General features: G+C 40.8%; 2 protein-coding genes across 8 annotated transcripts; one reads left to right on the forward strand and one right to left on the reverse strand.

Moving 5' to 3' along the window:
• Positions 1 to 22,283: 22,283 nt before the first annotated feature.
• Positions 22,284 to 31,851, reverse strand: THAP5 (THAP domain containing 5). Of its 5 annotated transcripts, none has more exons than XM_075081048.1 (4): positions 31,605 to 31,828; positions 31,103 to 31,167; positions 26,896 to 27,085; positions 22,284 to 23,491 (listed from the first exon to the last, which is right to left on the reverse strand). In XM_075081048.1, the coding sequence occupies exons 3-4, from the start codon at positions 27,037 to 27,039 to the stop codon at positions 22,523 to 22,525; spliced, it is 1,113 nt and encodes a 370-aa protein (XP_074937149.1). In that variant the 5' UTR covers positions 27,040 to 27,085; positions 31,103 to 31,167; positions 31,605 to 31,828; the 3' UTR covers positions 22,284 to 22,522. The 5 variants fall into 5 exon arrangements, with proteins under 5 accessions (XP_074937149.1, XP_074937150.1, XP_074937146.1 ...); XM_075081049.1 differs by having other exon boundaries at positions 30,784 to 31,167; XM_075081045.1 differs by lacking the exon at positions 31,103 to 31,167 and having other exon boundaries at positions 31,605 to 31,851.
• A 63-nt stretch (positions 31,852 to 31,914) lies between these two features.
• DNAJB9 (DnaJ heat shock protein family (Hsp40) member B9) lies at positions 31,915 to 41,426 on the forward strand. Of its 3 annotated transcripts, none has more exons than XM_075081052.1 (3): positions 31,915 to 32,055; positions 35,709 to 35,936; positions 37,668 to 41,426. In XM_075081052.1, exons 2-3 carry the CDS (start codon positions 35,720 to 35,722, stop codon positions 38,096 to 38,098), a joined length of 648 nt encoding a protein of 215 aa, XP_074937153.1. In that variant the 5' UTR covers positions 31,915 to 32,055; positions 35,709 to 35,719; the 3' UTR covers positions 38,099 to 41,426. The 3 variants fall into 3 exon arrangements, with proteins under 3 accessions (XP_074937153.1, XP_074937154.1, XP_074937152.1); XM_075081053.1 differs by having other exon boundaries at positions 31,925 to 32,043; XM_075081051.1 differs by lacking the exon at positions 31,915 to 32,055 and adding an exon at positions 32,459 to 32,587.
• Positions 41,427 to 71,735: the final 30,309 nt, after the last annotated feature.

The following is a 71,735-nucleotide window of genomic DNA, read 5'->3' on the forward strand; positions in this document are numbered from 1 at the left end:
AGGGTCCTGTACAAAACTAGTAGAAGATGACAAAGAAAGGTGTAAGAACTTGAAGGGTTGAAAGAAAGTAAAGCTTTTAAAATTCAGATTGCTCTAATTAAATGCTAAAAGGTCTTAATTACAATCAGAGATATTGTGCAACAATATGAGTGTGTGAGTGAATATTTTTTCTGTATTTAATAGCTTACTATTAACTTTACAGTTACTGTTTTACAGTTTTTATCTGAGATTATAAGTATGGATTATATCTAAATGAATTATACCTGAATAATTGCAATGGGCAAATATTTCCAAATAGAGAAGGCATGCATTTTAGATTAAATTATGCATATTAATGCATATTAATTCAAGAGGGAAGCAAAGAGAGAAATAGAGTCCCAGTGCTTTAAAGATACTTATTCTTGCCATCCTTCATGAGTTCATTTTAATGTGAACTGAAGTGGATTTCTTGTCATGGAAGTTTGTTTTTATCAAAAATTTCTACAAATTAGCATTTTTAAATATAAAGAAAAAATCTTCCTAGGGAGCTTACAGCTGAAAGCATCTAAGCACAAGAGGAAAAAAAAAAAAGGCTGGAAACATGCAGAAGCACTATGTTTCTCCTCCTTGAGTATTTTGAAATTCTAATAGTGTCAAATGCACATCCACCAGCCCCAGACAAGAGAATTCTGGTTTCAAGCTGTTGTCTGCCTGCTACATGGCTCCCTCCACCTTCCTTGAAAAAACCTGATTGTGGCAGGTCTTAGAGACAAGCTGTTGATCTGAGTGGCCTGATCTGCTCTCCACAAATAAGGCAGCGATTGTATTTCAGACTTAGCCATGGGGTGAGTATCTTCATCCTTGCTTTCCCTAGGCAGGAGGCATGGGAGATGTGCCATGCTTCACCCCTGATGCCATTCATTTGTACCCCAGAGCCGCTCTGTGGGGTGACTCAGAGAAGCCTCATCTCTGCCTCTCTTTCCAGACCCACATGTCCAGGCAGTGCCTTCTCCTCTGGCGGTGGCTGGTGTTCTGAAAGCTGTACCGATCCAACAGGATTACACTGAGGACTTGTCTTTCATAAGGCATTTGTCTAGGGCTGAAGGCATTATAGGCTTTGTGCACATTAGTACGTTAGCAGGACTGGGGCTGAGCTCTGGTATGCGCTCACCATCTGCCAAAACATTTGCACAGACTTTGGCCCAGTTCTGGCCTTGATCAGCTAGTGTTTCCCAAATAGTCTCTGGGCTTGTGGTGGTTAGCACTAGCCAGAGACCATTCCCAAACAGCCACATTAATGTATTAAAAATTATGCATAATATTAATATTATGTTATTTTACAATATAGAATATATTTAATAAATAAAAATCTTTACATAATGCATAAATAATATATTAGCTTAAGAGATATTAATACACTCTATTAATAGCATTTATAATTACTTTATAATGTATTATATGTTCAATATAGATATATTATCATTATGTTATATAAAATATAATAACATATTGATTATTTAATAATAATTCTAGGTGGTAATATGATAATATATTAATATTACTCACTGGCTAATGCTAATATAACTGATTTGTTTAGGGGGATGAGAGAGTTTAGCTGTATACCTGCACCACGGCGTACTGGTTGTCTCAGAACCAAGGAGCAGCTCCTGTTCCATTTTACTTACCCATATAGATGTGACCACAAAGTCCAGTAAGCGATATGTAAGCAGAGCACTGGTCTCTGAACTGCTGTGGGTTATATTAACTTCTGAAGGTATCTGCCACAAACCAGATCCTGAAGACAGAGATGACTGTGGTCAGTTTATGACAAAAACATGAACTCTGCTGTTACGTGCCTGTAGCTAGCAGCAGGTTTTGGGGTCAGCGGGGCATCTTCCTGCAGTTATGGGGGCCTGCTCTCACCCTGTTAGTTCTTTTCTTTTGGGATGCTTTTTCAACTGGTTTATGCTTTGTTTGTATTATCATTATAATTCTTAGGAGTGCAAATAATAGACAGCATTTCCACCTACAGAAAAGAAATATGCAGCCTCATCAGCAACTCTGCAATGGTCAGATTTTGCAACACTGCTAAGAATCACACTGGGATCCTTCTCAGATTCATAATCCACAGGAAAAGCAGGGCCAGAGACTGGTAAAACATTACTTGTTCTGTCAGCTTTCCTCAAACTTGCTTTAATCATTTCTCTTTATCAGGCCTATGCAGACCTTGTTTGCTAGGAAAAATTAGCTGCAACTAATTTACAAGCAATGAGTAATAGGCAATTTATCTAGAAGCTTACAACTGTTGCCTGGATACAAATCTGTTCAAATGCTTTTATATATAAAATGCTTTCAGGGTATTCGCAGCAATTTGTTTTGATGACAAATTGTCAAACAGAAAGCCAGGGCACATGACATTACTACCTTAACCTCCTATGTGACTCGAAGTACTGCCTCTATGCTAGCACTGAAGAGGTTTAATAAGGAACAGTATCTTTTTGAGCCGTTTGGTGAAAGAATCTGTGCGGCCTCTGAATATGGTTCTTGATTTGCCTCTACAGGATTAGACATCTGAGAGTGTAAAGAGCAGAATTTAATTTAATCAGCTGACTACATTTATTAGCAGCTGCTGTTATTTTGCAAGGTAAACTATTGGAGAAAACTATGCTAAAAACCAAAAAGAAAAAACCCCACTGTTTGGGTTGCCAGAATCAGCCTGTGTAGAGATACATGCAAATTAAATACTGGAATTCCCAAAGTGAATGCTAAGCTGCATCCACATGTCCAGCCGCTGAACTTTGTCCCAGAAACACAAGACTCTGGTGGGAAACAAGGAAATCTCCTCTGCAGAGATTTGTTGCTCACACTGATTCGACCCACACTCTGCTTTTGGTAGAATGAGTAGTTTGCTATAACTGTAACATATCAGGTTATGAGCTAGAAGATCTACTTTTTCCTCTTGATTTATCCTCTATATTTTTGAATTTCATCAAAGAAAGGACACCAGTGTGTTCTTTAGGAGTCTAGGATCTCTGGGTGAGGAACTTACTTTTGGTAATTTGTAATATTCCTCAGGTGCCCTTTCCCTGGCAGCTTCCCATGCAGACTGTAGGCACACTTGGTAGAACAAGCTGGTTCCCATGCCTAAAATCTTCTGCACATTACTATAGCTAAAGATAACTTATGGCAGTTTATCAAGACTTTTTTTTTTTATTTTAGAAGTTTATAACAATCAAGATTTTCTCTATTAAAAACCTTACTTAACAGTTTTACAAACTTCAAGCAAGTGAGCAATCAAATGCATACCGTAAAGTTATTTTTACCCGCTGTATTAGGTTGTTTCCCACTCTTACCTTTGGCCCTTATCTGCTTGGTATACATTTCCTTTAGGTCTAAAAGATCCAGGTGGTCACACTGTTAAGAGAATCACTACCAAATCACTTAGGCCATAGCTATGTAAAAATAGGAGAAATTAAAATGTAGGCCAGGCATATGTTGTGCTCCCAGTTCTTTGAATTCTCATTTGAGTTTTGATCAGAGGGGTTGGGGAAGATGATCTCCAGAGGCCCCTTCCAACCCCTACCATTCTGTGATTCTGTGATTTCTCATTTTCCGCTGGTGTTTGCAGGTATATTATGTAGAATATTATCATCAGCACATCAAGTTAGTATGGCACTTCTGTATTGTTTTAAACATACTCTTATTCTGTTGGGTGTTTTGAGGAGGAAAATGACTATGCTGTAAAAATCAATAGAGGCATGTAAAAACTGCCTCTCTGCTTCCTCGCAGAGGAAACAGACCTTCTTGGTGATGTTTAGAAACACAGTCCCAGCGGTTTCCCTTCTTGCAAAATGTAGTCAGCTCTGCACGACTGATGAAAGAGCTGCCACTTGGCACAAAATATTCAGGGCCTTGCTAGCAAGGTTTTCCTTGGAAGATAAATTCTTGAAAGATTCAAGTGGTTCTTCAGCACAACCCTCTTTATCTACCGCAATGAAGCCAGCAGTGCATTTCCCGCAACGCAGATGGGAGGAGCAGCAGGAGGTAGTTTCCTGTGTGTTTTTTTTTTCTGCAATTGATCCCATAGAAATATCTTTATCTGCTTGTCTTGCCTTCTATTTTGCCAAATAAAACGAGTTTGTCAATCACTTGGGTGGTAGCTTCTACCATTTAATTACTAAACAAAGAGTAACTTTCTTATTTTAACTTGAATAAGAAGTGGCTGCTGTGCCACCCTTTCAAGGATGGTAGATCAAAGGCAGCACCTGTCATCACTTCAGAGCATCAAAGAAAGTGTCCATGGAAACAACAACCTTTGGCTCTATCTCTTTAAGGTACAATATGGTTTCCACAGCTTGAAATGAAGACTCACCTCAAAGCTGAAAAATGTTTATCCAGACTTCTGAACTTGAGAACATAAAATATTACACGTTATGGCCAAAGTAAATTCTTGGAAAAGTATCTCCAAGATCATTTTATATTTCATAAACCAATGGCTAAAAATTTAAAGATGAGCTATTAAGACGCAAAGCAAAAGCCCAACCTTTCCCTGCAAATGGCAAAAACTGCTAGTGAGTGATTGGACAGGAAGAAATTGAAGAGAATAATAAATCAAGAAAAAGCATTGCCACTTTCTTTTGCTTGGTTCCAATTTTGTAAAGCCCTTATAAAAGCTGTATCAAAGTAAAGAATGAAGAAAAGGAGTTTAACCAAGTATGGAAGAGACACAAACTGCAGCTGAGAAACCCTGAGAGTGTGAATGCAGGCGTCACAGAGGGTCTGCTTTCTTTGCACCGTGTTTACCCAGCGCTACGCTGCCTCACCATACCATGTCCTGCAGCTGATGGGCACATGAAGAGACCCACAGGCACGAGGGAGCAGGGCCATTTGATGCTGAAAGGTGGTGAAGATTGTACTGAGATGATGAAGCCATTCAGGAACAGAGCAGGGTCGGGAGGGAGTCCAGTACACTGCCAGTTGCCTTCATGCCCAGTGTAGCTGGCTATGGTGGGGGGTGGGTGTTCGAGTGATGCTTGGTGGTGATGTGGCAAACTTTTCTGGTTGTTTTTTCTGGGTGGGGGTTGGAAGGTAAAAGAAGGTGATGGTGTCATTCTTATGAGAATCAATTAACTTTCTTTATGTCTGTAATTGATAGCTTCAAGATTACTGTCAGTATAAAATGAACATTAGAAAAAGGAATCAGCTAAAGCAGATTTTAGGGGCTACCTTCTTCCCTGAGAATAATTCATGGTCTTTATTAGCACTGTTTCAGGTCTGGGAAGAAAAGGTAAGCTTTTGTCCTGGGGAAATTGAATTTTATCGTAGAAATAGTTTTGATTAGCTAATAGTCTTTAATATCTTCCAGTCTCATGATAGACTGTATCAGGAAAGGGTAGTAAAAATGCAACTTGGAATTTACAAGTCACTATGAGAAACTTAAAATGATACTTCAGTTCACTGAGTTTGTTCCCTGAAAGCAAAATGTAAATGGAAAATTGACAAGTGTGTACCCTGTGAGAGAGAGAAAAATCTTAATCCTAGTGGATGCACATTACATAGGAAGTGCTACATAGATACGAGCTTATTAATGTTCAATTTCATGGCATCAATTTTTTTTTCTCTGCCTGTAGTTTGATTCACATTTCAAGAAATATTTGTTTTGACGGTTTGAAGAGACTTTATGACAATACATTGGGTTTAGTTCTGCGCATGCAAAGCTCTTTTCCCATATTCTAAAGCACGTGAGATCAAGACTGAATTTTTATTTCTGCAGAAAAGAAAGCTATGTTTTATGGCTCCTTAATGAAGCAACTTCAGAATTATTGCTATCACAGAACAGTTACAAAGCAAGGTTATTTTTTCTGTTAAAAAGCCTGGAAGACATGGCAAATGCCCAAAAGCTTTTTCCTGCAAATATTCATTCAATGTTTGCATGTATTGTCATGAATGGTCCCACTGAAGTCATTCTGAAATGTAATTAACAATGCATTATTAATAATGATTAGTATCAATGTATGCAAATCCTTTCAGATGCCTTACATTTGAATAAAATTTTAAAAGTTACCTTAATTATCATAAATTAATGTCAGAACATTGAATGATTGTAGCAGCTCAGGTCAAAGGTCCACTTAGTCTGGCATTCTGTCTCCAACAGCGGTCATAAGTGCAAGAGCATGGCTATTGTATATGACACTTCCCGCCTACCCTCCTGGATGTATTTTGCTTACTTAGCCTGAGCCGTAGAAAGGTGCCCAGCAGGTGTCCTTCTAGTTCATCATCTGTCTCCTCTTGAGCCAAGTAGACAAGGTGCACCAACAGTGTCCTCTGGCCAAGTTTCATGAAACTGCCTATTCCAAAAAGGTTCTACCCATTGCAGGAAACACTGCCTCTTCGTGCTTAGTTCAGACATCTGTGAGATATGGAAGAGAATGCCTGCTCTACAGAAAATTTAATGAAAAAATGTCAGTAATCTCCTCTTTTCCTCTTTAGTATGTGTCTATGTATTTGGTGGTTGTAATCTGTCTTGATGGCATGACACCTGTAAGATTGAAACCTACCAGATTTGGCAGCCAATCCAATATGGATCTCCACGGCCAATATCTGAGCAGCTCCTACTTTTTAGAAGGAGAAACAAATGGGCCAGTTTAAACCTAAATGCAAAGCTTGACCCCTGTGGAAGTAACCCATATGGCTTACTACACCACCGGGAGCAGGTTTCCATTAGCGTTCTTCTCCCTTTCATGTGCAGATGACAAGGGCTGGATCCCTCTCTTGCTTCTGCGTTGCAGGTGCTGCTTCCAGCGAGTGCTGTGGCTCTTCAGGGGTGGAGAAAACTTGGGTGCTGGAATTCATAGAAAAACTTATAAAATGCTACAAAACATTCTCTTTCCCGGTGGATAGCACTGCAGGTCTACAAACTCCCATTTCAGAAAATTGTTATTCTTTGTCCGCAAGATTCAGATGCAAGAGGAAGGACTCGGCAGCCTGTGGAGCTGTACTGGGAAATTACAAAGCAAGCAGCAGACATCCTGGCACACACATGTTCTTCTGAAGGTGGCAGCTGCTCTAGTCTGATTAGGAGCCATGAAACTGTTTGGTTGTAAGCCAGACTGATAAAGAGAGTAACTCTTTCAATACCACATCTGCTGTTAGAGGTTAGAATGAAAATGTATTAAATAAACTGTTCTTTATTTTCTAGTCCTACAGCATGTGTTACCCTAAAACAAGAGTAAGACCCCATAATGCTGAAAAGTACTATCTGAATGTAGTGGATATTTTTTAGGCACTCTGAGATAAATAAGTATATTAGCTCAGGCTGAGATCAGAATGACCTCAGTTCAGTTAGTTGAGAGGGATTCTCATTTCCCCTTCGTTCTGAAGAATATTGCTGGCTGTCAACAGTGTCCAAAATTGTTTTCATTTTTGCCTTTCCAGCTAAGCTGGGCTGCTGAACAGCATGTTTGATCCCCCGAGCAGAATTAACATGATCCTAGATACAGTGGTTAGCTAGGACTATCTAGGTTGCCTATAGGAGCTGCAAAAGCTGAGCATGCTAAAGAGTGGCTCCCCTAAGCTTTGGCACACAAAGGATTTTATGAAGGAATGGCTGACTTCAAAGATAAGCAAGTTGCTATGAAAATTAAATCCCATTGAGTATGACGACAGCTGGGAAACCAAATAAGAAGATTAGTTGACAATGTAGTAGTCATAAGATTTAGGAAGTCGGCAACTCCTATTTGATCCTGGAAAGCATTTTTGAGATGGTGGAGAAAACAGCATCGCAAGGGTATTCGCTAGGTACCCTCCATCAAGGTATGAACTTGCTTTACACTTAAATATCAATGGCAAAGACTAGAGGAAAACACTAGAAAATAAGTGAAAGCTTACGGAAGGGGAAAAAGTACTTGCAAGGCAATTTGTTCTCAATGAAAACACAAACGAAAAGAGATCGTCTAATTAGTGCCCGCTGAAACACCATTTCCTGGGGGTTTGCAAATTGTCAAAAGCTAAACCATAGCCACATCACCCCGGCACAGATCCCTTAGTCTGCTAGAGGTAGTAAGCTCCTGTCTGCTTCTTAGGCTTGAGTATTACCATGTCTTGTTGATGAGCTTGGCAGCTGCTCACTTAGAAATTCTGTTGTGCTGCTGGTGGTGATGTACGAGGAGAGCTGCTCAAGCAGAAAGGCTCTTCGTGTGGAAAATAGTGTCTATTTGCAGCCTACCAGGCTTCATAAGGGTAGCTCAAGCTGTCAAAAAGGACAGCTTGCATATTACAACATCCATGCTGCTAAAATCAGATATTTCCTTTAAACCAAGTGTTCAAAGTTATTCATAATTGTGGGTGTGTGACCCAATGAAATAATTGGAAAGGCATATGGGAAATAAGAGGATATATCAATGACAAGATCTTTCTCTCTCTTTCCATCATTTAAGTTCTCTGTTACATTTCAGTAATTTCTGGGCAAACACTGTGCTAATTAGTTTCCATTTCCCTGGGGAAAGGATCTGAACCTTTTTTTTTCTTCCCCTGAGAATGTTTTCACACTTTTAATCAGAATATGCTGACACTGCCTCAAATCACTGAAGTATGTCAAAATACATAAGGCCTGGAAAGTGGTAGTGACAGGTTGGCTTTTTGGTTTTATATTTCTTGATATTTTTACCTTTAAGGAAACCAACTTCAACCTGTACATAAATATATATCCAGATAGACTTACAAATCATCAGGGAGATTTTGGTGATTGACTTCTGAGGTTGAATTAGGGAATGGGCAAATAAAAGCAGGGTTTAGATGCAGCCCTGGGGGATGCTGTCAGAAGTAGGTATGACACTATTTACTCCAAAGAATATAAACTGATATTTAGGCCCCTTTTTACTCTCCCATTGGTATTTCTCTTTCAGGATCAGCAGCACAATCTGAAAACAAAGCAGGGCTTAGTGTGGGAGGATTATGCTGTTCCACTGCCTCTGAATCAAATGGATGTTCCTAGTTTTCCCTTAATCATACTGGGATGTCTCTAATGCCATCGTAACTCCAAAGCTTGCAAAAGACTCTGCTGCCCCCTTGTTCCCGAGCCTTTCACCTACTTTTCATTCTCTTTCTTGCTATATATGGCAATGGGAAGATTTACAAAGGAATTGTAAAAAAATTATAACGCAGTAAGTATCTACGTGTTAGCAAAAATAAATGGCTAGAGGCAGAGTATTTGTACTAATTCTGAGAAGCTGCATCAAAGAAAAGAGTACGTTTCCTCTTTGCATTTTCCCCTTGTTGACAAATTCTCACCAGCAGCAAAACCAAAGAATACTATAAAAAAGTCATAGAACAGTCTTCCACCAAAAGATAATGATTGCCTGGTCTATACACTCTTGTGAATAAGAGTTGTGTGAACACAGGCATGCCTTTGTGTCAATATTATATTCAGAAATTATAAACAGGAATACATGCCTTTTTTTCATGCAGTCTTGGTCTGTGGAACAAAGAGTGTTTCGTCGTGGCGTTGTGGGCCACGCCAGTACCTGGAGGCCCTGTCCTCTCTCTGCTTCCTGGTGGGGAGCTGCCCAGCTCGGGGAGTCCCATTGCATCAGGTAGGAGGGATAGAGCTGCTTTGAGAGGGAAACCACAATAAGTGACCTCCAGAGGCCTGGTAGAACCAACATTTCTGGGATTTTTGTGGTTTCCTGATTTGCGGCTGAGATAACCAACTGGCATTTGGAAGCTCTGGAACATTTTCCCGTCTTTCCTAAGGGGATCCACCTCCCGTCTATGGCTCTGGACCTATAGAACAGGGATGGTAAAAACATCTTTCCTTTGCTTGCTAGTTGATTCATTACTGGGTATGTTTGCAGGGCCCATGACGCCTGAGACATATGCTCCCTTCCTTACAGTAATGAAAGTGAAGCCAGAGGGCAGCTGTGCTGCGGTTGTGATGGGTTGTGATGGGAGCTGGAATTTGGATCAAAGTTTGATATTTTGTGTTTCAACCTCACTCTCTCTTAAACCACTTTCAAAGTATTTTTACAGCATGTTTTCTAATCCCTTCAGGATCACGAGTTAGTTCCTCTTACATTTTTCATATTAGATTTATCTTTTGGCTCAAGTCTTAAATAAATGTTTTCCGTTATAATGATTTTCATTAGTTTTAAGAGTATTGTTTCCCTTTGCATCAAACATTTAGAACAGAAATGTGTTCTGTATGAAATTAAATCATCTGAATATTTATTATTCATGATTACATGTAGAAGGAAAACACTACCCATTTAGGGATTTTAAAAAAAGACAAAGGAAAAGAGAAATGCCAACAGGCATGTTGTGCATGGGATTTTTGTGGAGCTGCCCTAAAAGTAAGCAGTTGGCAATAAGGGAACAATATAACTTGTAAATGGTGCAAAACTTGTAAGTTATCTTTGCCAGGATTCCTGTTCTTATAGAGCTGCATTTTGCATATGGTATTTATGGTAGGTTGCTGTTCGCACTTTTCAAATGTATAAAATGTTTTCACTCTGGAAGGGAAGGTTTGCATTTCTTTCTTTAGGAGCTGCCTTACAGTGACTTCTCCTCAGCAGCAGATGTGACACCAAACTTGGCAGAGCGCAAGTTCTTGTCCTTCACTGGGGTCTCTCCAACGCCCTTTGCAACAAGCACGGATCACGGCTGGCCGGGAGGCAGCTTCTGGTGCAGAACAACTTCACTGGGAATTTTATTTTGTGGGGGAATGCACGCTCTGATATATTTGCAGGGAGAACAGGCAGAAGTGTTTTTCAGAGGAAGCACTGAATATATTGAGGCCAGTTATCTCGTTGTTTCAGATCTATGTGAGGCTTTCATGAGTACAATGCTCGAGTGCTTTGATATTACATCATGTCAGGTGACAAAGGTACTAGCTCTCTCTTTTAGCGTTTGTAGTGTCTTGCCAGACCCGAGGCTGTATAAATTGTGTTACCATCTCTTAACAGCTATTGCTCTCCCTTGGCAGGGGGCGGTTGCAGGGTTGGTGTGGGGGGAGGCATGCCTGGGGTGGCTGCTGTGGCTCCAGGCATTAGCACAGACCACCAGCCCTGGTGCACCACTCCCTGCTCCTGGCCAAACATCTCAGATCTGCTGAGACTAAAAAAGATTAGTGGCCAGATTTGTAAAGGCAATATGATGTGTAACACCTAAATACCTTTAAAAATACAACCTTCGGTCTTTAGCTTCTTAAGAAATAGAAATACTTCAGGAAAGGGCAACAGTATGAAAAACTATATGTTTGACATTACCTGCATGTTACTCTGTGCAAGGGGGCTGGAGGAAAGGGCAACGGAAATTTGTAGTCCTTCTTTTGCAAAAGGAGATGTTGTAGGGCCATGCATTAGGAACAGCAGTGATAAATTCCATGTGTCCAGCTGGATCTCCAGGGCATCTTCACGTTGTTTGTGGGACCTAACACCAGGGCTGCCTGCCTGAGCCTGGCTCAGGGAATTCCTTTCATAACAGAAATGAACTTTTTCTATAAAGGACAGGAAATGGTTTGTGTGGTGAACAAAAGAATATCAAGGTTGATTTAAACTTTAAAAATTCATGACTCTACTTTTGTTTATAGTCTTTACTCAGATCCCTTGAAAATCACAGATCTGCTGGGAAGAAAAGCAAAATGAACAGGCACTTAAGGCTTTTAATGTCCCTGCAGTTCTTAAATATTATTGGCTTCTGCTTTTTCTCTAGAGAGCTGCAGAAATATGGGCTGTTGCACAGGTGTCAATATTCATTTCAAATTGGCCATTCACAGCTACAGCTTGTCTGAAAGATAACTTGTTTCTGTTTCAGAAGCCATCAGTTTGCTCATTAGAATGCAGTAGGGGGAATTTCCCAGAAGGCTATTGATCCTATCAAATTTTGAGGTAACATAAAATAGTGATTTCAAACATTGCAGTGTTAGAGACAGTCCTGCAAGAAAAGGCAGGACATATTATTCTGTCATATAACATTTCATTACTGCTTCATGTTCCACTGTTAAAAATTGTTGTAGAAAAAAGAAAATGCATTTTTACCATAAATGTTGGGAAGCAAGAATATGTTAGGCTTTTCTGCTCAGAAGGAGAAGGTACTATATCTGGGACTTGTTCTAGCAACATTATTTCAAAATTTTCTTATTTTTAAGGCAAGTACAGTATCTCGAGTGTTTTGTGAGTGTGCATATGTCTGAGATGTCCCCTGCCGCCCTATCAGTTCGCATTGGTTCTGCATTGCGTTCATATGAATGCATGACACTCACTGCATCACTTCATCTGCAATGAAATTTACGTTATACACTCATATTTTTTATTGTTCTTAAACATAGTTATGCAAAGCCCGAATTAAAATTTTCATGGCTAGCTAAGACATAATTCAGGAACCTTACCATATTTCTTTAACCATCAAACTATTTTTTCCTGGAGTATGTAACTAGTAACTAGAAAATGAAGCAAATCTGCAGGTGGTCAAAACAGGCAGTTCTCACAGTGACTCCCAAAAGCTTTCCAGCTTTTAGGTCTCTTATGCTGGGGACTAGACCAATGATTTCCACTATTATAGTATTTATACAGCTGTTGATAGAGAAGGGAAATACATCAATTTTCAAAATCTGTATTTGTCAAGGAAAGAGACCAAATAAATAGAAAAGATACATAGTTTTGTTTTCAGTTTTTATTCTTTGCCTTTTATTCTGCCATTCCTATGTATTGTCTGCTATAAACAATGTGGGAGCTGGAGCTGCAGACCCTACAGTGGTGGATTATTACTAGCAAAATCCTTTAGACATAATGGAGCATTTCTTTTAAATGAAATAAGTTAAAAAGATATCCTGTTCATTAAAAAAAGACAACAACTGACATATTTACATTAGCTGATGGAAGATAATTCACCTTACCAGCCAAGGTGCAGTCAAAGGAAGCTGAGGATTTCAGTGTAATAAGCCACGTGCATCTCCACACCCCATAATTTTAATGCATGAGTTTGGGGTCAGACAAAGAGACGTAGGCTGGAAGCAATGCCTGTTAAAAGCAGCAGGCACCTGGCAGTTTGGTGAGGGTTTTGCAGTAGGAAACTGTGTTTCCAAAGTCCTGAAACGAAATCAGTGTAAAAGGTGAACAAAAACAACAAATAAAGGTAAGCAAAAAGTGTCTGCAATCCCTCAGTACATACCAAAACCTGTGGATAAAGCTGTAAATTCATTTCAGATGTTAAATACAGAATAAAATGTCTGAAGCTACGCAAATAAAATAAAGGTATAAATATTTTTATTGAAATCTCACAAAATGGATACCTGAAGAAGTCAATTGATGGTTTTAATGTGAAAGACATAAAATACAATTTCACCTGGATTTATCATTGTGATCTCATTATGGTGAATTAATTGTATCAAGTACAACTGTGGCTGAGCTCACGTTTCACTAGCAACTCTCAGATAAATGTCAGTTTCTAATATATTTTAAATTAAAAATCTAATTGGGATTTGTTATTGCTTCTAATTAATCTCCATATATGAACCATAGTTTTGTGCTCATTATCTGCATCTTTTTCTTATTGCAGCATTTCCTACCCCGGTAAGTCTCGGGAGTGTGGTTTATTGGTCCCTCTTTCACTACACTAAGGGAGGAAAACCAGGATAAAAGCCAGCATCAGTCCATGTTTTGCTGCTTTGTCGAGTCCCTGCTGGAGGTTCAGTTCAAAGCTGGTGTCCTCTCTGCCAGCCAAACCTTGAATATTTGCGCACCCCACAGAGGGGAAATTCAGCATGTCTGATCAGGTGGGGTGCTGAGCCTCTTGGGAGCGAGTCCCCTGGCTTTTTAAGGGTCTACACAGATAACTGGGTTGTGGAAAGGGACTGCTGCATTGCTAGTGAGGTGTGGATGCCTTTCTACAGATGCTGGTTGGGGATCTGACTTGAAAAGAGAGCCTGCTGTTGTACTCACACTTAGTGGCTGCAGGACATCCACTCTTTCCTGAAAATGCCTGGTCAGTCTGCTGGAGCCAGCCCTGAGGAGGCTAATTCAGCGTTGTGAGCGTAGTCATAGCCTGTCAGTAGGCACTGAGGCAATATGGGGCCATTGCTCCATAACTGCCCTCTAGCCAAAGCCAGCTTTATGTGGTACAGGATTTCTCATCACAGAAAACACTGAAAAAAAAGAACTTTGATGTAAGTTTACGAACATCTGCTGATATGTACAAGATCTAAAGGACTTGAGGTATTTTGCATGTTGTGAAACTCATGTCTTTATTATCCCCCATCCCCAAGCAGTAGCTATTCTGGTCATTCAGAGCTCCTGAAGCCAATTCTTATGTGGCCTTGTAATCTATTGACTCAGACCAAAGGTCAGACTGCTGGTATTTATGATCCATAATGTGCTTGCCCAAGAAGACATGGCTACAGAAGATCTCTTTCTGGTGTTTGCTACCACCCCAGAGGGAAGCTATAGCAGCCACAAGGTTGTTTTCAGTCCCAAGGGGCTATAAGAGGGCAAATGTGTCTGACTACTCCCAATTTGTGCTATCCATGAAGCAGTGCAGGGCTCTCATGTCTGATGTGCACCTTGTGAGGATGTTCTGCAGCACCAAGAATTGTGCCTCGGATGTACTCTGCCTATGCCAGGTATCTGGTGAATTAGTTTTCCTGCTTGTCCAAATTTCTTACAGAGATAGAACTCTATTTCAAAATCTCCAGGAAAAAAGGCCCTAACTGTATAAATGATACATCTGAGCAGCATCCCCTCTAGAAGCTTTGAAAGATCTTCCTCTTGTCACTGGCTGTACAGGAAATTAAGGCACAATTTGGAAGGACTACTGTGCCAAGCTCCTTTATATTAGCATTTAGTGTTTCTAACTTGTCCCTGTCTGAGAACTAGAAGTCATTTACCTTTTGAAACAGAAGGTGAGATTCAGTTTAGGTAACTTCGGGTATTTATAACATATATACCTAAATCTGAAATATTTGTCTAGAACATCCCCCTGGCCGGAGGCAGTAGATAAACAGGCATTTCCTCAGTTCATTTCTTGTTCTTCATACCAAATATCACTTAACTTAGGTGCATCTCATGATGGAGACATATAGAGTCAGGTGAGATGACTTCTTTCAGGAAGCTGTTGCGGAGTGGCTGGATTTGAGCAGCAACCAACATCCTGAACACCACTTTCTGTGTACCCGGAGAAGCTGCAATGCCTGTCCCCACCAGCCGTGAGGCTAACATATGCCTCTGAAGCCAGAGTTTACCTTGACATGACTCTCTTCACTGTCTGGTTTTGCCATGCTGCTGTATCACAGCCCTGTTCTATTCATTCAGAAAAGCACATGGATACTTCTAACCTGTACTGTAACACCCTATTATCTATTGTATTTTGAAAGTAACAAGTAATAAGCAAGAAGACACTTGCTTGAATGTGCAGGACCCGCATTCCCCTATTCCAGTGTTGCTCGTGTCACCTGAAGTTGTGTATTCTCAGAGCAAAGGCTGTCCCAAGATATTTTAAGAGGGGATTATGCCACGCATAAAGCTGTTGTGCACGTACCTTCCCGGTTTCAAAACCATGGCTGCAATACTTGAGTAGCAAACCAGACACCCCTGATGAAGGGTGTGATTAAACACTCACACCATTACCCTGATAAATATGCAAATAAGCAATGCTAAACTGTTTAAGGGATTCAAACTTTAATCACTGACCCACTTCAACAAATAAGCAATGCAATCATGCTCCACGTAAGGACAGTGAATACATCGTCTTTTGTCACTCACTTGAGCAGAAGGCTCTTGAATTTTATGTGTTATGCTCAGAATATAAATGAGTTCCTTTTGTCTGAAGCTTTATTTATGTAAGATTGAAGACAATTAGTCATACTGCTTTGTTCAGATACTACCCTTCTTTATTAAAGATACATTGGAGATATAAGGAAAAAACCCAACCCAGCATAGTTAATCTGTTTGCATATGTTTCGACAAAAACAGACTAAAAATAAAATGCAGGTCTTTAGTCCGCCTTCTACAGAGCGATCCAGTAGCACCGCCTGCTGTTTATAGGGAGCACTGCTGTTTTACAGATAGGTAATAAATAATATATTTTTAATATATATATTCCAAAAGCATGTGTAGCGTTTAACCTTTTTTGTATGGGTGAGACACAGGCTTCTAAACTGCTTTTATGTTTCAGAAATGCCATTCTAAATGTTCTTCGCAGGAAAGGCAAATATTTAAACAGTGATAGACTTTCTGCCATGTAAGCCATCATATTTAATAATGCCAAGAGGTATATTTACTGGAAAAAGTCTGTTTAGAGGTCTTATTCTTACTGTTCTACTTGTCAAAAATATTTTGGCAGAAACACATCTTCTCTGCAGCAGGAACTGGTCTGGTAAATTAGGAAGCCATTACACTGATTTCAGTGAAGGAGAAAATAAAGCAGTGATCTACTTGAAGTTGCAGAAATGTAAATCAGCTTGTGTTAGCACGTCATAAAATTCCTTGGTAAATGAGAAAAGAAAAATATATTTTCGTTCAAATCTAAGTCCATTTATATAATTTGTCCTTTTCTCCTTCCCTGGTTCTCTTCCCTCTTGCCTTGGTGCTGGTAATTCATGCATTTCCAGTACTGGGTTTTCCCTGTAGCTTGGAGCTGTGCCTGACACATGGGATCCCGCAGAAGGGGCAGCACCTGCTGCAACTGACGCTGCCTCTGCAGCACAAAGAGCTGCCCCGCAGGAAGGCACTTTCTCCAGGCAATAACCCTAAATGCCAAAACTCGCTCCCTCCTCCCCATCCCCATGCACTGCCGTGAGCGTCTCTCACAAGGCCCCGGTGTGCAGGTGCCATCTCCCCTCCAGCCTTACGACACAGCATGAGGCTTCTTGCCTGTGGAGTTTACGGCAGAATAGCAGCCTGAGTCACTCGGTGCTAACCTACGTCTTAAGCCTTTCCTCGAGGCTGGATGTGGACTTTTTCTATTTCTGCCCAAGTGGTTAAAAAATTGTCAGCCTGCTGCTCACAGTGTCTCCTGGGTTTGCCCAGGAAGCAGGTGGGTCCCATCGGGCAGATACGATGTGTCATGAAACCTGGCTCTGGATTTCATTGCCTTACCGTCATTATGAAGTTCAAAACATTCTAAGAGCAAAGGAATGTCAGCAATTACCTCAATGAGTTTAGAAATAACACATCCTGCCAAGCAGAGTCTTCCACTGTCATTGATACAACTCATTATGGATGTAGGAATCCACAGCGTGCAGGCAACCCCTGCCAGCATGACCCCTCACCTGACGCGATGGGGTCCCTAGATATTACACCATCTCACTGCAACATGGAAGGGCTGGGCTAGGCTGTGCCTAGTCCTTTGCTAAGGCAGCACCCGGTACAGGGTGCAGTGCAGGAGTGCGGATTTGGATGTATGCCATTAGCCCACAGTTGAGCAGCATTAACCAGTGAGGGGAGGCATCACGTTGTACCCAAGGCAGCTTGGACCAAAGTGTGGTTAGGTATGAAGGAAATCAATCTGTTACAGAAGAAGTGTGGAGATGGAGCGAAGTGTAATTTTTAAAATGTGACACGTAGCTTCAAGTTTACTGACAAGAAGACAAGCGCCTACCATGATTTTAAATGTGTCCTTAGAGCCCAGCCACACTGCTGTCAGGTGGGGGATCCCTTCACAGGAGGGCAACTGTCCCGTGGCCGAGGTGGGCACAGCTGGACCCCACGCACCGGCCCAGAGCACCCATCATTGTAGACTAGCTTGGGCAAAACAGAAGAGGACAGAGAAAATGAACACAGATGGCATTTGGAGTGAGCCCACACCTGCCGCTCATTTTTCTAATGTAGGAACCAAGACTCAGAGTAGGAGAGAGTTTAAGTGGAAAGGAAAACTAATTGCAACTTTACTGCAGTAGAGTAAAAAGATATCAAAGACCTCAAATTAGAGATCTAGACAGACTTCTAATGAATGCTTGTGAAGCATGTAAGAGTGCAGTCAATATTCGTACCACTGATGCAAGAAAGTACAGAAGTCCCAGATGAATCCAGGACAAATAAAAACCCCCTGTAGCTGGCACTGCATTCAGAATGAGCTGAATAAAACTTCACACTCCACCTTGTAAAGATGGAAAACCACGGGAAATGGGCACCAGTTTATTCCAGATACAACTACACTGCTTGTAGATAAGTTTAACAAAATTGGTGGAATTTAAATGAAGATCTAGGAGAAAGCCAAATGCCAAATTCCTACAGTAGCCAGTGGACAGCGGAAAAGAAATACAGCATAGCAGTTCAAGACATGAATTAAGAAAACAGTCCACAGCTGTTAAATCTGTAAAGAGTTGAAGTAATTAATTACATCAGTGGAAACAGGCAGCCAGAAGTTTAAAAAAAATGTTGATGCAAATGCAAAATTATTGAAAAGATAAATAAGAACGTTTCACTTTGGTCAAGGTAAGCCTGATACAGTACAGAAGGAACGGTGTACTGCTTCGACGCTGGGCTGCAACTGCACAAAAGCGGTTTCCACGGTATCTCAAGGAATAATATACCACCTTTTAGAGTCCATACATTTTAGTGAAATAAAACTATGTGCAAAGGCTGTATGGCTTTATGATTAAGATACACTGAAAACAACATGAACATGTTGCATCTAATTCAGTGGGGTGTAGCAATTTCCAATACGGCATGTTTCCTTCCTCATAATAATTAGCCTGAGTAATTCAGTGTCAGCATATCATCGAAGCGAAGGACCTAGCCATATTTTCCTGTAAGCAACAATAGCCAGCTACACTACTAAGTATTTTAAAATAAATACAGAAGTTCTCTGTCCAAAATAATTTATTGGAATTAATTTGCAACAGTCACCTACAAAACACAGCATGGATTCTGGTCTACCTTCAAACTGCTTTGTGAAGTTTAAACCTCTTCATCGCTGCAAGACTGGTCCTGAGAAATCCTACACACAAAATCATCTTTTTTTTAGGCAATATCTGGCTTTTTTTTTAAGTTGGTGATGTGGCCACTGCAGAAATCATGAACCTGGGTGGGATGGAAACACTATGATCTGACAAACTGACACACCGAAAGCAATTACAGGTCAAATTTAGAATTAAGGAAAACTGGTAAACTTAAACCTAAAGCTTTAAAGCTCTACTTGAAAAATACCAGGCTAACAGGCTGTTGTATTGTTTAGCATCTATTGTTAAACATGTTTGCTTAACAGCTGTACTATCTTAGTGAGAGAGCAGGTGTTACTTTAGCCAACAGTTTCGTAATAGGCCCAGGTAAGAAGTGCTAATTGTAGGCCTTAATAATGACCTATTCGGCACAAAAAGCTTTATGTAAAGAAGAAAGGCAGAGGGCCTGTTATGTCCACCCTAGGAACACTGGACCAAATCACTCTAAAGCAGGGAAATTTGTAGACTTGGTGACAGGCTTGTAGAGTTACTGAGTTTCCCTGCTATAGTCCCAAGAAACTCCATAAAAAAAGGAAAACTGGGCATTTGGCGTTTTCCCAGGTTTAAAGACATCTATGCTACAAATAGCATTCTCAATTTTAATATTGGGAACTGTTAGTAAAGGCAAAAATATATCAGAAATGTAAATACCATTTTAAAAAAAGAAAACATCTTCTTCGGGAATAGAGGTTTGTTGAGACAACAGCTTAGAGTGTTGTAACTGTTTTGCCGTGTCTGAGCTCTCATTGCCATTCAAGACCTACAGTGGACTTTTTAACTGGGTGGCACGTCTTAAAATACAGCTTTAGCAAGGAATTGCCACTCTACTCTGCTCTGGTGAGACCCCACCTGGAGTGCTGCATCCAGCTCTGGAGCCCTCAGCACAGGAAGGACATGGACCTGTTGGGGTGGGTCCAGAGGAGGGCCACAAAAATGATCTGAGGGCCAGAGCACCTCTCCTGTGAGGACAGGCTGAGAGAGATGGGGTTGTTCAGCCTGGAGAAGAGAAGGCTGCGGGGAGGCCTTATTGCTGCCTTTTAGTACTTAAAGGTGGACTATAAGGAAGGATGGGGACAATCTCTTTAGCAAGGCCTGTTGTGACAGGACAAAGGGTAATAGTTTTAAACTAAAGGAGTGTAGACTGAGACCGGATATAAGGAAAAAATTTTTTACAATCAGGGTGGTGAAGTGGTGGAACAGGTTGCCCAGAGACGTGGTAGATACCCCATCCCTAGGAACATTCAAGGTCAGGTTGGACAGGGCTCTGAGCAACCTGATCTAGTCGATGATGTCCCTGCTTACTGCAGTGGGGTTGGACTAGATGACCTCTAAAGGTCCCTTCCAACCCAAACCATTCTATGGTTCTATGATTCGTAGTGACATTCACAAAATTTCTAAAATTGCCAAATCACTTAGCAATTTCATATAGCATTTTGTAAATCACTTTGAAAGATCTCTTTATACATAAAAAAAAGTGCAGTTCAGAGAGGCCACCTGGGCAACGTTCACAAGATTGGACCCTGTATAGCAGCAACATGTCTAAAGGATACATGACACCCTTTGTGATTTCAGGTCACACAAGGCAGAACAGGCGTGTTCTTTTCTTTCAGGGACAGCACTCTTTAATAAGAGCAGAAAAAAAAAGAGAATGTCACATAGTCCCAGTAAATAATTCATTGTATTGTAACTTATATTTGTCTTCTTTAGGATTTTTCCCAAGCATATCCTGTGCTTAGAGCCTGGAAGAAGCCAACAAGTTGAAGGACAAAACGAGCCTATTACAGTGGTTACTGATAAACTAACCTCTTACACCACTGTGCTTCAGCAGACCAACTTCTAGGCAGCTACTCTAAGTCTCAAAAATTGTCTGAAATTTTACTAGTTTGCAACTTATCTAGTTGGAAGCCAGCTTTGTAATTAGCGTTGCCTGATCCTCAATTCCTTATAAAAAGATTACCAGAACAGTTTAAAATGTGTCTGATATTGAATACAGGGAACAGACCACAAAGGAACCCATTTGCTGAAGCCCTAGACTGAACTGGTGGTGGTGACACACTTCTGAATAAAGGAAAACACACCCAAGTCCTACAAGTCACAGAATCCCAGTTTGGAAGGGACCTCAGGGATCATCTAGCCCAACCTTTCTGGGAAGAGCACAGTCTAGACAAGACGGCCCAGCACCCTATCCAGACGACTCTTGAAAGCATCCAACGTGGCCAAGTCAACCACTTCCCTGGGGAGATTATTCCAATGGGTGACAGTCCTCATTGTGAAAAATTTTCCTCTCGTGTCCAGTCGGAATCTCCCCAAGAGCAACTTGTGTCCATTCCCCCTTGTCCTCTCCATGGGACTCTGTGTAAAAAGGGAGTCTCCATCTTCTTTGTAGCTGCCCCTTAAGTACTGGTACATAGTGATGAGATCCCCTCTGAGCCTCCTTTTCTCAAGGCTGAACAATCCTATAGACTAGACTAGAATGGTTCAGTTGGAAGGGACCTGTGATGATCACCTGGTCCAACGACAATGTACAGTTGGGAATACATGAGCTAGTGCTAGTTCTCTATGCTAGATTGTACACTGAACTCTAGATCTAAGGGGTGGCATGCAGACAGAATAAGCAGAAAGTATTTAAGCAAATTAATTTCCCTCAGAATGGATTCTCAGTATCTTTCTACTGTAGTACTACCCTGTGCACTAGAAACAGTTAACAAAAATTAATACAGGGGAATGGATTTTTAGTCTTGTAATTCCATTTCTTAAAGAGTAAGATATAGCAAAATCATGACCTGGATTCTGGTACTTTCACTAGCAATTTGCTCTGCAAAGGATTGTTTTCTTCAGTGTATTTTTAAGGGTATGCGCATTACCCAGCTACAGATTTTAAGAGGATAATGCTGAGCAGCTAACACTCCCTGAAGAGTTGGAGCTTTCCCTTTTACTGACCAGCAAAAATATCACTATTTAAGATGGTTCTTTTCATTTGAGCCAAATCATCCAAAAAAGGAGATGGAACTCTTCACTGTAAGAATATTCTTAAAGAATTTTTGTTTCTAGAACTATATGAAAGGAAACACCTTTTATTGCAGAAACAATTTTAATAAGGTCAAAGTGTACAAAAATCTATCAGAACAAATGTTAGATGAATAGAAGGTTAAAGAGTAATTGTGGCCTCACTGGAGAATGTGTATTACATACCTCATTTGAGAGAGAATCAGGATGCCTTTTATTTTTTTCTTTTTTAAACAACAATTTCCTAATTGTCCATCCTACATGCTTATTCTGTCCATTCAACTGCTGCCCCAAATGCAGGAATTGCATGTTTCAGAGGAGCCTGCAGCTGGACAGGCTTAACTTACATTTATTGATTCAATTCATATACTCTTAGCAAAACTTTAACAGGTTTTATTTTTTTTTAAAGCTTACTTGCAAGTCATGTTTTATAGGCAATTTTGTACCACCTAGCTTTGGTAGTGGTTGATGTAACATTTTAAAGAATATTTGCTATTCATACAATTTGCAGTAAGTGTTTAAAATACCATGATGGAAACAAAAATTTATTTGTCCAAAAGGACAGTCAAAGAGGCTAAAAAGACATTTTAGAACAATCATGGAAAGCCTTTACTGTATCATAGTCACTTCAAGTGTTGTAAAGCAGTTTTCTACAATCTTCAACTTCTCTTCAGAAAGCAGGTTTTCTTGCTTCAATTGTCCTATAAGAGCTTCCAAGGACCTGAGTCTCTTCAAAGTTTTTATCTCCTGCATTTCAAGTAGAGTTATCTTAGAGTTGAGCTTGGAAATTTTTTGCCAAAGGTGATCTCTGTCTATGTCTTGTTTGCAGTATGAATGCTCAGTTTGTAATACTTCACTTCCACCATATGCATTCATATACACAGATTTAACTGTTTCTGTCTCCCCTGTGTCAAGAAACTCTTGCTTAATAGGCAGGAAAGAACTATTTACTATTTCAGGCTTTTCTGGACTCTCAGCTGGCACAATAATAGCAATGACAGATTCTTCACTTCCACTTAACTGTTCAATGGTTTGTGTGACTGTACTCAGGAAAATTGCATTTTCACTTGTTGGCTGCACTTCAACAGAGCAGCCTACAACATCAGAGTTAGGACTTTCAATTGCATAGTCAGTAATTGAACATAAAGCATTTTTCAGTTTCAGAGGGGAATTCAAGTAGTCAGGGTCTGTAAATTGCAAGACTGTAGCTGTACAAGCTACTGGATCCTCTTCGGAAGTATGAACGCTGGTAGCTTCCATACTCTGGACTGCTGCTGCCATTAAAACAGGATTAGGTTGATGTATATGCTGCTTAGAGGAATTATCAAGAACAACACTGTCTGCCTGAAAGTCGTCTCCATTTTGAAGTTGCAGTTTTTGAATTTGTAAAGATTGACTCAATGCAGTTGAGCAAACTACTTCTACTTTTTCATCTATGTTTTCTGCAATTACAGGATTTTTCTTTGGCGTACAAGGTTCAAGTGATACAGATGCTTTCTCTGACACTACATCTGTATTTGTTTCTTCTGCGTCTTCTCTCTTTAACTCTCGTGGGCTGTTCTGAGAAGAATCTTTTTCCTGGAGGAAAAAGAAACAAGAACAGAAACACCTTGTAACTAGGAAATCACTTGAGCATAAAAAAAAAACTGGGCATATCTCATTCTATAGCATGGTATAGCCTAAGAAGTAATTTAGGTGAGCACTGTTTAAAAATTATACCAGAGACCTAAAAATTCATGTAAGCATCTTCCATACCTTTCCCTCAGGTCCTAAATGTTAAATACTATTTTAAAGCTCTAAAGCCAGTAACAGGTGTTGGGTTTTTTTTCCTTTTTCAAACTCTAGGGAACTTTACTGATTTACACGAGTCATCATAATTTTAAAAGCACTTGAAGAGAAGTTGCTACACAAATCTGCCTGAAAAAGACTGGCTAGCATCTCCTACTACCACCTAAAACACTATATTAAATATATTTATATTAAATATACACAGTACAAGATTTTTGCATTAAAGCTGAAACAACCTTGTTTTAGAAAGAGCAAAATTTTAGTCATGGGGTCTACCCCAAAGAGAATTAAACAACAACAACATAAAAAGGTTATGAACACAGGCTTGCAGAATAGTGAAACTTATTCGTGCAGAATCACATAGGCTGATTTCTAAATGAGCAATTCAGTTCTGACAACTTCGCAATTCATAAAAACGGACAACCTTTTTATGGATAGGAATCTTAGCAGAACGATACAGTTTTAACAGGACTTTAAACAGAAGTTGTTACTGAAAGAGGGACAATTTGAAGCTTCTCCTTTTTTAGCCACCTTTTTTTCCTCTCCACATAAACTACATCACCACTTGATTAAAGATCAGTATCCAAACAAGCTTTTAGTATGTCAGTCAGTGAAACAAAAATATAGTAATAGTGAGTGCCTTATTTTTTTCTGGTAGGCTTGATTATGAAGAGACCAAGCTGCAGAACTTGGACTCATGTTAGGCCTGTAGACTAAAAAAGAAAACCAAAAATGCCCAGAACCAACAAACAAACAAACAGAACAAGAAGTAACTTTAACTTTGCTAACTAAATATAGGCCAGGCAAAATAAAAAAAAGAACCTGTGAGAGGGGAAGAAAAGGCCAGGCTGAAAAAAAAAAGATTACGATGGAAAAGATAATTTCAAAGTGTATGTTCATAGAAGTATTTATGTAGTCTGAAGCATCATGAATACACTAAACTTTGTAATTCTATTTTGTATAAAACTTCAGTCTTAAGAGGACTGAAAAATGTGTACAAAATGAGAATTCATTTGGTTACCTTTATCTTTTCAAAGGTGATACTTAACATCACATCAATCTTTGGGATTTTGCAAGAACTAAGTATTTCCCTTCCTCCATTCTACCAGCAGCCGAAAAAGACCTTCTCAGATTAAATCTTTTAACTAGACAAATCTCTTACAAAATAAATTATGGAAATGTCCCCCAAATCCTTGCCTATCAAAACTTCCATTAAGGCTGACAGAAATGCACCAAAACACCTCTCAGGATAGAGCTGCTTGAAGGAAGACGTTTACTTGCATTGAAAAGCTTCCTCGTCCATCAGTCCCTGCCCTCATACTCTTATGACAATCTTCAAAATAAAAATCCTTGCAAACTACTGTAGAATGGTTACTGATATTGAGCTGCAGGCACCTAACACTGCTCTTGAGACACAAACATTCTTTATTTTGAAGAAGAAATAATATGAAATGTTTCCTGAAGAATCATTAAGCGTTTCTGGGAAGCTACCCTTCACTTGCTCCGTAATGCATAAAGCAAGGTGGTGGTGACCAATATGCAAATATTGCAGCTCTTCACTCTCAGTTTTCCAAACCAAGGGTTTACAGAGAAGTGCTGGAAGGCAGGTTGGCAGCTTCTTGTTCCTCTACATTAACTCAGGAACACACTAACAAGGGATTCTCCCCCAGAATAAGGAAAGCTCCTTTCCATGTCCTTGTGAATATTCAGTCTGCGTGGAAAACTTGGGTTTAGGGCAACTACAGAACCAGTGGCCAAGTCAATGGATATTGTTGATTTGCTGAGGTGGTCACCGACAGGATACATCTTGATGTTTAGAAAAGTCCAGTCAGAAGTGTGAGAATGGAAGAAATGCCAGAAAGACAAGTAAGACCCCAAGAAAGCAAGTTCAAAGTATCAGATATGAAGAACTAGCATCTCTTTTCTTTTGATACCAGGGAAGTGATAGATACATTGAAAGAAAGCAAAGATTATTATTTTCCAAACTGGATAAATCTATCTGGGATTTCCCAGACATATATTGCTCAGGCAAAAATAATTTGAAGAAGCCATTGGTATGTTCTTGGCAACATCACTGCATGAAGAGTTTGTTACCTTCATAACTCTACTGTTCATCTTTGTAGGTATACCATGACCGGTCTATGGTCACTCGCAAAATGAGAGAATGAAGAGGTGGGGAAAAGCTGACTTTTCTTTAGGGGAATCACATAGTTTATCTCTAATTGCACGGAAGCACAGGGCAACAAAGTCCAGTTCCAAAGCTAGGGCTCCCGGTTACAATAACAGCACAGGGAAGTGAGGGATATATTGAAGTGGGGGATGCGAGGGTTAAAAGAAAAGATATTTAGTGCTAAGTTAATAATGCCGTAAATTACAAGGTTTTCTATTTTTATGTTTGAGAGATCTATCAAGATTGCTTTTTACTCTACAGAGTCAAGAGCAGTCTTAACCACACTTGCAGCTATCCAAGAAGACAGAGAACTTCAAGACTAAACATAAATTGGTTTGTAAAATTAATTAGCCAGTTTCAGCAATTTAGCCTTAATTCTAGTCCTTCCATTTCTCCCACCTCCAACATGATGATCCAGAGGAAGATAGTTACGTGCCAGAAGAGAGTCAGCATAGCTTTGATCAAGATCAGCTGCCTGTGTAGCACAGTGTTTTTATGTAACCAACAGTACAACTCTGAAAGACAAGGTGGAATAGTCTTTGTGGCTTATCTTTTAGCAGCCTACACTCCTGAGTTCTTCGGTGCTAGAGAGGTTAGGGACAGGAATGAGAATTGTGTAATCTGAAACTATACATTCCAAAGCCAGTATCTATGTGCAGTTAACAAAAGGCCTTAAAAGAACATTAAAATATTAATAAAGACTATTTCCACAGGAAAAAAAACATTGAAAATCGTAATATTCTTATAAGAACTTATTTTCCCATGGAAAATTTCCTATAGCAAATGCTTCTGTAATTTCCAGTTTAAAAAGATACTGACCCTCCAGTCAAAGTATAAGATGTTATTCTTCCTTTACACTATGGAATTACACACTTGTTTTTGGCAGTCCTGTTGACAAAATATTTTGATGGACAGGAATTCTATTTTTTAAAATAAAATATTAATGTATTACAGATAATTAGAACATATGTATTACATAAATAGTCAATTAGCTTTGTACAATAAAAAGACAGGAATACATTACCTCATCACCTGGAGAAGAGAAAATTGTTGGTACAGCAGTATGCTTCAAGTATCGTATACCCCATCGCACATCCAGGGAATCAGGGGTAAAATGATCACTGCATAGAAGCTGGTGCTTACTTGGAGTCCATGCATCTCGTTTCATATTCCGCAGCCATTTCTCAAGTCTCTCTTTATCATGAAGTGGAAATCTTTTTTAAAGCAGTAGGAAAAAATAAACAAAAACACAAACAAAAATTGTTTTTCTTTCTTCTTTTCAAATAAAGAATATATAATTGTTCCTTACAAGGTAGTCTTTCCTTACCAAAATATTAAAATAATACTTTCTAGAATATTTTAAATATGAAATGCTAATCAGGATGTCACTTACATGTTAATCCAATAATTATCCAAATTATTCCTAGTTGGATATTGCTCCAGAGTTCAGCAGCAGAGTTTCTGTTGATTTCTGCTGGCCAAGGGTTTCAGAACCCATGCCCAATATGTTTTAAAAGGCTTTATCCTGCAACACTTGCTCAGAAAGTAGTTCTGCTGAAGTCAGACAAAATACTCTGACTTAATTTAAAATAAGTTAGGTCAGGTCCTCATTTTAGAAATAGTATTTCTGGAACTTTTTTGTCTTACTAGACACAATCAGTACCAAAACCTTTTTGTACCTATTTCTTGTTTAACAGAATACCTCTTAATATATGTCATACTTTGGATTATTTGATAACTTGGAAATGTATTTCCAGTGCAGGATTCAAATTCTATTCAAAAAGTAAATACACACAAATGCAGAGCACGTCTATATTTTGTGTTTCAGCAATCAGCAACTAAGCTTTCCTACAGTGTTGAGAGTCCACATAATATTACATAATCCATAATTAAAGTTTCAACCATCTAACCTACTTGAAAAGGAGAACAAAGAGCATACATGTTCACAGAAAAAAATTAAATCAATTTTGAAAATATATGCAAATGGTCAGACAAAATACATGGGAAAGAGAACTAAATTAAAAGAAACTGGGTGTAGATATGGAATTTACTTAATGAATCACAATTAAAGGGAAATTAAAGGTTCATCATGATGCATGTACAGTCAAGGAGTTATGGCAATGGCAACATGAACATTCAGACCACTCTTGGCTCTCAACTCTTACCAGTCAGATATCAGGGTATTTGAAATGTGCCCTCAGATTTATCTGGTGCATATCAAGTTTCTTTCAACTCTAGCATATAACCACATATGATACAAAACCATAACTTGAATTCTGAGCACTGTTAAATGACTACTGTTAAGAAACCAATATTACTTGGCATCATGAGCAATAACTAAAAAAAAAAAACCCCGAACCTCTGCTTTTGGGTATATGAAACTGTAAGAGATAGATTCATGTGGTTATTAAACCTGACCTGATCATAACTGTAGGATGTAAAAACTATTAGCTGTTTGCAGTATGACGGACAACACAAACATCCAGATGTGAGCAAGTGCCTACAGACTCTTTACAAGACCCATTTTGTTTTACTCCCTAAATAGGAATGGAGCATTCCTAACTCCATTTCTCTCCCCTTAGCTCTTTTTTCCTTTTAATTAACAAGAAGTTCTTCTGGTAATGGATCTGTTAAAGGACCTTCAACACACCAGAAAAATTTGGTTCAGCAGTGAGGTATTGCCACACAACAGAAGCTGGGGTGAGAGCCTGGAGTGCCCAGTGTCACCTGAATGCTACCAAAGACACCAGTCAGTTGGGCTACTTCTTGGCCAGCCAGCCCTAGATGCCACCCTCAAACCCCTGAAGGTGCAGATTTTGCCCAAAAGCCATATATGGCAATGACTGGCTTACACAGGCCCACAGTGTTCCAGAACTGCAAACTTAGCTGATTTTGAGAGGAAGATACCTGAGATTCACAGGGTAAACGTGCACATCTTCACCCCTTCCCCAACCTTTTGAATTTGCTGGCATTTACATTTTGAAGTTACCAACGAAACAGAGCAAGCTTTTGATGCATCTGGCTCTGAGTGTCCACATGGGTGCAAGGAATAACGCTAGCAAGAACACAGTAACCTCTCAAGGACAGGTTAGAGGTTCAGCCTTTTCAAATCCTGACTACTTAGACTGCATGCACCGACAGCAGTATTACATGTATTATACAGCATGCCCCCCCATGAGTAACAGAGCTTAGCCTGGGATGTTACTACATAGCTCCAAAGAAGGCACTCAGTAAGAGCATGGTTTCTTTCAACTGAAGGTTATGTCACAAATTGCACCCTCTTGCTGTAGTTTAGCCCCAGTCAGCAACCAGGCACCACACAGCCGCTCATTCACCCTCTCCCCCTCAGTGGGATGGGGGAGAGAATCTGAAGAGCAAAAGTAAGAAAATTCGTGGCTTGAGATAAGAGCATTTTAATAATGGAAATGTAATAATAATAAAAATAATAATAAATGCAAATGAAAAGAAAAACAGGAGAGACAGAAACAGATTCTAGGAAAAACAAACAATGCAACCACTTACTACCCACCAACCAATGTCCCTGAGCAGTGATCCCTGCTTTTCCCCGGCCAACTCCCCACAGTTAATATACTGAGCATGATGTCACATGGTATGGAATATCCCTTTCGCCCGTTTGGATCAGCTGTCCTGGCTGTGCCCCCACCCCTCCCAGCTTTTTGTGCCCGTGGCAGAGCATGGGACTTGACTAGCGTAAGCACTACTTAGCAACAACTAAAACATCACTGTGTTATCAACATTATTAGTATCCTAAATCCAAACCACATCACTATACCAGGTACTAGAAAGAAAATGAACTCTATCCCAGCTGAAACCAGGACACCTCTCCAAGAAGGAATTAAGAACATTTGCTTCCACTGCCATTACCCTTGCAACACAGCACTCACTGCCTTCCCCACAGTCAGCCTGCTTCAGACAGGAAACAAAATAACCTATAGTGAAAGACCATGTCTGGTAGAGAAATTTGTTATTTTATCTTAAGGGCAACTTGGCCAAAACATGCTCCTGCTCTCAGTACCCCCTTACTCATCATTAGAATCTGTTCTCTGGTGTAAATGAGACACAGAAAAAGGAAAATGGAAAGAGGAAGTGAACAGAATTCATTCAGGAGCTGCCACTGCTGCCCAAGTCAGAGGGTGAAGAAATAAAACAAAGAAGGGCAGTTAGGCCGGCTGAGATTAGGTCACAGTTAAAAAGTTCAGAAACTTCAAAACCACAGAGCAGCAGAGGACTTCTCTGGGGTGGTAAGAGGCAAGGGAATAAAACTTGCAATTCACATCAGTAGCAGTTGCTAATGTAGTGCAAGAGATCTCTATAAATCAAACCTCAGCACCTTTTCTACAGGACCACGGCACTCGCCATGCAGCACAATTCAATGGTCAGATAAAACAGCTATGGTTTTGCAATCATCTTTATACTTATGCCATACATATTTATATTCAAATGTATCAGCACTCAAACTTGTTTTGATCATTCATGTGGTACTCAAATTCTCTAAAGCAAAATAAATAATTTATTTCCCCTCATTTTCATGATTGTTTTATGATGAATCACATATTAAGATACATGCTGGGAAAAACAGCTTTCCTTCAATCTAAACTAAAATCCCTTTCCAAGCAGTCTTCCTGTGGGTCTTCCTATGTAGCCTTCCTGATATTGGAATAATGACTACTCAGCAACTGAAACAAACTGCCAACTTAGTTTGAGGAATACATTTTACCGAAACAAATGTTGAGGCTAGTTGTGACATTTATTCTTCAATTTTTTCTTACATGCTACAATATTCCTTTTGTTGACAAACACTTGTCATACTTTTATTTAACAGAAATACATTAATATTCAGTTACTTGCACTGTGCTCTTCTCAAGGTTGAGAAACACTGTTTGTAACTCACCACTCTGGGAATCAGCAGCCACGTAGCCGGAGCAGTGCAGAGGTTACTGCGGGCGTGGCGTGGCCACTAATCAATCAGGTGGCCGGTGGCACTATATAGTCACCATAAACTGTTCTTTTGGCAACAAAACCAGTTAGCTTCCAGCTAGCTCAGCTGCCTCCAAACAAAGCAGCAATACCTCTGTTCGCACCATAGGCAAGAAAATAATTCTAGGGGCAATATTTGATTTTAAAGAGTCAGTCTATATTTACTTTCCTGCTCTGTTAGGCCTTTCGCTTGGCTTGTAAGCTGTCAGACAGGGGATACTCAGCTCCCTCACCATTAAGCCAATGCCTCCAATACTGCTTGCCTTGCTGCAACACCCCTTCCACAAAGGCAGCCACGCTGGAAATAAAAAGGAGTAACCAGTGCTACTTAATTCTTAACAGCTGAATAGCCTCATGTTTGTAAGCTCAAATTTTATATTTTAGGAGAATCCCATCGGTTTTCACTCCACGAATCCCCTGCACCCCCCTCAGGAACCCTCGGGCGCTGCTGTACCCCTCCCCCCAAGCAAGCGCCGTCCGTCTGCGCGGGGGGTTGTTAAAGACTCCGCCTGCCGACCCTCTTCCCCCACACCTCTCCCCGAGAGGTGAGGCGCTATTCCCTTCCACCCACAAGGCACCGGGCAGGGCTCAAAGGCACCACCAACCCCTACAGCCAGCTTCTCGGCCATCTGTCCCCCGCCCCGGCTCCTGAGGGACCGCGGCGGGCCTCGCCACCCCGAGGGCCAGCCCCCGACCCGGCCCGACCCGGCCCTACCCCCAGCCCCGGCCACTCACGGGTAGAAGCTCAGCTTGCGCCGGTCCCTGGCGCTCTGCCCCCCTCGGTTCTTGCAGCAGGACGCGGCGCAGTACCGCGGCATGGCGGAGACGAGCGGACCGGGCTCGGGCCGGAACCATCCGCGCGGCGGCAGCGGGGGCGCGGGGGGCGGGAGTCACAGGGACAACGGCGGCGGCGGCGCCCACCGCTTCCTCCTCCCCCTGCTACCACCACCTCTCGTCTCGGGGCGAAGCCCCGCCCAGCGGCAGCGATTAGCGCCTGGGCTGTCCGCGTGCCCTGCGTCACGTGGGTCTGGGCGGCCAATGGGGCAGCGCTTCGTGTAGTAACGGCGGCCGGGGTGGAGGCCTGCGCGAGCGCTGGCGGCGGTTGGGCGGGAGAGGGGCGCGGGGCGCTGAGGGGCAGCGGCCTCTGTGCTGGCGGCGGCGGGCAAGGGCTGAGGTGAGGGTTGAGGTGAGTGGCGGCTGTGAAGGGCCCGGGGAAGGCGGAGGGGTGCGGAGGTAGCTGGGGGGAAGGCGGGTGCGGAGGGGCCGGGGATCGTTAAAGGGCGCTGGGGAGAGAGGCTGGAGGGGGGCGGCCTACCGGGACTCCGTCTGGTGGATTTACCTGCCCTTCGGGCCCCTCTGGGCTCTCACTCCTCTCTAGGCCCATCTGCTGTGGTCTTCACCAAACCCAGCCGTCGCTTAGTGTCGCCGGTACCGTCTGCCGAGCTCTGGTTCGGCCTTGTTTTGTGATACGGCTCTAGTGAGATTCATTAGGGGTCTGGCTAGGGAGGGTGATGTCAGGGGAGGCTCAGTCTCGTTTCACGGTTCTCCAGAGCGAGATTCAGGAGGCTTCACCTGGATTTGCTTCCCAGTCAGTGTAGGAGAGGCCAAGAACAGTACAAGCCCCGGAGTTTGACAGGCTTTCCTGCAGCTGTTCGCAGACTGGGAGGCTTGCTTACTCATCGGGTTAATCGTCACATGAGAACCGATGGAAAACTTTGGTAATTTTCTTACTACTAATAAATCGTTTGCAAAAATAATTATAACATTAGGATTCCACTGGATAGTGCGTCACAACTAATGTAATCAGAGCAGTAGTGATGCTGTGGGCTTTCTGAGTATGTGACATTTGGTGAATATAAGCATTTACCGAGGATCTTTCTTAATTTGTTTCAAAGAGGGATGGAATAGGACGTTTGCGTTGCAAGATGGAAGTAGCTCCTTATTTTCTATGTATGACACGTTTTACTCCAGGTATATCACCCTTGAACATCACTTCATCATGCAGTTATTGATGAAAGTTGATAAACTAATAGAGAACCAATTGAGTGTTATCACCTCTATAATACTTTTGATAAACATTAGAAAGTATACTTACAGCGAGCTTAATAGTAGTTGAGATCTGTAACTACTTATCCAACAGAATTAAATAGTTAATCTGCATTAATAAAATCTTTGACTTTATTGCTAGATGTACCCAATAAAATGTAGTTCTTCATAATTGTTAGGACAGCCTGTTTTGTGGTGTGAGCTTAATGTCAGGAAATATACAGAACTTAATGAATTCTGGGATGCGTTGTAAGTAACTACTGTACATAGTCTGGAAAGTGAAACTTAACCTGTCCCTTTTTCATTGAGAAACTGAGGGAGAAGAGACATAAGCAGAATAAGTGTTTAAAAGATCCTTTTATTTTGAAAGGGATTGTAAAAATAGTTAGGGGTGGCAGCGTGGAGGTTGGGCATTTAACATTGTAGCTGACACTAGCAATGCCAAGATGCTGACAGCATATAAAATAGGTACTTTCTAAAAAATAAATTCAATAATTGATGGTAGTGTCTAAGCGTAAGACTTATTATGTCTTTGTGATAACCTTATAAGCTAAAAAAAAAGCTGCTTATATTTGAGCTATATTGGTATTTGTTTTTCATTTAGGTTTAATTTTATTCTTATGCATGAGTCTCATTGAGTTCTTCAAGGGCAGCATTAAATCTCTCTATTTTAAAAAGGAGTGAAAGTTAAGTGTTGGGGGTTTTTAAAATACCTTTTAGAAATCCAGATAAAACTAGGGGAAGTATACCACAGAGCTGCATTGCAGAAATCCTAATGTAAAACTGTAGAAAAAGGAAAACTTAGATATAATTCATTATCAAGAATAATAGAAGCTGGGATAGGCAGAGCAGAAAACTTTAAAGGAGTGACTTGATGTTCTCAGGCTGTGATGAGCTTGGGAGTTAAAAAAGAGGATTTGGCTCTTAATGAAGGACATAAACTGCTCTTTTTAGCTTTTTTTCAGTGTTTAATAATAGAAGCTGGGAGGTTAGCCCTAAGAGAATGCAGCAGGTGATTATACAAGCATGATGCAGGTGTGGGGAGATGAAGTAAAATAAAAAGTGTCTCAGATGTGAGGTGAGGATGTAAATCTGTATCTATAAAGCACAGACAGGAAGAGAACCCTGAAAGCATAGAAGGATGTACAAGTGTGTAGTTCTTAGTGCCCAAGTGGCGAAGTTTCAGGTTAGTGAAGTGGTGAGAGAAAATACATGAAAAGGCTTGTACTAAAAATTTGTCTGGTATCATGCACGGAGAATACTGAAAAGAACTGTCCGTTTGGTATCTAAGCACACTGATCAAAATACAGTTTGTTTCAACTGCTGCTCCTTAACACTTGATACCATGCAGGCTGCTAGCCAAACAAATGCTTAAGAGGGCACGGGTGTGTTAATCATGAGCTTTTTGCTCTTGCTTCACCATGTTCATCTTGGCCCTCCCGCTTACCTATTAGAAATGGTGGGCTTTTTCAGTTTTTGGTGCTTGGGTGTTAATTTTCTTTAGATGGTATGGACTTTCTATTAAAGGCTTAATTGTCTTACATACTTGATATTCAAATGTTTTGAACTTTAATGGTGCTCAGATTGTAAGGTTAGTTTATTTAACTTTCAGGAAAGTAATACCATTCATCTCTTTGAGTTGTACTTCTGCTACACTCAAATCTTTGTAGTCTGATGAGGGGGCAAGTTACTTCTGGCACGTCCCGGGCCTTGTACATCCTGCTGGTTAGGTGACAGCCAGCATTCTGTCCTTGAACGTTCACGTTTCTATAGTCTGTGTTTTAAATAAAATATGCACAGGCCTTGGAAAATCATTTGATCTCTCCTGGTAGGAAGAGCTTGCCCGGTCCTTCACAAAATCATAAAAGATCATGTGGCTATGTGGAACTAATTTTTCTTATGACTTACTTATGCCACAGCTTCTTCCCTGAGTTCTAGCATGTTTGTTTTAAAATGTAACTTTTTGACAAGTATGTTGCTGAAAAAAAGTTACAACTTCTAATTATTGTTGAAGCTGCTTGTCTTGTATAGAGGCCTTCTTTTTTAGTTCAGTTCAGACATTGAGAGTTTCCTACGTAAACCTTTACATGCAGTGGTATTTATCAGATTAATTATTTGATATCAAAGATACAGTAGTTGGTTTTATTTATAGTACAGTCTAATATGAAAGTAAGCTAAGCCCATTGTAAAGTAAAGGAAAATGTACCCTACTTGACTGAACTCTGTACTCTAAATGAACGTTTTGCTCTTTATCATGTTCTCCTTAGGTCAGTTAAATGACCTGCAGCTGAGCATGACAGTCTTGTCTTCCTGCACCTCACAGCTGGTCTCTAGGCCAGTTGTGTTTTCAGACTCTTATTGTGGCACAAGCTAATCAGTGAATTGGTCTTCCTGTATTAAGCATGTTTTTGAAACCTGTGTTCTAATTTAGAAGTGCTGTGTTTATGGTCCTAGAACTCAAGGATTAGTGTAAAGCTAGTTTGTTTATGCCAGCATGAACTATTTGATACAATGAAATGGATTGTATGTTTACTTCAACAGCTCTATGGGAGAATGCACAGTTAAGGATAGGCGTAAAACAAAGATGAACATGGAAGCATGCTTGTCGTGCACATGAAATGTGAATTTGCAGTATTTTCATGTTTGTTGATGTGAGTGAAATAAAGTGCTTGTGCGTCTGTCACTGAGTGACTCCTGAAACATACAGGTGTTCCTCTTTCAGCTTATGTTGTACCTTGAAGTTGTGGAGCCTGAAATAACTTGTTGTTCAATTAAATTTCTTTTTCTTTCTAGGAACCAGAGGAATGGCAACTACGCAATCTGTCTTCACATTTGCTCTCTGCATTTTAATGATAACTGAATTAATACTGGCTACAGAGAACTATTATGATATCTTAGGAGTTCCAAAAAATGCATCCGACCGCCAGATCAAGAAGGCCTTTCACAAGCTGGCTATGAAATACCACCCAGACAAAAATAAGAGTCCTGGTGCAGAAGCAAAATTTAGAGAAATTGCTGAAGGTAATATACACTCACTTTAGTCTTAATGATTCGATAAATGGCCTAAATATGTGAGCAAATGTGGTAACTTAAGTACACTCTGCTTTTACTGAAGAAGAGGTTAAAAGTTTTTTTTTTCTTAATTGTACTTCTGTGGCGTCAAATATCCGGTATCAATATCTGACTCGTTTCTGTGTCCTTGCACATAGACAGGCCTTCTACACAGTTTGTGCTTTCCTGCTTATTAGGCTTTTTGGCTTATACCTTTTGTCACAAAAAATACTTGGCAGTAGGACAGCTTTAGCCCTAGGAGGTTAATTCTTATCTTTTGATCTGTCTAGTAAGATTCAGCTCAGGATTACTAGGACTTCAGGGGAACATAACAGCAGCCTTCCAGTAACTATGGGGAGATTATCAAAAACGTGGTAAGGTGCTTCAGTGGTTCATGATGGGAGTAAAAGAGACAACAGGTACAAGAGATTCAGAGTGGTTATAAGGAAAAACTCTTTCACTGGGAGGAGAGGCAAGTCTTGGAGCAGGTTGCTTAGAGACATTGGCCAGTCTCCATCTTGGAGATTTTTCAGGAGTGAGCAGATGAAGCTCAGAGTAGCATAGTCTGATCTCATAACTGAACCTACTCTGAGAAGGACGCTAGACTAGAGACCTTCTGGGGTCACTTCCAACCTGAATTATCCTGTGATCCTACGAACACTCCATTCGTAGGTGTTTTGTGAAAAAACATAATGGTGGAAGCGAATAATCAAGAATAGAAAAAGGCCTGCTGAAAAATAAGCTGATACCACTTCTGCTCCCCATAGACTCTGTTATAACATCCATCCTCTTGTGTCGTTCCCCTAACTAAGCTAATGAGAGATCTCTGGATTTTACCTTCTTGACTGTAGAAAAGTTCTTCAATATAGTGAAAGGGGGGGACAGTCTTGTTAGCTACTGACTGCAGTTGTTAGTGCCTCTTACAGAAAGAATGGGGAACTCTTAAGTAAGTGTTGAAGGATATAGAATAGTTGCAAGCCTTTGACAGATAAGAAAATGGAAGCGTTTAAAATACTGAATGTTATCAGAATGGGTATATTATCTGGCAGAGTTTCTGCCTTGCAACACCAGTAGCTGTAGTTCTGGACCAAAGATTGGCTGGAAACCTAATTCCATTTCAGGTATATCCAATCACAAAATCTAGGATTATTGTTGGACTTCAGAGAAATTGAGAATTTGGACATAGGGGAGATTAATTCCCTTTATTTTATCGCCTTGATATTTATCTTGTTGCTTAGATTGTAGCTGCAGAGGAGCTGGAACTGGCTGGCAAGTAGTTTTGCAGACATTGCACTGTGTTTCTGTGATAGGAATGCAGCAGGTAGAGCTCCCAAATCATCCTCTCTCCCTCAGTCTTTCTGATGGCCGTGTGTCATTGCTATTTTCTTTCAAATAAAGACACTGATGTTTATTGCTAGTTAAATTGTTTATTGTGAATTTAAAATTTTGAAGATATAATCTATCCTCATAGTGTAGCTATATTTATTATTATAAATAAGTAACTTTATTTTGAAACAGCTTATTTTGTATTGGAGAAAGTTAAGCAAATGCTGAGCTTGATTGGGCTTGTGTGTCAAATGAAAGTCTTACTTGAAATTTGTTCTGTTGAGGGAGCGGGAGAAAGCTGTTCTTTGTATATTTTTTTTTTCTTTTTTAAATGGGAATGTAAATAAACTTTTAATTTTTTTTAAATGGAAATAGCATATGAAACATTATCAGATGAGAATAAACGACGAGAATATGATCAGTTTGTCCATCACGGAGGACAAGGAAATAATGGAAGCCCGTTCCATCAGTCATTTAATTTCAACTTTGACGATCTGTTCAAAGACTTTGACCTCTTTAGTCAAAACCCACGGTCAAAAAAGCACTTTGAAAATCACTTCCGAAGTCATCGGGAAGCTCACAATCGGCAAAGACGTTCTTTCCAAGAGTTCTCCTTTGGAGGTGGACTGTTTGATGATGTGTTTGAAAATATGGAAAAGATGTTTTCATTCAGTGACTTTGAAAACGCACACCGACATGCGGTGCGAACTGATACCAGGTTTCATGGATCCAGCAAGCACTGCAGGACTGTCACTCAGAGACGGGGAAACATGGTTACTACATACACAGACTGCTCCGGACAATAGTGTTTCCTTTCTTTTCATCTCTTTTCTTTTTCTTTCAACATCTTCATAATCTTTCTTGGTTTTGTGCTAACATGGAAAAAAATTCTTTAAACTGTTCGTTCTAAAAAACACTTAACTGCTATAAAGGAATTGTAGATGAAACTAATCTTCAGAATAGAAACAACATGCATTTGGAAAGTAGATGTCTCAGTAACTACTTAGAATGGGAGAGAAATAATCTCATATGACAGAAATCATATGTAACTTAGTAAACACTTTCCATAAGTTTGACCTTCAACACAAGATATATATTTTTAATTTCAGAAATGTAATATTTTTTCATATATGCCAATTCAGGACTGTTTGAGTTACTGGTGCATGGATTGCAGCAGAGGAGATACTTTAATTTTGAAGTGCTGCTTTTTTTATCCTGTTTTTCCAAGTTTTCACTTGCAGTTTTTACCTGATATGGACTTACTGTACAAATTAGATTATTTAGACAAAATAGCAGCAGAAATATGACTTACATGGGTCTTTGTTACGCTGTCCAGCATTGCAAATGTAGTAATAATAAAACACTTCTTAAAGTTGGAAAATAACAAGAGGGAATATGTTAAGATTGTGCTTCGCCTACGAGAGTGATGTAGGAATTACTTTTATATCCAAATAGCCTTTCATTGGCCTGAAAAGATTTAAGGATTTGAATACCCTTGTCTTATTTAAGGGATATTCACACAAGTAAGTTTGTGTGCGTACAAGGTGTTGTTTTTTTCTTCCAAAATACAAACATCTCTTTAGCAGGGTTTGGAAGAGCATACTGAAAACAGTCTTGTTTTATGCTTGTTGTGTTACCACATGTGCAATGTAGTTTCCGTAGCTCAGTTTATTAAACTTAAATACTCCTCTGTGCTCTTGTGAACTTAAACAAGATAAGCTTGCCTACAGATTCCTAGTGTTTCTGGAAGGGTCTAAATAAAAACTAGATAGGTTGTGTTTAGATTGACAGATCTATTACCTGGAAATGGGAATTTTTCAGCATTGTGATTTGAAAGGTAAATTCTTATCATAAACACACAGTAAACCAGAAAATTACAATTGTTGTATTCATCTGACGCCTTGTGGTGCTGGAATCTGATAACAAAGACGGTGCTAATGAGTATCAATTTCAGCACTATGGAAATATATAACTAGTCTAAACTGTTTAAAACTAACAAAAAAAACCCCCACAACCAACCAACTAAAAAAAACCACCCCACAACAAAACCCCTGAATATTTTAACTGATGTCAATTCAAAAGTTCTGCTTTATTTCTGAACTAATGATACAGGATTAATATTTTAAACTGGTTCCCCTTAATAAGATTGCTGTCCCTTTAGAATTGTGAGATAAGAATTTGCCTTTCAGATTGATTGCATGAGCAAAATGAGCGTTTTAAACAGCAGTGTTCTAAATAGGCTTTGAGTTCATAAAACTTCTCTCAGAAGAGATTTAACCCTTTGCTTCTTGGATGGATATTTAAAGCTGCCTATTTTCTAAGTAACTTTAACCTTCCCCTCAAGGGTGCGTATTATTGCTTGTTCAGTTTTCATTCACTAAATACTTGGAATGGGTTGTTGCTTTATATTAAGTGCTTTTCCTTTTCCATGTTCTTCTTTATTTATTAATAGACTAATACCTCATATATGGTCTTTATAAAAAGCCAGTAATTTGTGCAACATTATCGGAATGTGCAATATTCTTACAGTAGGAAAAGTGCTGAGTGAGTGTGTGTTATTACCACACTTCTCTGTAAGAGATTTTTAGTTTCTTCTGTATAATTAATATATGATTCAACCAAAAGTTGTAACTCATGTAGATTTCTGCAAATTTTTTTGTTTAATATACTCCATCAGTCCTGTGCATGAATCAAATTATCTGCCTGATTCATACCATATGGGCATCCAAGTGAACAAATTATAAACTTAAAGTTCTGAACTACTTTCGCAAATACCAAGTTTTTGGAGGGCATTTCTGTATGCGTTTGAGGAGAATTGTTTACGCTGATAAGATTTTGGAAGGATGTGGCCTTCAGTATTAAATACAAGAGAGAGTATTAGTGAATGTCCTTTAGGGATGATGGCTGCTGGAAGTTAGAGGTTGGTGGCAACTCTACAAGCAGGATGCAAAGGTAAAATGTTAATGCCTTTTTTACGCTAGTGCATATTTTCTTAATTTAAAAAAAAATTGGAGACAGCAGAATGAGTAGTTCCTAAGCATGGGAGAAGGAATATTGAATGTTCCTACTAGAACTAAACCATTGACTTCTCCAAAGGTAGATTTCTCCAGTTAAGAACTTGAGTCCATCCCTAATCCTGAATTAGAGGAGTAAAAGCTAAAATAATCACTGGAAATTGTAGGAAACACAGCCACCCCCAAAATTTAAGTCTATTTTAAGTGACTGTATGAGTTCAGCATCTTTCAGCATAAGCTTTTAGGTGAAAATCAAGGGTCCTTGGCTGCTTCTAGGTTAGCTTCCCCTCTTTGAGGATGCTCCAGACTTTATTAATACAAAGTGTACTTGTTTCCTTAACTCTTTGCAGTCAAAGTATGAAACTGGTAATATAGTGGTAGGGTTGCTAGTTTCCTAGCTGATAATACCTTAAAAAAACTTCTGCCTAGTCTATTTTTACCTGCTTCCATATTAGTTCTCTTAATTGTCGTAGGAAAACCAACAAATGCTTCCTATGGCTTCTCAAAGTGACCTTTCTGCTTATTCTGGTTGTTGATCCAAGGTAAAATCCAAAGGAGAGCTTGTCACTGGCATTGCAGAGCCTAGAGTACTGCTAGCTATGACTGTCTACGATGGGTGTGCTCTGAACAGACTTTAGCTGAAGAAATTCAGGCAAGCCTTTCTCAGCCAGCAGTCCTCTGTTCCATGGCTATCAGAACACAAGCTTGCAAAACATGTTGTGCTTCTCACTTATTCAGAGTTCTTGCATGTTCTTTTCCTATTTATAGTGCTTGCTTCATGGCAGGCTCTCCAGCGGAAGTCCTAATGTAACCTTATGACACCCCTGACTTCAGAATTCTCTGAAGTGCCATCTTTGATCTCCATATCTTGTGAGAAGATCCAGCAAAACCCTATTTTCTTTATTGTGTGAGGGTGAAAAATACAATTCTTAACAATTTATTGAAAGGCGTTTATGCATATGTAACTCCAGATGGTTAAGTTTCTGAAACTTTACAAAAAATAGTGGTTTTTTCTTGTTTGTTTTTTTTTCCCATTATACTTTTGAAACACAGTATCTAGTGGAGATGAAAGTACTGTAAACTTAATTAGGGTGCCATTACATTAAACATGTGAAAATTCTTTGTGTGTGAAGTCTTTTCTTTCTTTTTTTCTCCCCTGCCCCCCAAGTTCTTCAAGATGGCGGCAGAGGCTGGATTTAGGGTGGGTGTGTGGCACTTGTGTTTTATGGAACATTTGGACTACTACATTTTCCTTGAATGGGATGATGGGGTTGGCAGGGAGAAGGGAGTGGGTTTGAAAGAAATTGACTTAATTTTACCTGGTCTGTTTTTCTTAAACATGTTGATATTCATTTGGGTTTAGACCCTGTGCTTTCTGAGAGGCAGAACTCCTCTGCCTGCTGCCTGTGCTCTCCTCACCCGGCTGAGGTGCAGGAGAGCAGTATGACCAAACTTAATTGGCCTGGATTGCCACTGAAAAGCACAGGTTCTGAAGCCAAGGTTAGGATGCTGTCATCCTGATTTGAAAGTTGACTCCATGACAGTGCTCGCAAGTTCTTGTTTTCTGGGCCTAATCCTTACAAGGTGAAGGGTATAAAAATGTTGGGATTCCGTATGTCTCATCGGGCCACTTCTCATTAGAACAGTCTTCCCTGGAGCCCTAGCAAATCTGCCATATTAACCATGCAAAACTAATGAGGACTAAATGTGTTGGAGACAACGGAAGATCTGTGTTATATTTTTATTCTGAGGGGTGTGGGGTTTTTTAGTTATTTGTAAATTGAAAACTTCCATCAGGAGTGTCTGTTGGACATGAAACAAAAGCCTCGTGTAGGTACCCTGACTGTGCTGTGTTTGGGGCTCATTTCAGAATAAAATGCTGTCAGAGGATTGTTTGGCTCTGGTGGGTGATGTGGTTTAGCCTGACGGGTTTGCCCTCAGGGAGTCATTCATACAGCCGTACTGCTGACTTCTGTAGTGGGGGCATCTGGTTCTCCAGGGACTGGATGGAGACCAGCATTGTTGAGGCCACTTAGGAGTTGTGCGATCAATTGACTGTCAGTCACTCCTAGTGTAAGTTTGAATCAATTCTGTGTAAAGGCTGTAACTCATCCGTGATACCAGTTTGTTTAAAAGAACAAGCAAGCTGCTTTCAAGTGATGCACTTCAAAGCTTAGCCACAGTGGAAAACAGCATTTTATATGGGGCATGTTACCTATCAAAGCAGTGGCATTTGATTCAACAGCATTTAAAAACTACAGTAACACTGAAATGAATGATACTGCTTGTGTTGTTCCTACTGTGGTTGCAGTCGCACCGAAAGGTGCTGTGGAGGAGCTCAGGTCACTAGGGATGGCTGCAGTATTCTACCAAGACTTCAAGACACTAACTGGAGATTGTGGACTGTCTTTTCCAAGCAGTTCGGGAACAGTCCACCAAGCAATGAATCAACACAGAATCACAGAATGGTAGGGGTTGGAAGGGACCTCTGGAGATCATCTCGTCCAACCCCTCTGCTTAAGCAGGCACACCCAGAGCAGGGGGCACAGGGCAGCATCCAGGTGGGTTTTGAATGTTTCCAGGGAAGGAGACTCCACAGTCTCCCTGGGCAGCCTGTTCCACTGCTCTGGCACCCGCACAGGAAAGAAGTTTTTTCTCATATTGAGGTGGAACTTCCTGGGTTCCAACTTGTGCCCATTGCCCCTCGTCCTGTCATTGGACACTACTGAAAAGAGTCCAGTCCCATGCTCTTGAGATCCACCCTTCAGATATTTATAAGCATTTGATGAGATCCCTCCTCAGTCTTTTCGAGGCTGAACAAACCCAGGTATCTCAGCCATTCCTCGTAAAGGAGATGTTCCTGTTCCCCGATCATCTTGGTAGCTCTCTGCTGGATTTGCTCAAGCAGTTCCCTGTCTTTTCTTGAAGTGGGGAGCCCAGAACTGGATGCAGTACTCCAAATGTGGTCTCACTAGGGCAGAGTAGAGGGGGAGGATAACCTCTCTCGACCTGCTGGTCACACTCCTTTTAAACCACCCCAGGATACCATTGGCCTTCTTGGCCACAAGGGCACAGTGCTGGCTCATGGTCAGCTTGTTGTCCACCAACACTCCCAGGTCCTTCTCAACAGAGCTGCTTTCCAGTAGTTCAGCCCCCAGCCTGTACTGGTGCATGGAGTTGTTCCTCCCCAGGTGCAGGACCTTGCTCTTGCTCTTGCTCTTGTTGGATTTCATTAAGTTCCCCTCAGCCCAGCTCTCTAGCCTGTCCAGGTCGCGCTGGATGGCAGCACAGCCTTCTGGTGTATCAGCCACTCCTCCCGGCTTGGTATCATTAGGAAACACCTGGTATCAACATATACATATGCTTTTGGGGGGGGGAGGGCTGGGGGTTTCATTTATTTATTTATTTTTACTTGTGTTGCATGTCTGTTGGGAGTCTGAGTTGTGTGTTTCTCTAGGCTGGCAAGAACCCCATGCACTTCTCAAAGGTATCCCTGAGGAGAAAGAGGGAGGTGCTTGGCTCACCTTTGCTTGGCCTGACAGCTGCTCTCCAGCCATAGGCAGCTGGGAAGGGTGCTGACAGTAATCTTGATCAGTGGTGCTGGTGTCTGGCTGCTGTGGGGGTGCAAGCCTGACCTCAGAGCGGTCTGCTCCAGTGGAGGTGCATGGGGTGTTCGCCTTGCATGGGTCTGGTGCTTGGGCTTTGCCAATACTGTCCCAGGCTCTTCTGACTTGCAGATGCAGGTGAGACTAAGCTGAGGAATGTTTAGGAAAATGGATCATCTTCTTGTGTTTGGTGGGGTTATTTTTTTGGTGTTTTTCAGTGTTGTTTTTTTTTCTGTTTGTTTTTTTAACTGCCTGGACTACTATGACAAGGAAATCAGAGTGGAGAAAGGGGAATGAGGAAACCAGTAAACCAGTGCTTTATGAGTTACAGTAGAGAGGACCTCTGTCAACAGCTCATTTCATGAGCATGTTGTTTGTGGTACTGTAACATCCAAAGTCCTAAGCTGAAGAATTGCGGCTAGTGTACATCTGGAAGCCAGAAGCACAGTCAGAGACAGTTACAGGCTGGATGTGGAGGAACTGGAGGAAATGATGTTTGCAATGTCTGCTCTGGTGTTATGGTTCACCCAGCTCCTTATGCCTCGCAGCACCCCTCACTGCATGAGGATGGCAACCTCTACCGGGGACTTCTCTAGGAAGTAGTCAGGATGTAAATAAGTGTGTTTCAGTTGCTGGTCAGGACCTGGATGACGTATTCATGTGGCCCTCTGTTCGCCAGGTATGGCTGCCTGGCTAGGGAGGATGTGGTGGTGGTGGGCAATTGGCCTGGCCCCAAAGGAAGACCAGGAATTGTGGAAGGTCCAGGTGACATAAACACCAGAGGTGTAGCTTTTCTTCCAAAACATGAATCTTTTGCAATGCAAAATGGAACATTGTTTTAATAATGAGAACTGTGGGGCAGACAGTGTGTGGAGATGGGAGTCCTAGAGCGACTTCAGGGATGTTACAGATGTGCTGCAGGATATAGATGAGCTGCAGGGTGGTGCCCTCAGTCTGATCTGGGGCGTGGAGGGTAGGGTGTTGTTTCAGAGTCCAGAACATCTGCTATTCAGGGTGGATGAAGTCAGCCTGCTCCAGAAACGCAGAATATTGAGTAGTCCACATCAGCCAACCCTGGGGCTATGCCTGTGTTGCCATCTTCTGAAATTAGTTTCCAGTTTCACATTGAACTCTCCTGTTAGGCACCACTTGTTACTAGAATTTTATCTAGACATGAGAAAGAGAGAATACATTTTAGGTGGTTACTTGTTGATGATATTGCCATCATCTGTTCTTCATTTCCCACTGGCACAGAAGTGAATATGCAAAATGAGAAATGGGAAAGATAAAGTGAGCCTTGTCTGAGGGGTCCCGCTTGGCCTTAATCCATTTCACTTTAGCACCTGGCACTTGCAAGATTTCTAGCCTTGAATATGCAGGATTTTGGGTAGTGATCTAATGAAAAGTTGTGTATTATGCCCACAGGGCAGGAGTAACATACGTTTCTCTTCTGCTGTGCAACAATAGGCACTTTAGAGAACTCAATTAAATTATAGAGCGGAGCTGAAATGCCTGTCCTGGGGCAGTGTTCACCAGGCTCCACCTGGCTGAAGTAGGGGAACACATTGAAATGCTGTGATCATAATGCTGAGCATGCAGAGCTCCAGCTGAGGAAGAAGATACTCTCTTCTCCGCCCAAATTCCTTAATGAATCCGGACAATGACTTTGATTCAGTCTCTCTGCTTTAATATGTAAATTGGTGACATGAAAGTTGTTTTAAAATAATATGGGTCTTTGGCCTGTCCAGCAGCTAACCCATGCTTGGGTTGATGCTTCTGCTACCTCTTGTTAGCTCAAACTTTGAGACAGGTAGGGAGGAAGGGCAGAGGCAATGGCGGCTGTGTTGCTGGGATCAGTGTGCAGGTGTTATCACTTGTGTACAAATAAATGAAATAATTACCTCTGCAGGTAGAGCATATATACAGCTTGCTTCTGCTAGGAGCTGAATGCAGAGCTCCTGGCTTGCTGGTAGAAATGGTATTAAAATCAAGAAACGCGCTTTCTCTCCTCCTCTTCTTACCCCGCCCCCCTTTTATTTTTCTTCTTTTGATGTCTTGGGCTCTTCTCTACTCCCACCCGTTTGGCAATGGCTATAGTTATGTTTCTACTTGCTTTGCAAGTCTCTATCAATTCATCTTAGTCTGTGCATACAAAGCACGTTTTGCAAGCCAATGACGTTTTGTGAAATAGTGCAAACCATTTCAGTGCAACCTAATTTCCTCCTATCTGTCTTTCTCCATATCCTGTTGAGTTAGCCAAGTACGCAGCAGGGGGTTTTGTACTGGTTTTCTGCCTTTATTCGGTCTGGGGGAGGACAAATGATACCCAATCTTGCATAAAGCTGGACAGGTGCTGACAGATGATATCTTACATAAAATCTGCTGATAGACATTTAAGCTACAAATGTTTTTGGAAAAAAAAATTGACCTGGCAGAATGAATTATGTCTGATCAGTACATTGCATTATAACCTTGAAGTTTAAAAATAAAATCAAATACTCAACCCCCACTGCTCCCCCAAACCAAATCAACCCCCCCCACCTTGGTAAGCGTGTAGACTAACTTGAGCACTGTAGCTGTTTTCCCTTATAAAATTCCTTCTGTGTTGAGGGAAACATAACTTTTAACACACGATAAATGAACGGGATTCTGTAAGAGATACCATAAGGAAATGGCTGGAGCACTTAGACCTCCACAGTTAGCTTTATGCTTGCTTAGAAGCAATGATTTATTTCAATTTATGGGCACCTAACAAAGGCAACATATGGCACTTCATGAAGTTATCCCCTTGTCAGCTGAGCTCTGTTGACTGTTTCTAAGTACTGACTTACGTCTGCCCAGATCCAGGATATTTGGATCAATTTACATGTCCTTCACTGGTTAGGAGAATGCAAGTAGTTATCATGAGTTATCGCTGCTTAGACACACAGTAACTTATTAGATACTCATAATTCAGTCATGCATTTGAGCCCTGACCTGAGTTACCCATGGATACTTAAATCTGAGATAAAGCCACGAGGAGAGGCCAGGTTTCTTGGCTCCTGACGTTGTACCCTTCTCATGAGGTTATTCTGGCTCTACTCAATCAGGTCCTGCCTGAGTCAGGGTCAAATTAACTTGCTGCATCAGGTAATAATTTTTGGCTGTGTTACAAAGCGCATCCTGTGTATGCAGTGCTTCTATCGAAACATCTTTCTTCTGTTGTGATGAAGGTGGATCAGGAACTACCCCTATTTTATGTTGACAGTAATGTGTTTTTTTCACAGGTGGATCTTTAGTGGAGAAGATATAGGTGGTTATTTTCACATCTGTGGATTTACCAGTAACTCAATCAGTCTGTGTATTAAAAAGGACGTGAGTGGGAAAAACTGCAAATGCGACAAGACTGTACATTTAAAAAAGGGTGGATCCTGCCATAAAGAAAGGATAAGCATGGAGAATGGGCAGTTTGTCATGGAGCCTCACAGCTGCCCAATCAGCAGCCTTGATGTGCCAAGGAGAGTGTATTTGAGAGAGGGAATATGACTACTTTATTGTATTTACATGCTGCAGGAATCATGTGGATTCACATTATTTATGCCTTTATGTATCATTTCCACTTGGTGGATGACTGTCACTTCACACTGACTTAAGTACTATAAAATAACAGCTGTCACACCTCGTGAGAACCACAGTCTATTCTAACAACATCATAAATCCGTTTACTTGCTGTCCATGAAGCCTAAGGACTACAGAAATGCTACATTGCACAGCAGTACTTCCCTATGAAATAAACAACAAGCCATCCTTTTGTCCATTTTTGTAAGCAATTCTTCTGAAATACACAGATTAGGTTCATAAAATATATTAGTCACCTAACACATTCTAGAAATACAGGCTTGTTTCCTCTGAACATGCTTGAAGGTTTTACTCCATTTCGAAACTCAAAAACCAGCAAGCAAACAGGTACCCAAAATGGTGACTGGGACATTATTCTGCCTTGGAAAGGGGGATTTTTTTTAATTTTTTTTTTTTTTCCCCCAGAAATCCATTCACATGCTGGTTTTAATGTAGAGATTATGTTTCTTCTTGCTGGAACTGTTACAGAGAACTGTTATGACGGCGGGGGAAAGAAAAGCCTCCAAAATTTTGTTGCATCAAAAATGTGAAAGAACAGCTATAAGGGTGATCTCTTCACAGTTATTTCTTGTATAAGTAAATTAGCAATTTTGTAACTTCCTGTGAATATAGCGGTGTCCTAGGGAACAAAACCTGTCATATTTGCTCAACTGATCTGTACAGCTCTATGAAGCAAAAGCGGACATAAACCAATATTAAAATCTTGAAAGAGTAAAGAACAAAATTTGCCATTTGAGGCATGTATAACTGTGGAAAAATTATTTGAGTTAGGTATTTTCCCTGTACAGGGTTCTCAAGCGTATCTTTTATAATACACTGAAACTAGTAACATCAGTGATGCTGTTAGATTTATCTTCTATTTATTATATGGCAAGTGATTCTGATGCTTCACTTCTTTTGAGTGTTTTTGAGAAACTTTCAAGAAGCCTGCATGACTGAATAATAAGTGGCAGATGGAATTCAAAATAGGTGAATGTAAAGTGATGTTCATGGGGTAAAATGAAAAATAATGGGCCTAGCTTTGACCATTACCATGAGCAAGGTTTTGTAGTTACAGGGAACAGGTCCAGGAAAACATCAGCTCTGTGCTTAGGAGCAATGAGTAAAGCAAAACAGATTTTAGAAAGGAGTCAGCAACAAAGAACGCATAGTTATGCCACTATATAAATCCATGGTTTATCCACCCCTTGACTACTGTGGTCAGTTCTGATCCTCTTGTCTTCAAGACACTGTATTAGAACTGGAAGGGATTTGAAAAATGGCAGTAAGGATAATCAGATGGAGGGGCTTCCATCTAAGGATAGACAGCAGATTAGCATTCTTCACCCTTGAGAAGAGGTAGCTACGGGGGAATATGCAGAGACCTACGGAATCATCAGTGGTAATGAGATAGTGGATAGGTATTGACTGTTCACTGTCTTTTGGGCTACGAGGACCAGTCTGTTCCAGAAAAAATAATGAAAACAAGCAGTTCTTCATGCAAGAGATGGTAGACATATGGAATTTGGGGAAAAAAAAAAAAAAGGGGGTGGTGACAAGACTATGAGAGAGATTCAAGGTGAAAGCGGGCAAATCTTGGCAGAATTTTCTGTTGGAGTTTAATAAACAGCCAAACCTCTTAAAGCTCAGGAATTCCCTGAGCAGAAAATATTTGGAGATGGGGGACCAGAAGGGAAAAACAAGTGTGCTTACCTGTGCTAACCTTCCTAGGTGTTCACTTACTGGAATGGTTGGAGGCAGAGTACAAAACTGGAAGGACCTCTGGTTTGACCTAGTGCAGCCATTCTGAAGTTTTAACACTCATAAAATCCCACACTATATTTAGGTTTTTAGTAATTCTGTTGCTTTTTGTAATCACCTTCTAGCTTGTTAGTATGTCATCTTTTAACAAGTGTAGCCTTACAGGTGCATTCCTGCTCAGCTTGATGTGATGCTCTTTGTGCAGATACAGTTCTAGCAGTCATTTCATACAGTCTCATCATATGAATTCAGGTTTCAGTTCTGTCTTCTGTCACTCCTAATTCTCCTCCAGTACTGCGATTTTTCAAGGAAAATCCTGCCTGACTGCCCACATAATGTTATTGTTCATTAGAAGATAGAACCTTAGTCTTGTTCTCTTTTTCACTCATATTGGTAATTTCTTATGACCTAGACTACTACGCCTGCTCTTCTGAGAGCTAGATTGTAAAAACAATGGCTAATCATAAGTTATATAGTCTGAATCATACAGGTGAGGATTAACGAGAGAATTAAGGAATTAGATCATGATAAAAGAAAGGCAGATATAAAGGAACAGCATAACAAATTCTTATTTGCATTGCTCATCTTTTTTTACAGTTTCCTATGAAAATGTATATGCAGGAGCATAGAAAATCGGAACAGAGATTTGTTATATATCGTGCCAGTTTGACACCCAATCCTGGCTCATGGAGTTAGACTGTCATTGAGGATGTTTGGCCAATGGACTATTACTTACCTAAAATGACTTCAACTAATTGGCAGAGGCAAGCGGTTAAGACGAACTGCAGCTTCCTGTTAGTTAATGTATTAGATATTTTCAGAAGTCTTTTATCTCATGTATCTTTTAGAATTACATACATATTACATTCTCCCTGAAAAGCCCAATATATGGATAAAAAGGCTTCTCAGGAAAGATAGCCTGGTTTCAGATCTCCTTTTGTAAATGATCTTCTCTTCTATTTGGTTAGGTTTATAAAGCCAGGACTGTTCAGGGACATCCGAGATTGTCCCCTCTTCCTTATTTGCTCTTAGATAAACTCATATACAGACGTGCATACGTACACAGAGTACTTTGTGCTGCTGCGTGGCTGCTGTCAGGCTTTCCGGTTACTGTGCAACCCTGTGCTCTCTCAGTTTATACCTCCGTGATGCAGAACTGTAAGCACAGGTGGAGCCATGCATAGCTGTGAGAGATGTGTAGTGCAGTCAGATCAAAATGTGTCCTGTCGTTCTTGCTGTCCAGAATTAGTGTTTGTTTTGAGAGAGCAGCAGAGCAACAGTGAACTGAGCTCCCAGAAATGAGGATATGTCCTAACCTGGGGAAGTTGCATCAGGGGTGGAGAAATCCCAGCTCCCAGTGCAATAATGACACATCAGGAAGGACTTCTGACAACAGATTTTTCTCCCCCTCAAGTTTCAGTTATTTATCACAAGCTGCAATTCTAAGAAGTTAATCCTCTAGGCATAGGAGGGAAGTCAGTGTTTACCAACCCTGTAGCTAATGATATAGTGGAAGGGCTCAGAATATTTTTACTCAGCACAGAATAGCACAGTGACCACAGTACAGACTTGAAAGATAGACAGCAAACTTCGCTTTAGATATGCAGCCAACTCCAAGGAAGGGACTCATTGGAAGCTGGTTCGGGGTTGCTATTGCCTGCTTTTTACTGTCTTTTTAAGGTACTCAACCTCAAAGTCATTATCTCCACTATGGGAGGAACCAACAATGGCTTCTGGAGGGGTTCCCTAGCAGGGATTAAGAGGTTTGTTGGAAAGAGTGATGGTCATCCGTCTCTGCATGCTGGGGGTAGGTATGTAAATTCTTCAACTTTACTTATCCTTGAGTCTGGAGCTATTTACAAGAACGAGCAGGAGATATGAATGAGAAACAAAACTAGGCAAGGATATAATGATTCGTGGTGACTGCTAGTTCTTCTGGTTACTCAGAGCAAGACTGGTCCAATTTAAGAAAAGCCCTGCAAGGTTGGTCATGGTGCTGTAAGTAACTCTGGAAGTCTGGACACCTTTCAGAGTGAAGAAATGGCTGCCTTGACTTGCTTTGGTTTAACAGACAGAGGAAGCTTTCCATTAAAAGACTTCTGTCATCTAATTTTTCTTTCCTTGGGCAAATGGTACATGAATAATTCCATGTACTGGAGGATTTAAATACAATTAATGACTTACACGAGAGTTTGGGCAGTTCAGGGCCTTTTCTCAGAGGCATTGTAAATTGGCCAGAGTTACTTCTGTGTAAAGTATGGTTGAGAACTCTCAGGTCATTGCAGGTTGATGGGGCCAGAAGATTTGTAAGTCACAGGGAGCAAGGTTGGGAACTGATAAATCAGCTGACTATCGTAGTCAGCCTCTGTCTCATCAACAGGAGTGTATACATCTATGAACACTGTAATCCTGTGGAAAGGCAGGTAGGTGATTGCAAGTATCTCTTTACAGTCAGATTTTAGGAGAATGCATCTGTTAAAGAAGATGAAAAATGGAGGTGAGGTAGCAGTAAATGTGATGAGGAGGGGCTAGGGCCTGACGTCACGTCCCCACTGAATACAAGCTGTTCAGGAAGGGGTCTGCATTCTACCTGTACTTGCTTGTAGGTCTCAGATTAACTAATCATTAAACCAACTCCTTGGCACCATGCTTTTCTCCTTGAATGAAAGGAAAGTAATTGTGTATCCTTTCTGATTGTCTTCTAATGAAAAAATAAACATACTTTCTAGGCAGTACAGCTCATGTGTGGTCCACCTCAATAGGACTAGGGGCAGGAGCCCCTGCCTGGGGGCAGGTTTGCTCTCATAGTGCTGTTGCTGGACTCGCTTCCAGAACCTCTCCTGAGCAGAGAAGACTGCTCTCAGGTGCCCTCATCTGGCTGTTTAAGGTGTGCAGATGTCCTTCAGCATCTACTGTCTTCCTCAAAGAGGCAGCAAAACCAGCCAATTCCTGCCTGAATGCTTTCCTCGGCAATGGAGCCTCAGGGTGGGAGGTGTTGTATGTGGGTGTACAGCAGGCCAGGAGGAGATATAGAAAAGTCCTAGAGACCTGGAGAAAAATTTTTCAAAAGGTCATGTCTTTTTGAATAACTGGATTATCTATTTTAAAGAAATCTGTGTGAAATAAAAAGGAAGATTGTTGAATTCTTAATTTTATTATGAATTAATGCTTTTCCTGGGAGAGGCAGATTTCCTCCTATAAAGATTAATAGCTTTCCTTAGCACTTCAACAATGAAAGGAGAATTATCCTCAGTACTTCCAGATTCGCATTCCGGCTGAATGAGAGATTAAAACTAAATTCTTAGCATATTTTAATACATAACTTTGTGTGCTCCTAGTAGCTTGCCAACCCTGTTCAGTTTAGAAGGAGTATTTGAATGAATCAAGTTGTTTGCTAAGGCTGTAACCTAGGAACTGATCCAAAACAAGGAGGTGGTCCAGACACTCCTGAACCTTCTGGCAAGACTAATTTCAAAACTTTCTGGAATCAAGGGTATGACCTGGCAGCCGACAGGAATAGCAACTGAGCATTCAGCAGCAAACTCTTCAAATGTCTCAGGCACAGCTTTACTGTCAGCTCTTTTTATCCACCTCAAAGCTATGATACCTTCAAAAAACAAGGGACCTTACATGGATTTAAAATGCTGAAAGGTAACACTGAAAAAATTGATTTCTTCCCAATCCCATACTGCAGCTTCACACACACACAGAACATACAATGCATCTGCACAGGCTTCAGCAGCATCCACAGAATATATAAACCCCCAGCCTGAATTGTGCCAGCGCTGCCTTGAGGGTAGTCCAAGGAGATGGGTTAGAAATGGATTTACACTGTTTTGCTGCTCCTGGTTTCTGGACATCAGCCAGATCTTGGCATACTTGAAAGCAATTAGGGAAAACAAAACAAAACAAAAAGCAGGTCAATGTAACATCGCTGAGAGCCTGGCACAGGCCTTTTATTGTCTGAATTAACCTTTCACACCATTTTTTTATAAAGTTGCTGTTGCCCTACTGAGACAGCATCATTTTTTCACTTGTCTTTGAGGACAATCTGGGACCAAATGTTTTGCCACACCAAAAACAAAGAGAAGGGAAAATAAGAATGTATTCCTGGAGGGCAAGGTAAGAGTCAAGCTGGGGCATGCTGTCTTTGAAAGACGTAAGCACAAGCTGCTGCAGTGAGAAATAAACCTGGCATGCCTTTGACAGCCGACTCTGTCTGTGTTTTGTTCTTTTCTGTCCATGGCAGCTAAAATCAACATAGCATAAGAAAGGCAATGAAGCAGGAGTTTAACTAATTACTGAGTCTCTGCTGGCGAAGTTGCTTTACTTCATCTCATCCTGCAAGCTCCGTAGTGGAGTTTTGCTGCTGCCACGTCTGAAAAATGTGAACCGCCAGAAGCGTTTTTCTTTTACATTAGCAAAGAGGAGGTTATTGATGCAGGTGTGTTAAACTGGAGGAGGAATGGGAGATGGAGGTGGATGAGACTCTGCCTTGTTTTCTACAGACATGGTTATACTGGCAGAAGATCACCTTCCAAAGTGAAAGTTGAAAACTGAAGGATAAGAATTAAAACACACAGGATTTGCTGTTGAGATTTTGATTATAAAAATCCCACATTTTGTTACAGATGGAATGGGCATTTTTAGGTCTCACACATGGTCTTTCAATGCCATTATCCAGTTACTAGTTGTACAATTTAAAATCAGGACATAATGTATTTCATGATTTGCAAAAAGTCTGAAAAGCCGAAACTCCAGAAAAGCAGCATTTTTAACGTTTCACCACTGGATGGAGACAGCACTCTAAAACTTGTGAGTAATTACTAATGGAACTGTAATGAAATCCCTTGTGATAAACAGATTGAATGTATTAGTAGACATTGCAGCAACAAACAGTGGAACACCAGCTAGGTTTATGGCAGAAAATATATTGAAGGAACGTCCTTTAGATTTGGGCTTGACCTATTTTTACGGTGAGAAAAGATGAGATTTTATTAAAAAAAATTAATTCCACTTCTCTCTACATACACACAAAGCTGTGATGACACAGATCAGCAAGAAATCAGGTAAGATAAAGTGAAGCTTTCTAGGATCCTCTTTATCTTTTCCCAGGACACAGTATGTTTTTTCCTGACAGGAAGATCATTCAACTTTGTGGATCTGGCCTTGAGGGCTCAATGCTGCTGGTAGCAGCCGAGGTTGCACCAGCAGTGGTTGCAGCGGATGTCTTTTTGCAATGAAGATGCTTTCCTTACTCAAGGGCAGCAGGGAGGAAGTCACTGGGTGGGAAGAAGCAGCAGAAGCAATTCCCACCAGCCTGAAGTGATTATTGGAGTTCAGGGGCGAGCATACAGATGGGGGAGACCCTGCCCTATCAGGGTTCATTTCTGTTGTCACATATGTTAAGGCATTTTTACAGATTTTCTTCCCTCTTTGCATGTGTGTATGTGTACGTGCATGACAGACAGACAGGGAGGGAAGGCCTGTGGTGCTTTTTAGTCCAGTCTCTTATATAATCACAGTGTGCTTCTCTGTTGCCAACAATAACTTCTGAATTCACTGGATGAATTAAATACGAATTAAATGAATTCAAAGATAATTACATTCTTATAAATTCTGTGGAAATAGGCAGCCAGATATGTTGGAGACTCTTGAAGTGCCCTGACTAAAGGAAAGGCTGAAGTGTGAGCTCGTGTATTAGAGAACCCACTCTGGAGAGAGCTCTTATCAGTGCCCCTTCCCTAGGAGAAGCTTTAATCAGAGTTTGCAATCAACTACAAGATAAAAAAAACCATAGGCAACCAGACTTCATCAGTTCAATAAGCACTAGAACTTTTTCTTAAAAGCAACAAACAGAGGAGCTGACCTACTCCCTTACCATCTCTCCTCTGCCTCCAGGTCACAGAGCCTGCACAGAGTTTAAAAGCTGGGAATTTTCACAAATAAAAGCAGCAAAAAAGAAAATAGTATCCACCAAGGCTGATGTACCTGCTTGTTATATTCAGGAGATGTAGTTTCAGAGAGCTGTGACATTGCCTAGTGGTTAGTGGAGTGAAGCTCTTTGGGGAAAGGGCGTGGGGAAAGGAGTTTGAAAATAAGTGTGTGACAGCTGCTGATGTATGCCTGTCACTTTTGTTCCCCAAATAGAGTATATGTTGAATGAATTATGTGCTGATTTACATGAAAATGTCTTCATTTTCTCTGAAATCAAGGTTTCAAGTGTAATTCCTTTGTCCGCAGCCAAGTTTGATATTGATCTTCAAGGCTAGATCCTTATTTAGGTGTCCTATTCCTGGGTGAAATTCTTTGCCTAACTTTACCACTCAGGATTCCCAGGGAGATGTCTGGTGCTGAGATAAGTAAGCTGATGAGTTTGATGAGCAGAGTCCTAAACTACTACAAAGGAAGGCACAGATAGTCTTTAGGTATGAGGGGGAGCTGACCTTCTGCAGCTAAGATTTGTTTGCAGTGTCAGACAGATGTTTGCAAGCAGGTGCCTTGTTATTTACTTATTTGACTGCTCAGCTATTGGATATGTACCCACCTTGTCTGTTGTTCATCTGGTATGCTGTTGTTTGCAGAAAGAGTTGAATACAGAAAGTCTGGAGCTTTCCCTCACTATGTTGTGGGAGCACTCTGACTTGCAGAAGGCTTAGATTAAAGGGAACCAGACTCAGTTTTCCTGCCCACCATCCTTTTTTTCTGTTTTTGAGGAAAGCCCTGATGTGGGAGCTAGTCGGGGAGGGGATATGCTGTTCTATGGCCAGTCAGTGTGAAATTATGGACTGTGGCTATAGTCAAGGGTAATAGACTTTTTTTTTCAGAGAAGCCCTCTGAGGAAAGAAATATGTCAAAAGCCAAAATCTGCTCAAGGTGCTTGACATGGAAGCAGGAGGATTTACTGCATGGAATTAAGAGGCTAGATTTAGACATAAGAAATGGAAGGAGAGGGAGGCCAGGAACATCAGGAGTACGTGTTTACAGTGGTGATGAGCATGGATGTGCTGTAGATACATTAAAAAAATTATGTGCAGGATTGCTAGAGGTAATACCAATGCCAGGGCTCTGAGCAGTGAACAGCAGCACAGGCTCAGCCCTTGGTGGTGGCGAGACATGACCTGCAAAATAACTTAGGAACTTGTGGGTGATTAGCCATGACAGTTAGCATGGATTTGATTGTTTGACATGTCTTATTTTCCTAATCCTTCCTTCCTGCTCCCATATTGCCTCTGTGATTAATTTATGGGGGTGTGTGACCTGACCAACCAATCAGTGCCCTCTTGCACTCTGCTTCATGCAGCACTTGCAGGTCCTAAGGCACCATGCAGGGTGCCACAGACTGGTCGAACATGCTGGTTTTGCTATGCAGGCTTTGAGGTAACTGTGGGACAATGTCCTGGCATCTCTCTGAGTGTGCACTCCACCATTGCTCCCCAAGTGCCAAAGACAGAGCTGAATGTTCTCTCAGTTCTCTGGTGCTGGACATCCCTTTATGTCAGGCAAGCATCACAAACCTTCACTCTGACAACTGGCTTTGTAACTGGTTAACCAGAACCACGTAATGCTCTGGGCTAACCAATCTGTGTAGAGGAGAGCATGTACTTATATACAGGTATGGTTTCTTTGCTGATCTATCCCTGGACTGTAGCACTGGTACAAACGCCACATATAGGCTTATGGAAGTTTCCCTCCTCATAAGGAAGATCAGAGGCCATGTCTATAAAACAGCGGTAACTTGCCATTCACTGCTCTTTCTCCTGATGTAGAAATGCTAGCAAATGCTTGAGGAGAAGGAGGAATTGTCACTAGCATCATAATCTCCTAACCCATAATATGGGATTTCAAATCAGTCATATCTGGTTCCTCCTCAACTTCTGCTTCCTCCAGCCTGGCCCACATCCATCAATCATGAAAAGCTTCCCAGTCTCACCAAATGACCACTCCAGATGATTAATCACTCAGGCCACAGCCACTAAGAGATCTTTCAGATCCATGGTTGTCCCACACCTTCCAAACAGTCTCAGCCAGGCAGCATGCCAGACTGATTAAGAGGCTTGCTATAGCAAACAGGAAAATCTCTGATATTAATGCTAGGGTAAAAAAAAAAACCAAACAAAAAAAGATCAATAAATTTTCACATGGAAAACTAACCACAGGTTTTTTTAGAGCCTAGGAATATAGTTTTGATGCCCTTGTCAAACTTACTCCCCTGACTGGTTTTAGAGCCATCCCAAAGCTTAAGTAACAATTTTTGGGTTGACCATGAACCTCCAAAGTGAGACAGTCGTTGTCCCTTGAATCGGCCCTAGATACTGGACAGTCTCAAAGTACTGAAGTGTTTTTCCTAAACTCACTTTTTCTTTGACTTGGAAGTTTTGCAAGAAAATCTAATTCAATTTTATTGGAATTTTGCATGAAAAGTTTATCTTTAAAAAAGCTGATGTCATGTGATGAACAAAGATAAATTCTGGAAATTTTTTGTAAGGAAGCAAGTTGCAGGGTTACAGGCATGTAACCCAAAGCAGCAGGTGGAATTTTACCTTTTTTTTTCCCCTAGGGTGGTCACTTGCCTCCTTTAAAATAAAGGATTTAAAATTAAAAGAGAGATAAATCTTGAACTGTACCCAGAGAACAGCATACATGAAAAGAATAATAAAGATTATTGTAAAGTGTTTCAGTCTGGCTCACAGCGAATTCCCATGCTTTTTTATGAATCTATTAAATTATTTTGTTTGTTAAATATGCTTCTACTCGTACATAAAACACTAATTACATAGTGGGTTTCCTCTACTTTTTATCTAAAACTATGCAAAGTACACATATAGGCACATTATCTTGTGCAATGTCGGATTTCCACTGATGCCCTGTTTGCTTGCTTTTATGTTGTTATATTTCACTGGTTGTCATTGCCTCCTGCTCTTATATGGGAAATGCAAGGAAAAGAGCAGCCTGCGTGCAGGTCCAATACATGGGAACAAACCCATCCACAAAGTGGCTGCAAACTTCTGGCCCTTTGATAATACTTATCTGCTAAGAAGTATTTATGTTCAGTGAAGCTGGGTGGTTAATAGTATACAAAAGGGAGAGGTGAGAAGAGTAGGGTGTGCTCGGCACACACACACAGCTCTGGGACTGCCAGAAGAGACACCAGACTGGGCATGACCTTGGCTGCTTTAAAGACCCTCTTTGTGTAGTCTTTCTGCTAACAAGAGGCAATGACAGCTGCTCCCAGGGTAAACGGCGAAGAGTACTTTAGGAATGCAACAGCTATTGAATGCTATTTTCTGATTAGTGCCATTAAATAACCCAGAGAGGTTTGTAGCGGTATCATTGTTTCCACTTGTCACTCAAAATTATGGCGGTATCATTGCAAAGGAGGAAAAGTTCCAGCTCTGTTAGCAACTCATATTTCTGCTGCAGGAAGAGCAATTAAACCACCAAGCTCGCTAGTCATTCTGCCTCTGCCCAGGCATGTTGGTATTCAAAGAGTCCCAGGTTGATAAGATGATCTTTTCAGAGATGTTGACACCCTCTCCTTTCCTCACAGAGCCCACTCATCGTGAAGCCCACTCAGAAATGAGTCATTGGTTAAAAACTATTTTTAAGTAATCCTCAGCTGCCATACACAAAGTAAAGCACTCTGTTCTGCTCATGTTACAATTAGCCAAAGCCAGGTAGATAATCAGTGGGGAGCTACGTACAGAGAATACAAATACAGGGAAAACTTTCTGACGTGCTATACTGACAACAGAAGTAGAACAGAATAGTGCCGTAGGGAATACTGCTTCTTCTCATCTCACCCTGCTCTCTTTTACACTCTATTTTCCATACATTATCTTGTGAAATGAATTCCTAAATAATGACAATAACACAGCCTTTAATTCAGTGATTTTTCTTTACAGAGAAGGAAATAAGATTCCAAACTGCAGGTGTTAGTGCTAATTTTGGAAAATGTAAGTACCTCCTTGAGGACTGCAATATAAATGGTACCAATAAATTCCCATGGTGTCTCTGATTCCGATATAAAAGGTAAATAAATAAAATTTGCAGAACACTAGTTTTCCTACTGGCAGTATTTGGGTTCCCATTGTATAATACATACTGTAAAAAAAAAGTATGTGTTTATACATGTGTCTGAACTGTGTGCACATATATATATGTGTGTGTATACACATTCTGTCATGCATATATAGCAGCTTCCTCTCCAGGGCTATTATACTTTAATGGGTCACAGACACACAGAATATAATAATTAGACATGGAAAAAACAATTAGAGAGAGTTCATTCCCTTTGCAACAGGAGGTTATAATCCTCAGTGGAGAACGTGTGAGCTATTAAGCTGATACCTTAGAATATACCAGAATGGTTTCCCATGTGAAGATGCTGACAGGATTATTTGGTTTTATTATTCCTGTGCAGGATCTAATAATGCAGGGTGAAAGAGCTGCCTGGGGAGGAAGTCACAGGTCAGCACAGTTTATTTCTTTTCTTTATACTAATTATATCTATTTTATTTTTGCCTTCTCTTACCTACTTTCCTCTATTCATGTTTTTCTATTACATACTAAGAATAGAGCAAGGTCTCCCTTTTTAAACCTCTGTAGAGAGCCTACTACCATGGAGCTGACATTAGAGCTTTTATGTTAAGGTTAACCTATGTCTTTTCAACAATCTAAGAGTGGGACAAGATGACATGATCAGCACCAGAGTAGGCCTGACTCAAGGGACAGCTGAGGTCACTTGATTGCACACCTTGTCCTGAAAAGGACAAGTGAGACCTCAGGGGAGTAATTGCCACCCATACCTGTGAGTCACATAGGGAATTTCCCTCATCACAGGTCTCCAGTGTGTATAATATCTGCCATACAAAAGTTTTGGTATACCAAAATGGCCTGGTTGGTGTCAAGATGGATGGGCACTCCTACTCTCAAATGGAAAATGGACAGTTATGGTGGGCTGTGTTACGAGGCAGAGACTGTGCCCTGTGCCTCCTGGGGAGTGAATTCCAGGGTGCTCAACTCAACAAAAGCCTCTGCTAAAAGCAGAAGAAAGACCCCAACTTGTCTGAGGCCCCTCAGCTTGCAGGGGCTCAAGAGAAGCTGACAGAAGCACAGAAGGAATGACACCAAGAGGGGAATAAATGGTATTTTGTCTCTGGTTGTATTGCTAGTGGAACCAAAGCCTACATTTTTCTTCCTGATACTGTGGTACTGCATATCAATTTCTGCTCCAACAGTCCAGTGATTTCTTTGCAAAATGAGTTACTTCTAAAGTCAATTGTATCCATTATTCATGTATGGATTATATCTTCCATTAATTTCGTCTCGAAAGCTTGTTTGAAAAACCATACCAGTTATCGAGTATAATCTAGGAACAATGTTTTATCTAATTTAATATTTAGATAGGAAAATTTTCTGAAGGTTTCAAGATTTCCATAGAAAGTCTGTATTATATGTTCTATTATAAATTAAGACATAGGCAAGCTTTTGCATGTGATATTGTGCACACAATGAACAAACGCTACTTTTGCCAACTGCCTAATAACAACTGTTAAGAACAACAATGTTTGAAATCTTACAGATTTAATCTTACATGAGGCAACCCCCACTGCCCAAATACTGAAACGAAAATTACACAGATCAAAATCTGATGAATAGGAGGACATAAACTCACTGATATCAATACATCCATAAAATATGCTCTGCAATTACAAGGGATTGGTGCTGTAGGCAGGCTGCTGTCAGGAAATATACAGTTGTCCTTACTCTGAAGTTATGGAGAATTTTGTTTGTATTTTAAATATAGTGTCTGTCTTAGAATTGTCAGTCTGTGCAATATACATAGGTACACAAATATTATACATTTTTCTGAACATCATCTGCAGTAAGACAACTGGTCCCATCTGTATTTTTCCAAAACTAGACTGCCGGGGATGTAGTTGCATATCTGTAGATTTTGATATTCAGTGTTTACTTATCTGGAGCTCTTAAGTGGGGTTTTCAGATACATTTACCTAAACTAAGAATTACCTTTTAAAACAGAAGACACTGATAGAAGATGACAATCTTCAAACTGGAAAATGTAAATTACATTCACTGCCAAATACCCACACCCCCTCCTGGGGTGTTAAAAAAATGAATTCCGTCCTGATTCACTTCCAGCTGTATGTCTCACATTACATTTTATTCTCTTTGGTGTCTAAGACCACAAGCTGCCCAATTAAGTGTCACTTCCTATTGAAGTCAAGCTTTGAATTTCCTGCCTTTGAATGGACACCAAGAAGAAATCATTTTCTCACCCTTCCAGGTGGCAGCATTTTAGTTCATTGGCTCTGTATGAGCTGACATAACAATCCAACATTAAAAAGTAAAATTGCCACTGCTGAACATGACTAGAACTTTGACACATCTCGGGGTTTAGGACTTTTTTTGTTTTTTTTTTTTTCATGTTGGTTTTCATTTCATTGAACAACATTTGAGATGCCTCTTTGGAAACATCAGACATTGATTTGTGTCCCAAGTTAGTAATTCTTTTTCAAGTACACTGATCTTTTTCCGCTTCCTCTTCTTCTCTTCCCACTTCCTCCTCTCCTCTCCTCTCCTCTCCTCTCCTCTCCTCTCCTCTCCTCTCCTCTCCTCTCCTCTCCTCTCCTCTCCTCTCCTCTCCTCTCCTCTCCTCTCCTCTCCTCTCCTCTCCTCTCCTCGCCTCTCCTCGCCTCGCCTCTCCTCACCTCGCCTCTCCTCGCCTCGCCTCTCCTCGCCTCGCCTCGCCTCGCCTCGCCTCTCCTCGCCTCTCCTCTCCTCTCCTCGCCTCTCCTCTCCTCTCCTCTCCTCTCCTCTCCTCTCCTCTCCTCTCCTCTCCTCTCCTCTCCTCTCCTCTCCTCTCCTCGCCTCGCCTCGCCTCGCCTCGCCTCGCCTCGCCTCGCCTCGCCTCACCTCGCCTCTCCCCTCCCCTCCCCTCCCCTCCCCTCCCCTCGTGTGCAGAAGTGGTAATGGAAGAGAAAGCATCAATACTGGAGAATTTTGTTTTGTAATAAAAATGAACCTATCTTTGAGACCAGTAAATGGTTGAAAAATCAGCCTAATATATTCTTTAAGTAGAGAGACAAAATCTGATTGCCTGGCTGTGCTTGAAACTGTTAGTATAGAGTGAGATTCTGCTAGATTAGTTCATATTAGATTTGAAGTCAATTAACAGATGACTTCACAGGGTCACAGAATCACTGAGACTGGAATAGACCTCTGGCTATCGCCTAGCCAACACCCTACTTGTCACAGGGTCAGCTAGAACAAGTTTCTCAGGGGCATGTTTCAGTTGGGTTTTGAGTAGATCCAACAAAGGAGGGTGTACAACCTCTCTAGGCAACTGTTCCAGTGTTTGACCACCCTCACAGTAAAAGTTATTTCTATACTTAAATGGAATTTCCTCTATTTCACTTTGTGCACATTGCATCTTGTCCTGTCACTGGGCACTGCTGTGGAGGATCTAGGCTCCATGTTCTTTGCTACCCCCATCAGGTATTTATTATACACATGGGTAGGATCTCCCTGAGCCTTCTCCAGGCTGAACAGTTCCAGCTCTGTCAGCCCTCTCAGGTATGTCAGCTGCTCTAAGCCCTTTATCATCTCCTTGGCCCTTTGCTGGACTCACTCCAATATGTCCATGTGTATCTTGCACTGGGGAGCCCAGAGTTGGATCCAGTACTCCAGATGTGTGTCACCAGTGCTGAGCAGAGGGGAAGGATCACTTCCCTCAGTCTGCTGGCAATGCTTCTCCTAATGAAGCCTCAGGTGCTGTTGGCCTTCTTCACCGCAAGAGTACAGTGCTGGCTGATGTTCAACTTTGTGCCCACCAGGACTCCCAGGTGCTTTTCTGCAAAGCTACTTTCCAGCTGGGTAGCCCCAGCCTGTACTGGTGCCTGGGGTTGTTCCTGCCCAGGTACAGGACTTTGCTCTTCCCTTTTTTGAACTTCATGAGATTCCTGTTTGCCCACTTAAAAGGGAAATGTTCAACCTTCACCCTTCTTTCAAGTGGAAAAAATGACAATTAAGGAAAAAAACCCTAACAGCTGAAAATTTGTTGTTCCTACCAGAGGAGGATTAAAAACAAACAAGGAAATGCAACCCATCTCTTTAGCTATAATAGGATTTACCACATGTACTTTCCTTCCTAGCGTTACACTTCGTTGAAGTAAATCCCATTACACTTAATAACGGTACAGATTAGAGAGGCTTCTAAAAGGGACTGATCAGTATTAAATAGTACAACTTGAATACCTTACATCTATGTTGAATCTGAAAATTGAATAAATAATATGTATTCTTTAAAAGGATTTTTCTGTGATCAGCACTGACCTTGGTGTCTCTTGTTAAAAAAAATTACAATTTTTTTCAGTGGAAGAGAAGTGGAAAAAAGGTTACTACCTACATTATTTCAAGACCTGGAAAAGAAGGCTGAATAAATAATCCCTGTGGAGAATCAACTAAGAAGATTGTTTTGCTGTATGAAAATCTAGGTTAATTTGTACAATGTCTAAGACAGAGTTAGAAGAGCAGGATAAAGTGGTTAGATTGAACGACAGGAGACCTCTTACAAGATATAGTGGGAATCAGTGTAGAGGACACAAAAGTAAAAGTAGCTTGAATGTATGTTCTCATGTAATAAATACTGGCAGTGCAGCCTATGTAACACATTACTGCTGACTTGCACTTCTCTTAGTAGCACCCCTACAAGCCCAATGGCTTCAATAACACTTTAGATACCATTTCAGAAACATCAAACCCTTCATCTTTCGGTTTAGCTGTTTCAACTTGACATAACCCTTTTTTTGTTACATGGCCTGAGGCTGTAAATCCTTTTTTTGGTGTACTGATCCAGCCTCGCTGAAGAGAACTGATAGCAGAATTTGGCCCTAGGTATCTTGTACGTTTACTCTCATTTTCTGTGTTTCATTTGTAACTACTACTTATAGAATTTTCCTTGGTTTAATGCCGGTTTATTTCAAGTGAAAATCTTACAGCTAAAATCTAAAGGGAAAATGTGTGGAGAAGATGCCTTTATCAGGAACCATTGCTTGTCAAAAATTAAACAAAAAGAAGTGAAATGGAATTACAACAATGTCTTATCCTGAAACATCATCTTTTATTCAGGCACTGGTGGACACTAAAGAGATTGCTGGCTAAAGAATACATTGCAACTTAAAATCCTTAAGTCTGACTGGCTGGAAGTTGGATACGAAGAAGGCAATAGCGACCTGGGAAGCGAATGTGAACTGGGAACCCACTAAGAAATTTAAGAAAGTGAGCATCAGCCCTGCCTCCCCCCCCCCCCCCCCCCCCCCACAGTGTGGCTTTCTGTTCAGGAAATGAAATTCAACATTTCACATGACTGCTGTATTAAAGTAGACAGGCAGCCACTCATTTTGCATAAGCAAAATTCTCTGGTATTTCTATAGGAGTCTGTGTTCTGATATCTACAGCAAATACAAAAAAGCTGATTGGGCTGACATATCTTTAAAGTGTATGGTAACTGCCACCTTCAGTTTAAAATGTAATTTTTTTTTAATTTTTGGTGTTTTCATATTCAGGGACGTTTAGAGAGCTAGAACAGACCAGCAAGTGAATGGTGTAGACACTGGTATGCAGGCAAGGACAATGCAAAAATGTAATACAAATAGAGAAGCTAAAATACAGAAAAACTGAACAGAAGGCTTTATTGATGCATGTGCTTAATACTGTGTCTCTAGGAAGAGCAAGCATAGAAATCTCAGCACATAATTAAAATTATTACTTAATTGACATAGCAGAGGCTTTAGGGAATAACTCATGAGACTGCAATATTGATATACAGGGATATAGCTGGCACAAGAAGTTTGGGCTGACAAATGAAGGAAAATATATTGCTTTATGGTTAAGAACACATAGAGAAGGAGGAGACAGACACATGAACAACCACCAGTGAAAGTCTCTGCTAACAATAAATGGAGGAGAGAATGAGACAACAGTCCTTACAAGGGTCAGCTGTGATGATAATTTTATAGAGGTAAAGCAGTTGGTCCTTTTATTCTAAAACTAACATTTCTCCAAGAAGCGAAAGGTGCACGTCTCTTGGCGAAGGAGGCCACTGGATATGCAGGTTCCTTCTCCTCTGCTAGGCAGGAGAGGCTTCCATACTGGGTGAGAGGACAAATTTGTTTTGATGTGGGCAGCTTTGAGATGGTACAGCCCAGAACAACAGACTGGCGAAAGGATATGTTTGAATGTTTGGATAGGTTAGTGTCTTCACACTGAATGGACTTGCAGCTTCTTCAAGAGTTCTTCAAGAACAAATACAAACAATGCCAGAGCTATTAACTATTATTCTGTAAGCTTATTCAGAAAGGATGACATTCCAGAAAGGGCAAACATATTACCTGTCTTTAAACATAGTAAAAAAAAAAAAAAATTACCAGTCAGCTCAACTTTAATGTCTAAAATGGTTACAGAAGAAACAATCAAAAAGCTTGGAAAATACCTAAATGACAAATAGCAGTCAGAATAGATCTGAAAAAAAAAATAAAATGCCACATCCACTAAATTTCTTTCTATGAAGATAGAGGTAGAGAAAAAAACAACCAACTTTAGCAAGCTGGTTGGCTCTCTGTCCTATCCTGTTCTCCTAAAAATCCCTAGGGAAAACCTGTCTTGGTGAAATTACAGTGACAGGAAAAAAAGGACTAGGGAACTGTGCTCACAAAATTTATCCAGAAGTTCCTGGTCAAAGTGAGAAAATATTTCAAAATGTGTTCTAAATGGATTTTCCAGTGTCAGTCACTACTTCCCCCAGTGACATTATTAAAGACTATATTTATTTCACGTACAGGTGGTAAACTGGAGGCAGCTGGAAGAACTATGGTGGACAATATTTAGAATTCAGAATAACTGTCAAACTGGATACATTGCCTGAAACATACCAAAGGTGTGACTGGATGTGGATAGGTGCAATAAGTCAAGGTTTGAGCAATAAGAACAGAAAATGTAGCCTGTGAAGGAAGAGTTGAGAAAGCTGAGGAAAGACAGTGACGTGGTAACACTCCTCAAATATGCAAAGGAGGCTACAGAGAAAAAAGGAATTAACGGTCTTCGTGTATGCTAGCATGAAGAATGGAGGTGGTGGTTTTTAAATGGTAGAAAGGGGATTTCTGGCTGTACATCAGGAAAAAAACTCTCTAATTAGCCTTGATAAGCAGTGGACCATGTGTGCTAAGAAAATATTGGACACCAAAACCTTTCAATGCAAACATGGGTTAGAAACATTGAGCATTGTTAATCTTGCCTGGACATGCACTAGATAACCTCTGCAGGTCTTTTCCACATCTATTTTGCATTGGACAGCAATCATTAACTATCACCAAGTTGTAATTTCATTCGTTTGAGGGCCCGTAAAACTTTTGTAAGACATGTAAATGTTCAGTTTGTTTTAAAAAATGTGCAGTATTCTTTTCTGCATCTTTTGTTCCATAACTTTAGCTAACTCAATTCCTCTGATTTTACCTCTAGGAAATGAACAAAAGCAAAATAAAACTTGTCAGGTATTTAAAATATCTCTAAAAATATTTAGATAACTTTCCATGCATTGATACTTAGTCACTTCACCTAGGAAAACAAGTACTGTAGGTTGTACTGAAAGGCGAACTGCATTTTCAGTGGTGTAAATGTCCTGTATTAAAGTGTGTGTAATGTACCGATCATGAAACCTTTCAGTGGGGGCAGCATATCTGTTCCTCTACGATCTAAAGCTAGTGGATGGAGAAATGTGTAGATTGACTTGGAAAAGGCAGCTGCTCTGCTCAGTGGGTGAGAATATGGGGGAAGAGCATATATGTGGGCAGAAAGTGAAGGACACAACAGACTGTGCATCGCTTCACAGGGCATGAAGGTATCAAACAGCAAAGCCCCGTGGCAGAGATCTGCCTCATTTTCTTGTTGACATCCAAGAGGGACTTACAGTCTTATAGGTGTGGTGAGGGACACGTGCTGGCCTTTCCCATGGCTGCAGTGCTGTGGGGTTGCAGAGAGTACACTGAAGCAAGGAAAAAGGAGAAAATCAGGTGACAGCTGGGGTGGCTGCAGTGCTGCTGGGGAAGTTACTTAGCTTAGATAACAAGCTGTTAGTGAGAATGATGTAGGGAGAGGTTTAGAATGCAGGGGATAGGCTGAATGATTCAAGCTGTCTTTTCTGACATGACCTTCTCTAATATACTGAGTAGCAATAAAAATAACCAACCAGCAAAACTTTGCAATTCCTGTTCCTGGTCAGGATTCTCCTTTGAGGTCTGCATAGCAAATTTTGACTAACTCTGTTCCTCTGGAATATGCTGAACTCCCAGCTGCATTCACTTGTTCCAGGTAGATCAGATAGCAGAATATGCTGTAAATGGATTTCTAGTAGGAAAGGAACTAAAAGCAAAAGATGACATTTCTGGTTTGCTTTAGGTCAATAAATTTAGCTTTTGCTCAGAGCTAAATTTTCTCAATGTAAAGTATTAAAAGACCCCTTCAGAGGATACAAAAAGAAATATACAAATGCTCCAATCTTATTTACCATGGGACTAATTTATACATGCCTTATGTATAATTTTAAGTATCATAGCACTATGGATAATAGTTATGCTTGCTATGTTTTTGTGGCTGAACTAAAATATAGCGAGTAAGGTAATCTCTGGAGTCAAACTGCTCCTATTTCCACTAATATCACAAGAATTTGTTAAGTAGTGTCTGAACAAAATCTCCTGCTTGCCTTTGTTCTTTATATTTTTGTCATTGTATGTTAAAGTGAGTAAGTAGTCTCAGAAAGAAATATTGTCTTCTCTTCTAGTGAGTAGGATAAAGGAGATAAAATGAGACTGAGATAAGTGGAGATAAAATGCAGGAGTGGCGGTCATGTCTCACTAATCAAGAGAGAATGATTTAGTTAGTCTGTTCCTTTGGATCTTTTGATTCTTGTTATTTAGATACATTTTACCACCTTTAGCTGAAATTTCAAATAGTAGGCTTCTGTGATGAATTTCTGTGATGAGCTTCTGTGATAAACAGCCTTTAAACAACTTTGCTTGAATCTCTGCATCAGAACACCTGAACATCTGCTGCAGATGATGAAATAAAATTAAGTCAAATTCCATTTCGTTTCCAGCTTTGTAGGCTGCCCTGTCCAACTCAACAGCTTTGCCAGAGCCAAGGCTTAGCAAAATTCAGAGCAGCTGAGTGTATTTCAGACTTCTGTCATCTGCCACTCTACTTATATATTCTGTGCCTTTATCTAATTTTGAAGACCTTCAATCTCACCCTGTTTTTTGGTGAAAAATTAAAAATATGGATAGAGAAGTGTTTTATGCATTTTGCCTTGAAAAGAAACATTTTGCTTGGTACTGTGATCTGGTTTAGTCAGCTGCATTAGGAGGTGTGGGAGGGTTAAACATCCTAAGTGGCCAGCAGGCAGAAGATAAAATTAAAACTCTGCTTGAGGTCTCTTGCTATCATGTCAAGGATGAAATGAAGTGCCTATTAAACTCAAGAGAGTGTCAGAAGATTGAGGCTAGCAGGCTCTGGGGCTGCTGGGGACGCACACCCTCTCTGCATATAGAAAGAAAGCAGTGCCGTATTAGCTGTGCAAGCCTTGCATCTCTCTACTCGTTACCTTACATGCTGACCCCTGGTTCAGAAACACTGGTGAAGACAAGCCTGCAGCAGCCAGCAGGGTAGCAGTCAGCTGGTCACCAACCACAGTCTTGTTTCTGTCAGCCTGACTGCAGAGTCATGGCTGATTTTGCGTTAGTTAACATATCCCCACTAGTCTTGTTCTCATACAGCCCATTAGGCACTCTCCAGCTTTTTATATTGACTGAGGTTTGTGCTGCCAAATGCATCCGCAGTTTGTAACATGCTTGGTTTTTTTTGCAGGTCAGCTGTGTAAAAGCTATTTGTGCCATTTCACTGGTTTGTGCAGATATCTTAAAATTACAGTATTACACAACTTGTGAGGTATTCCTCCACAGTCTGATACAAGTTCATAAAATGGCCAAGACCAGAAGTAGAACTGCTTGGAGTATTTAATCCAAAGAAATGTCAATCCTTTGTGAAAAAAGAAAGCTCCCTCCACAAGCTGAGTATTTGTCACTTCTTGTTTGGAAAGTATTTGTCTGGAAAGCTGCAAGAGCTTCTGGGAGAAGGTGACATTTTGCAAGGCAAGCAACTGCACCCTCACTCTTTTATTTGCAAGTATTTAGTAAAAAAAAAAAATTCCTTTAAAATAGTCAGGATAGACAATTTTCCACTAGTGCAACAGAGAAGAAAAAATTGGTGCTGAATTCCTTGACAGATTGCTTCAAGATAACAGCCTATTCTCAGGCCAGTATAAGGTGAAATAATTACAAGTATCCAGCCTGATAAGGAATTAAATCCCTGCAGAGCTCATTTGCATCTGGACATTATGGCTTCAGAAAATATTTTTGATAGCAAATGCCCCTTCTTTCCCTTTTGCTGAAGAAACAGTCTATGAATCCTGTTTTGATCCTGCAGTAGCTTTAAAAAGATAGAAGTCTACAGGTCCTCACTGCGTTGCTCATTTGGCCACACTTCAGGTCGGAAGGTAAAGCAGCAGACTTCAAAATCAAAAACAATTTGAGAATACCTGTTTGGACTTCAGTTAGTTTATGTAGGAGGTAGACCATCTTGGAAAGAAAGGGTGAAAGGAGAAAGGTGATAAGATATTTACATCTTTGAAAGAGAGAAAGACAGTTATCAAGCTGTTGATTGCATTACTGGAGGGAGGGATCGCGTGTGCGGTACAACTACTAGCTCTGCTGAGTCTGTGCTTTTTGTATCCAGTAGAGTTATAAATTTTAGCTCCCATGCTCATTTTTGGAAGGTATTTTGTGGGTTTTCCCTAAGCTACAGGGCTGAGGATTAGAGACAGAATGATTATTCTGTGAGAAATGTTCATCCACTGGCAACTGCCTAATCCTTTATAGATTGCCTGCGTGAGTTCATTCTGCTGTGAAGTGTTTGCTTAGTTTCACTGACGTAATTACCCTGAGAACATCTGATGTGCTGACTGAAGAATATAACATGCCTGGATGTGCAAGAGCAAGTCTGGTGGGATATTTAGGGTAGTACTTTGGGTTTGCTCTTGGAAATGAGAATCAAGGCGCAGGCATACTGCAGTTGTACGTCCACTGTCCTGCAACCTCTGCCAGTGACGGGCATGACATAAGGGCTCTGATGGCAGTAGTAGCCTCCCTGTGCAAAAGGAGTATGACCATTTCACAAGGTTTAAGGAAGCCATTGTGCTGAATTTTCACACTGACAGTTGTAGGGCTGAAGTTTGGCCCTTGTGGTTTAACAGGATGGAGTTTCACCAGGATGACTGGGGTCAGACAGGGGCCCCTTGTGCCTGCCAAATTGCCTTGCAGACAGGATGTGTGGAACTTTCTTCCAAGCATGAAGCTGATTCTTCTCCAGGAAACTCAATGTCAATCAATCATAAAATAGGAACAGGCTGTAGCCCCTGGTTGCCATGCTATTTTGATCTGTCACTTTTTTTCCAAAGGACAGCTAAGGAGAAGCATAAAGAGGTCAGGTGGCACTGGCAAAATATGACAACCACGGTGAGAGGGCAGGGCCTCCCTGTAACTCCAAGATATTTTTATATTTAATATTAATGAAGAATGATCCATCAGCAGATGGAACTATAACTAATAGCTGCTCTGCTCTTTGGGTTAATTATTTCAAGCTGACATGTTAGTGACCATGCTAGGCATTTTTTATTTAGAGTGTATTTTGGCTAGAATTAGATACTCATTGACACAAAGATGTGAGGAATTAGAAACAAAGTTTATGGGGATTAATTAAGTTTAAATTTGTCAGAGACCTAAGCTCTTGAAGAGGTCTTTGCACCTGTTAAGTCATTTGATCTCGGAGGGCAGTGCGTTCCCTCAGAGTGCTCTGGTTACATGCATGTAGCATGGTCCATGGGATGCCTTGGCCATGTCAAGACTTCTGAGGCCCCTTGACTGCTTCTAAACATTAAGCTGTGCCCAGCTTACCTGCACCATGCCTGCTCCCCTCCGCTGTCCTAAATTAGGGGAAATTATCTATCAGCTCCTCTTTTTCCAGGGAACTGCTGTGGGAGGATAAGCAGAGGAGGGGAAGAAAGTTTAAAGCAGTGGCACTGTGAAATATGAACTACCACATTTCTCCACTGCTCATGCAGCACCCCCTCTTTCTCTACAAGGCAAAGTAAAACTCTGGGAAACATCTGCCCCTATCCGCTCGACACTTTGATATCTGAACGGAGCATGCCAGCACCCATGGATATGGTACTGGCTGGTTTGGATGTTGATCCTTAATTTTGTGTGAGTAGATGAATTTGAACCTGTTAGTTCCTGAGAACGTAGCATATCAGATGCCACAGACTTCATTCTGGC

The sequence above is a fragment of the Phalacrocorax aristotelis genome, chromosome 1 (assembly GCF_949628215.1).
Source record: "Phalacrocorax aristotelis chromosome 1, bGulAri2.1, whole genome shotgun sequence".
Taxonomy (NCBI): domain Eukaryota; kingdom Metazoa; phylum Chordata; class Aves; order Suliformes; family Phalacrocoracidae; genus Phalacrocorax; species Phalacrocorax aristotelis.

What these genes read in the sequence shown, in the direction of transcription:
- THAP5 (XM_075081045.1), bottom strand. Translation starts at nt 31,687, where the DNA reads ATGCCGCGGTACTGCGCCGCGTCCTGCTGCAAGAACCGAGGGGGGCAG. An exon ending in CGCAAGCTGAGCTTCTACCC is followed by an intron (nt 27,086 to 31,604) that starts GTGAGTGGCCGG and finishes GCTTTAAAAAAG; the next exon opens with ATTTCCACTTCATGATAAAG. An exon ending in TCTCTTCTCCAGGTGATGAG is followed by an intron (nt 23,492 to 26,895) that starts GTAATGTATTCC and finishes TTTTTCCTCCAG; the next exon opens with GAAAAAGATTCTTCTCAGAA.
- DNAJB9 (XM_075081051.1), top strand. An exon ending in ATTTAGAGAAATTGCTGAAG is followed by an intron (nt 35,937 to 37,667) that starts GTAATATACACT and finishes AAATGGAAATAG; the next exon opens with CATATGAAACATTATCAGAT.